General features: G+C 28.6%; 1 protein-coding gene and 1 pseudogene across 1 annotated transcript; both read left to right on the forward strand.

Annotated features, from left to right (window-relative positions):
- Positions 1-16,417: 16,417 nt before the first annotated feature.
- LOC107168869 (heat shock protein 70 A2 pseudogene) lies at positions 16,418-18,770 on the forward strand (annotated as a pseudogene).
- An 18,966-nt stretch (positions 18,771-37,736) lies between these two features.
- LOC107167366 (allatotropins-like) lies at positions 37,737-56,914 on the forward strand. Its single transcript, XM_089228984.1, has 3 exons — positions 37,737-37,890; positions 52,319-52,596; positions 56,413-56,914. The coding sequence occupies exons 2-3, from the start codon at positions 52,337-52,339 to the stop codon at positions 56,546-56,548; spliced, it is 396 nt and encodes a 131-aa protein (XP_089085110.1). The 5' UTR covers positions 37,737-37,890; positions 52,319-52,336; the 3' UTR covers positions 56,549-56,914.
- The last annotated feature ends 1,605 nt before the right edge of the window (positions 56,915-58,519 follow it).

Below are 58,519 nucleotides of genomic sequence, written 5' to 3' on the forward strand. Positions count from 1 at the left end.
AACAATTTAATTTTATTACCATTTGTAGAAATATTTGATTATTAATAAAAAAGTTACGAATGGGAACCGCTTTCAACTAGGTACATTTGTCAATAACAATAACCACGTCGGTACCTTATGATTCACCTCCTAGTCTCTTACTTGGAACACTTAAACCACCAAGATTCTGCATAAATAAAGGACTTCGTCATACTGTCATAGCAGAATCTCTAGAGCTACTCTCGGTCTACGTTTTTGGAATATTGGACAAAATTAAATCTGCCTCGTTTTTATAAATGATGTGTTGGGTTTTTCTTTCAACTTTATTATCTTTTATTTGTTACTGTAGTAGGTAATTTTTACTGTAATTTCTACTATAGAATTTATTAGGACACAGAAATGCAAGTAAAACGACGGAAATTGCCTAATGTGCAAATTTTTCGGTCTCCTAAAGAAGGCTGTCAGATAACAAGATCGGCACGAGCTGGCAGCAGATTTTTAATTTCACTGACTTGAACCAACGTCACAACAGTGGGTTAACACTCAGTCAAGTCGTTTAATTTGTATTTATGTTTGTATTGGAATTGCCTACGCATATGGTAATGTAAATCGGATACGAAGAATAAATTAAGGAGTGTCTTCAAATTGACGAAGCTCGTTTCGCTGGCCGTTGGAAGTACGATAGGGGTAGACCATTAGCTGGAGACGGGCCTACCTCCTTGACAGATACCTATAAATACCAATAATAAAATAAAAATGACGTATATGTAGAGCGCATAGGTACCGAACCAGAAACTTGTATGTATAAAACGCATACTGAACTAGCACCAAGTATTTTTTAGATAGGTATTTTTCTTGTTTGAGGAGTGTACAGAAAAAACAGTAAAAACACTCCTGGGTCCTGGTCATTTCACTGGCCGAAGTATAAACGTACCGTATATAATGTGTTGTCAATTAGTTCGCATAGCTAATTCGTTGCTTCCTATGTAATAAGACTAATAGGTCTTACACATTTATTTAATAGTGTATAATTTTCTATCGTCACAACAATATTGATGATAGTTAACAAGGAGATGAATAATCTTAGTACCTACATAATATCAGCGGCGTCATTTCAACTTTTTTATTGTTGATGCCAAATTTTTGCAGGCCATTCAAACCATTACCAGGCCAAATGGAAGTTTTGTTTTGGTAGATAAAGGAGGGGGGAGGTAAGCGGTGACAAAAACTTTATTTAATATGTCAATATTAGTATGAAAACATCACAATATCATTACTATTTTTGAAGAACTATGTGTAGGTACTTTTAATGAGTTTAAATTATATTGTGGATGCCAGTTGTATTTGGATAGTAAATTTATGGGTATAAACTATAAAGTACCTTAATAGTACTTAATCGAACCTAACCTATACATTTTTTTTCCCTGCACACTCAAAATAAATAATTTAGCTAACCCTGAAATTTGTTTTATGGGTTACCTTGTTCAAAATGACACAAAAAAAAAATATTTATGTATATAATACCTATATCGGCATATCGGCGCTTATATTTATTGTTGGCAGGCCAAAGAAGGCGTTTATAAAAAATGTTGGTGCAAATGTACACCCTGCACCCCCCCCCCCCCCCCCAACAAATGACGGCCCTGCATAAAATACCTATAGTCACTTCTTGAATTTTAACAACGCAGATGCAATGTGTGTAAATTTGAACACGGGTGTTTCAGGTCGAGAATCAATATAGTAACGGCATTGCGCTCTACCTGTCGTGAGAATATGACCATTTATGATCTAATTTCATCGTAAGAGTGCGTTACCTATTGAATCTCTGATGATTCTCATCAGTCGACACAAGTACCTTTTTGCTATGTATATAAATAACCAAACTAACATTCCCAAACTAGTGAAGTTGGCTTGAGTAGTCGGCGTATATCCTACCGCACGGTAGCTGTCGAAATCGAAATCAGGTGAAATCGGCACCAATGCTAGGTCTAGTCCTATTGTACAACGAAAAAATGATATTAAAAATTCCGAAAAAGTTCATGCTTGGTGGAATTTTACTTTGAACAATATTATCTACATAGATGATTATCCTGATGCGCTCTACTATGCAGTGACACGCTCTGACGCTCTTTTGGATGTTGCGTCCGGATGAGTGATATCAACGTTATGACTACCCAAAAAATTCCATACCTCCACGCCAAAAGTTTTTTTTCGTTTTCATTTTATCAACATTGCATTATAATCGTCGTCATCATAAATGTATTTTTGATGTCGTATTTGAGTATTTGATTGATACCAATATTATTAAGTTAATACCACATACGAATGGTGTGAACGGGTTTGTGGTACCTATAAACAGCAATTATTATGTGTTCAAATATTCTACGCATTCATATAACATTTTATACACTATAGCTTGCGTGTACTTGTAATTTTCCGTCATTATAATGGAAAATAGTTCTTATAAGCAGACAATAATTAACCATCCACCCAGCTAATGCGTACCTAGCTTATACAACAAAGAGCGTGAGTCAGTTTTGACGTTTTTCAGGATGAAAAAAAAAAAATATTTAACTGATTAAATCTCTCAACAATCAATACCCACTATAGCTGGTTATGATTAATAAAATAATATTTCGTACTAATAAGTAATAGATAATGTACCTATTTTAAATACATAAATATGATTATTATTATTTTTTTTATTTTTAGAACCTTTAGTTAGTAACTACTAACTATTATAGGTATAGTTCAACGATTACAGATAGTGTTTACATACATAAATATTATATAAAGTGTAAAATATAAGTGATAAGTCTTAAATAGTTAAATGAGATACAAATAGGCGCAATTTCAATTTAAAAAAAAAAAAACTAAGGGTGCTTAAGTTATGCATTTTCTCATTATAGTTATTTTTTTGTGAGGTATAATTTTTGATACATAAATACAAACATTATTTGAGTGTTGATTTTAAAATTAGGGGTGCTAATACAGTAATACTCTTTAAGTCCCCTCCTTATTCGCGTCTATGGAGATGCGTGCAGTTGCAAAACATTTATATTGAATTAGCCTTTTTAAGTAAATTACTATATAAGTATAGGTTTTGAAAAGTTTTAATTTTTCTGATAGAACTAATAAAATATATTTTAATATCCATAGGTTGGTTTGGAATTTAATTTTACCGATTATCCAATTTAATATAAAATTAATGATTGTTAGTTAGTTTGTCCTCTACTCCTCTATAGGCTCAAATACCTACTAGCTACTACTGGACCGTTAAATTATATATGTATAATTATATGAATTTCTTGTGATTCAGGGAAGGTTTGTATCTCTGTTTTTCAACATATCTAAATAGGTCGTGCTATAGGGTAGCTCACACATGAACAACTTTGATTCAGTTCGCAAAAATAGAATATTTTTTCTTTACCAAAATGTGTGGATTCCATTGGTTATACCGATGATGAATTGATAAAAGAGTTATTATTGTTATTATGATTAGATATATTTTATTGTGCTACCAAATACAAGACCAAATAAGAATACTGAAACCATAAAATAAATGTATTTCCGTGGTTTTTTAAATATGAAAATAATATATGCATTGATTATTATTTATTACCTGTATTGGGGCCCATCTTGCAATCTTGCAATCATTTATCCCTAGAAAATGCCGAGTGATACAGCTATGGTAAGGGTAATATCATAAAGTATATTTATTTTAATATAGTAAGTTTTCGGGCCGGCTTTTTTAACCTGTTTAGGTGTATGAATGGATCTATATCAGTTTTATGTACAATAACCTTGGGCAATTGAGAATGAGAATGAGATACCACTTCATTGAGTGGAATCGAATAGTTTCGCTATTTTGGATTTTAAAAAATAATCTATATACGTTGACCACTAACCCGGGTAAGTCATCTATCATTTAACATTTCAAACATATATATAATATTGCATTTTTCGCGATACAATAAATACATCGGCTGACATCTGTTGTAAGCGGATTTGTCGTATCCGTAAAAACCTTTCACGACGGCGGCGTGGCGCCTGATTGCTGCTGAAGTCAACTCGACAACCTGATAAACACTTTGTATGATAGTAATATATGTACCTACACTTTGCGAGCATCGTGTGTTCGTTTTAAGTCCGTTAGTCCGTACTGCTGTAGGTATATAGGTACACGGTTATACATAAAACATGATATTATTATTATAGTGTGATGGATGCTGTTGGCAAAGTATATAATAAACATCACGCGAGTTGGTGTTTTTACAGCGAAACTTTTGACTCCGGAACGTAATAAACGAGACTGCTGAGGTGCACATATTACCGCGATATGAAGATTTGGCCCAACGTTTTTTATGTTATTTTATTTTATCGCGGCTACCTATTAAGTTTTATCACCTGTTGACACGTGGCGTGCCGAAGGTGGCAGACTCTGGATCCATCATGGATTGCTATAAATAACGGTATTTTGAAGTCTGCAAATAAAAAAAAATTTAGTCAACATTTTTATATTTATTTTCCCAACCAGCAGTGTACACATTTTGTTTATTATTATTAATTTGTATTGTTTTTATGAATATCGCGACTGACCTTAGTGATCAGTAAACTTTTAACTCCTAGGCATAAAAGTATATGCAGGGTGGTTCTATACAATCATTAACACAAGTTCAAGGAGAGCTTAGTAGTGCTTACCCCCTATACTCCATCAAAAGATTTTGTAGTTGCGCCACTACAAGTAAGTACTTACTTGTTTATACTGTTTAGAGTGTTTGGGATTTATCGATAACATAATATATACTATATTATTTATACTTGAACATATTTAAACTGAGTTCGTTTCAAGTACATTACCAACTAACCGACTGCAACCAACTGCAAATCAAGAAAATATCACCTTTTGACCTGACAAATAAAATAAATTTTTCTAATCAATGTTTAAAAATGTTTTTTAAATGTATAGACTTTTTTTCAGTAAGAACAGTAAAAATATATTTATTTAATACCAATAATAAGACGTATCAATGTAAATCTTAAGTTGAAAAAAATAAAATAAAATATACCACAATACGTTGCTATTTCGAAATGGCTTGAGAAATATACATTTCAGCCTCAGCAGTAGGTGATGATTTTAACTGTTTCAGACGTTCAATGGGTAAATAGTTTCAAAAATCTAAGTATTTTGTTTCAATATTGAAATTACTATAAATTATAATTATTTTCAATTTAGCCCTGATAAGTGATAATAAACCGTTTTCATAATCGCAAAATCTAATCCTTACAATCATAGTGAGTCTCATGAGCTCACTAGCTTTTGACACGAGAAACGTCGCGGGCGGGATGGCCAGTACACATCACATGCTAGATACATATAGCATATAACCTATATAATTTAGCAACCCCTCTTAAATGCCCACCACCGCACTTGATCAAAATCCACACGGGAAAATTGTATTGAAACACTCGTTATGATTTATATTTTCATCAGTTATAGCAGGTACCTATAGATAGTAATACATAAATTTACCATGTGCGTTTAGTTTCTTAAGCTTTCGTTGAGACTGCAGCGTCGTCGAAGTAGAGTTAACGAAGATTAACGTATCTCCATCATAGCTGTATACATGTTTTAATATATTATTATAATGATGTTTACAACATTCGTTATTTTGCGTGCACACTATTAAATACTTTCGTTTAAACTTTAAATATCGCGGGTCGACCGTGACAGAGCTCTACGAAATCGCTTTGACGTTTTAAATTATACTTATACCTATGTATATCCCGTATTATAGACTATAAATATAATATAATATCGCCCGCAGTCACTATTTATTAGATTGTTTTCTATAAACATTTTTACCTTATCCCATTTCCCCTCAATAGTCGCTCTTTGAGCATTTTTCTTTTGTATTATAATATCCATCAGGCAATAATGAATATAAATAAACAATCATACCGTGGAACTTAATTTTATTAATATTATGTATGTACTGTATATGTGTATTATTCCATAATCATAAATTAAAAAAATTTATTTTATTAGTAAAATTAAAATTAAAAATCGCCATGATATAGTTTTTCTAATCTTCACTGTCTTTCCTAAAACACTACAAATCATGAATAATGAATTTACCTGTTATATTCCTCTTGTTCGGACTTGATCCAAGAAAATACTATTTTTGTTTTAAGACAAGTACTTTATTGACTATTACTATGGTCTATGAGTACCTGTATCTAAATTTGATGTGTTTACTAGACTATTTAATATACTGTACCAATTTATTTTAACCACAGATATATTAGTATATATATATGTGGTTTTAATAAATTATTTAAAAACTGCTTGGCAAAAAATAATGTTAATAAGGATTACCTACCCACTGTTTATGCTTAATATTATTACAAGACTTTAGATGAAATGGATATGTTCGTTTTTTATCTTTTTCTTTTATTTTTAAACGTCGCTCACCCTTGAGGATCTCTATATAAAATAACTACAAAAACGACGGCCATAGTATTATTACGTACGAGGTCACAGGTTATCATGCACGTTTAATGTAAAAGTCTTCGATGACGCGGAACAGTGCACGACGGTCACATGTGGTGTACTCGTGACGTAGGTATTGTGGGTATAATATGTTTTTTTTGTTTTTTTTTGTTATTTTTCTATGGTCTCTTTCTCAGCTTTCTCTTGTCTTTAAATCATTGTACACACGCATGTCTACATAATATAACAGATGTATTATACAGAGTGTTTTACAAATGTTTCAAGACAAAAATGGCGGGGTAGATTGCGCAAGAACTTAAATAATTTTCTATACTGGCTTAGTCACATACAATTTGGGATAATGCACATTGATATATTGTAAACATCAAATCGATATTGTACTACGTGAAGGCTGGACACACAAATTAACGGATCTAAATATTGAAACAAAACCTTGCCGAAACGACTAACACAACACGTTAAGTATAATATAAGATACGTCATTCACAGTTCACACAAATACGCGTTTATGAACTAAAATAACTCACTGGCGTATAAAGTACAACAATAGGTATATAGTTTTGTACGAGGACATTATTTTGTCAATACCTGGGCCGTTGTATTTTAAGTAAATTTATGCATTTTCGAAAAATACTTCTATTTTACGGAATTGAAGTAATTATAACTATTTTATATTTTTTCGTTTTATCGTTAGAGTTGTATACTTTTTAAATTTATATTCTGTAACGTAGAGTTTTTATTGATAATTTCAAAGGGCAACAAAAATTAAATTTTGAATCAGTAGTACATTACCAGGTATCTGAATTTATTTATTTATAATGAAAATAAACAAGTTAATTTTACATATTTTTTTTGCCACAACATTATGTAAAAAAAAATGGATTCGGCCAAAATTTGTTTTGATTTATTATGGTTCAAATATTAAATACGAAATCTTATTTTACATATTTTTGCATATTTTATGGGTAAGGGTATATAATTGCATGTTTTCATGATTTATTCAAAGCTTATTTTCTTAAAATGTTTTTATTTTTTCGGCCAATCTGGTCTAAACTAGTCTGATAAACCCGTATCTTATAGGATCAGTGTTCTGCACTGTTAGTGGAAGGTGAGTGAGGCAAAGGCCTCTAATTACCCGGACTAAATAAACCATAACTACAGATTGTACCTACTTAATTAGTCTATCGTTATACCTGTGGTTCATAGAAAGATTGTGAATGCTTATAACATATATATATATATATATATAACTATATACTTTGGAACACTTACTCATAAAACATTATAATTTTTTTGATATCAAAAACATGTTGTAAAACGACTTTTAATGTACATATAAAAAAATAAAGTCAATCAAAACACATAACATATTCTATCTAAATTTACGACAAATCTATTTTGTTTAGCGCGAGATAAAATAACCCCCCTGTATAATTTACAACAATACAATACAATAAACGTACATGTACATGCATACCACTATGGTTCGCTGGTCGCAGTCAGCAGGTACCGATTTCTCACGATGTATAGGTACGACATAATATATACCATACGGAATGTTATATTTGTTTTGGTCCGGAACGCGCAAGAAACCGTGTTTTATATGCATATAAGTATATCTGTATATATAACATACATATACATACATATATATATACCTTTACGTTATTACTCGTGTGCGAGTAGTACTTACTTTTCCGGATTTCCATATATTTATATGATACACAACCGCTTTTACGCTGATCAATACTCGCGTAGTTTGCCAGTCACGTCGGACGGATGTCATGAGCCACATATTACAATATATTATTATAATAAATATTATGTACTAAAAATATGCGTATGGCGATGTGCGTATATTTATTATTATTATATTGTAGAATCGTCTTCATGTGGTTTGATCGATTTAGAAGATGGAGTGTAGATCGTGGTCGTTCCAGCGTGGTGTTGTTTCTTCTTCTATTTATATCCTATATATATATATTAGAACTTATAGGTATATATAATATTGTTTACAAGTTTTATTTTATAAAATCCATAAGTGTGAAAACGACAGCAAACGGCTTCGTTTATTGTATTATAATATAATTATGTGATTCCTATACATATTACCCATATCTATATAACATTTTATATACCTATATGGCTATATATAGTCGTCGCTTTGCGTACGCGTATTACGAAGATAATAATAATAATTTTAAAAGTCGAGTGCGTTATATTTTTCACCGATAATCTTGTTAAACATTTTCGCGCCAACGACAAAATCGCATTATTATTATTATACGAATGGGACGGTTCTCAAATACTCAATAAAAACAATCATAATAATAATTATTGAGTAGGTACTACAAAATTTATCTGAATTAGGAACAATAATACAATATAGTTATTATAGTCTCGTGTCACTATTAAACGGGAGCTGACCACTCTCCGTCGGTGTACATTTTATACATAACATATGATAATGTAAATATTATGTGAACAATAGCTGCGTAGGTATAGTTGATGGCTGCTGTAATAGCCGACGACAGGATGACTGGACGAAAATGGTGTTTTTATGTACTTGGACCACACCAAATACTTGTCATAACATACTGTTGGCCCTGTGAGTTTAATACACTGAAAAGCCGTAAAATAAGCATGAACCTCAAATAAGACGAAAGTTCAGGACATTGTGAACTAAAAATGTGTGTTATGATTATGACTTTAAAAGTAGGTACCACCAATTATAACAATAATATGCAAACATTTAAAATATTTAAAATGTGTATGTAAATATCTATTATGAAAACAAATAACAAGATTGGATTTCATATAGGTACAATAAACATTATTTTTTCAAAATCAGTTTTTTTAAATAAGCTTTTTATACTTATAAATTACCATTTTCACATTGGTATAAATAATTATAAGACGTCAAATCCATCGTTCTCCGCACAAACATAATCAAATACAATAATAATATTTAAAAAAAAAACATTTGATCCTATTTGACGAAAACATAAAAAATACAATCTCATATTTAGAATAGTAATGTCAAATCAAATCTACATTTCACCTTTCTGATTTTTCATGAGAAAATTCATGTATTTCCAAAACCATATTTAACCTATTTATACCTATTTAACGTTGGTTATAAGCATAACCTATGCTCTACTCCTCACTCGATCTAAAAAAAAATCAGGTAAATATTATATGTTAGATATATGTACAGTAATTTATACACTCACCACCAAAATGATCTCAGTTCAAAGATTTTTTCGCCAAGTCATAAAATGTACAACTTACTGCACAATGAAGCTTTTTCATACCAATTATGTATTTCTATTACATCTTTACTTTAAATTTCATAAAGGGAAATTAAATCTTTCTCACAGGGCCGGCTTTTATTCATGAATCGTTTATATAATTGCTTATAAGTTTAGACTAACTAAAGTCGCAAGCTACTAATTGTTTTCCGTTTTTTTAATACAAAAATTTTCTTTATGCGGTGTAGGTTCCAATATGTATAGTATCAACTTATTATTACACGTGACACAAAAGTCGTGTCAAGCCAAGTAACACTCAAATATTTTTTTTTAATGAGTCATTCCATGACGTGTGGTGAGTAATACTTATACGCAATATATATACTTATATGTAGTACTTAAAACATTTTAAAATAGTTTTGGTGATATTTCAAAGGAATATAATAAAATATGTGATATATAAAATTATTGAGTAGTTACTAAAACAACTATTTTTCCCGTAACATTGAACAGTTGGTAAAATATACAGAAAAGTATGATTTGGTTCTCAATAATAATAATAAAAAAATTCTTTTTTTTTGTTTAAGTAAGTTCCATAAATTTTATATTAAGAATCTTTTGATTTTTATACACTGGAAAAATTATATAACTTTTTACATTATAATATGCGCGAGGTTGTGTAAAAAAAAGGTTATTTTACACTTCGTGCTCTTAGTTTAATTAACTATGTCATAAAACATTGGTACGTAGCATCAATTACATAAAACTTTGTCTACTTCTGATATACGTTGTAAATACAAATATCAAATGGAGGGGGATGAGAGGAATTTATTGATGTTAAATTTGATAAACTAAATAGTGATTTTATGTGTATTAAACATAAAAAATAAATGGAAAAATCACAATGTATTTTACTTTGACGATGTCTCAGTCGCAATAATAAACGAAGCAAGCGATTAAACGAGACTATTTCCGCACACGCGATTGTAGTGGGAGCCGAGGAATCGTCATTATATTTATACATTTTCTTAAGTTATGAAAAATCGTTAAAGAAGTGGTGGGACTTTATGGTGATACAGAACTAATGAAAGAATAGACTCATGCGTCTTGGTTATATGATATAGTTTAAAATTTTAAATAGTCTATCGTAGTAGATCGGCATTTTATGCTTGGACAACCAGCACAATACATGCACAACGCTGTGTAGCAGAAATGCCTATTCAATGCGCCGTGTTAGACGTCTGACGTCAAAAGTATAACGATATTAGAAATATTATGGTTACAATCTCGATAATAGCTACATAATACTGTACGCACATATTTACAGTGGTTGACTTGGAAATAAAGTAGTAGAGGTACTATAGTTACTTTTAAAATGTAGCGTCCCTAGCATTTTAATAAAACTTACATAATAATGGCGGTGGGGGGTTAAAAGTTTACATAACAATCCGTCCCATGCGTTCCCCTTTAAAAAAGAAGTAGGTGTACGCTATAGCGTAACCAAAAAATTAGTAGAGATACTCAGTCCCCCCGCCCCCCAAGTCAACCTCTGCTAAATACCATGTCTAAAATATGATGACATTAAACGGTTTGAAATTATATAGGTTTTAAATTTTTAAACTACACAGTGTGAGCGTTTAAACACCATCATAATTACTAATCAAAATATTTTAAATCTATTCAATCTAAAAAACCTTATCATGAGTATCGCCAATATCGGCATATAGAATGGTTCAATTATTCACGGAAAATAGTTATTGACATAACAATAATGAATAAAGTGATTAAAGCCGTTTAGTTAAAATTTTTCACATTTTATAATAATGGCCATCGTCTGTTCGCCCGCTTATACACCGATGATTAAATTCAAATGCTTTTCCATGCATTTATTTTATTACTAAATAATCACTCCATGTCTACATAACTAAACGTATTTTGTTCCCATTGTTTAATGTTTTGTATAATGCGTCATGGAAAAAAACGTTCCTCGAAACATGTTAGTTAATATGTAACATATAATTAATAGTTTTTTGTAGTCCATTAATTGTCCTACAAAAACCTTTTTCTTGTCGGCAAGCTGTAACTTATAAAAACTATAAGTAATAAGTATGCATATAATATCTATTTTAATGATTGTATATGTCAACTAGTGTAATGCGCGCGCGCGCACGCGTAATTTAAGAGTACGCCACACTTACAAGTATTGTCTCCGTTTTACAAGTGCGTAACTTGGCAAAATTTACGCTCTGGAGATCACTTTTAGTTTAAAATTTAGAGTGAGTTGACCTCTTATAAAAATGAAAGGTAAAATTATTATGGATGGCTTCTCTAAGGCTTTTTATAAGAATTTAATTTTAAAGCGAGGTATAAGTATTTGAAGACAAACAATTTACAATTTTAAAATACCTACTCATAATTCGCTTTAAAATTAAAATATAATAAAAAGCCTATGAGAAGCCCTTCATAATAATGTTACCTTAAATTTTTATAAGAGGTCAACTCACTCTAAATTTTAAACTAATCGAGCTAAACGTGATCTGATGAGCATAACATTTTCCATGTAATACGCACTTTTAATACGAAGACAACACACCCGGGGAGGTGTAGCGTCTTCTTAAGAATATAAGCTGCACCACGGCATAGTGGGGTAGTGTCTTTTTACTTGTACGATACTTATGAGTTATGTTTGTGGTGTTTAGTTAAGAATCGTTTCTGTGCTTTTGTTTTGAAATAATAAGTATACATTCAAATAGTTTAATTTATTAATTGTAACTTTAATTGACTGTGCAGTATCCGAAAAGTCAAGGTATACGATATAAACACGTAAACATGTGACCGCGTAAAAATACAAATTATATCATAATTATAATAGTATTAAGAGTACGTAACAGAGGTATTTATTGTCTCAGTCTTACCAGTGCGTAATATACCAAATTTACTCTCAGCAGAACACTTGAAGCTCCTTTAGTTTAAATTTAAAAATTACAGTGAATCGACCTATTATGAAACTTGATGGTAAGAACATTATCTGTGTTTGTACGTTGGTTTTTTACGATGATTCAATTGAGTTACGAGCATTTTTAATGTACTCCACTGTTACGTACTCTTAAGTAATAACTAATGATAATAAACCATGCAATATAAAGTATATCACTATAGTCACACGAATATAATGTTTAAAGACGCTTACGTAGAAATTATTGATTCCCATACAAATAATTAATAAGACATAATAGTGACAGAATTATACGAATAGTCAGTTAGTAAAATAACGTCGTATATATTGGTATTTACTATTATTTATCTACTAGGTACAAATATTGTGTTCATCCATCATCGTGTACTCAGTGTGCAGCCTCACGATCAGTGGCGTAATTTGGGTGAGAGGACTGTGAGGAGTATGGGGATATACCTCCCCCCACTCCTCAGAGATTTTTTTAAATAACTATAATTAAGTTACCGTAAGCACTTGGTTTTAAAAGATTTTATGATTTTGAAATAATAATTAAGAATTCATGGAGATTATCATAGTTGAGATTTTTTTTACTTAAGTAATTTAAAACTACAATACTTCAACAATAATTATAATACATGATAGAAAATTGAAAGGTTCATAGTTAAAGATAATTTTGAAAACCACTATCATACCATATACCCCTAATTTAATTTATAATAACAGAACTCGGATTTTTATGACTGCATATTATTTTTTTTTTTGCGAAACCATAATTATACGACCCGAGTATGATAAAAATTCGATTTGTGAATTCTAGATTACTACCTAATATATATAAACTAATTTTATATATTTTTGCATATTTAACATTTTTGAGCATAATATTATATTGATTATTTCTAGTCTTCTAGATTATTTAGCATTTATATTATATAAATTAAAAATATTCAATAATATTAATATATTATTATCATTTATCATCGTTAATTTGTTATAAACCAGCGGCGCAGTGGTTATATATGGAAACTGACGACATTGTTTAATTTAGTATGCACTAATCATTGGTGAAACTAAGGGGGGGAGGTGCCTTAGGTCTTTAGCACTCCCTAAGTCAAAATTAGTACCCTAAAACATTATTCAAAAAGTTAGGGCCCATTAAATCACAAAAAACCGGGATCATGAGCACCCCTTTGTGTTCAAATTTCTAATAGCGCCGATGGCACCGATCAACTCTGTAGACTTGGATCGGTTGTATCCGATTTATAAAAACATATTATATAATTATTCGATCGTCGAAGATCTTTCTAATTTTCTAATATTAAAAAATAAATGCTATAGTGTAATCCTGGTACTTAAAGTATACTAAACCATAGGCGTGCACAGGGGGGATGCCGGGTATGCCATGGGCCCATGGCATCCCTGCAGTCTACTCAGATAGCTTGTTTTATGTTTTTACTTTTAATAGTGAAAACTATCAATATTATCATAATTTTTATCACAAACGTAACAGAGAGTTTTGTAGTTATGTAGGTAATACTAAAATTGTGATTTATGTTTTTTTTTTTTGAAGAGAGTTAAACATTGAGTTATTTTGAATTATATTGGCATCTCCTGCGAATAAAGTCTGCGCACGCCTATGTACTAAACCTATGTCAAATTTAATATTATAATAATATAATAGACCGGAAACTAATTTATCATTTATTTCAAATCCAATTCTGGATCGTGTATTTTGTAGTAAAGTAATTTTAAATACACATTTAAAAGAGTATATTATTTTTTTTTTGAATTAATATCAAGCATTTTTTTGAATAAAATTGTTGGAAAAATACATATATTTTATGTATATATAATTGCAAATATAATTACATATTATAAATTTTTTAAATACATATTTTAATGATACTTTGGTCATTAACGTCCAAGCTCAAATAATAAAATATTAATATGGTACTATGATCCATGACATTTAATGGTCAAGGGGGGTGTACCCGTGTAGGACGATAGTATAAACTTATAATCCATCCCAGAAGGCCAGAACCAATTTCAAATTACGCCACAGAACACGATAGACCAAAAATCAAAGGAATGTTGTAAAAAAAATTTAAAAAAATTTGTATCAAAGCATAATATAATGATGTTGATTTTTTTTTTAAATTTCTTAGAGAATTTAATGAGAATATTTGTAGATATTTATGAGAATATTACATCAAAAATGTGATGTTTTAAGAGAATATATATATCCAGTGTTTAGCGAGCCCTATTTGTAAAATTTCTTACTCCACACTTGCATGCAATGATTTTAAACTGAAATTTTATTTATGCTACTGTCTTAGAAAAAGCAAGAAGCAATGTATTACGTGTATTTATATATAATTATATATAGTTTTATTTATTTATATACAATAATTTAACAATGCAATTAAATAAAACAACAAAATTCAGGAAATACTCATATTTCCTAGTATAGCTGCCATAATATTTAATTTTTGTTTTGTAAACCGTAGTCCGTAGTGCACAATTGTATATTCGTGATGCACATAAGAATAGGGCCTGGTGTTTAGTTGTCAAACATAAAAAAAAGGTGAACGATTCAAGAAATAGTAAATTTTATGAATTTTTCTATTTAATAGTTTAATACTATGTATTATGATAAAATAATTATCAGGAATTAGTCATAAATGATAAAAACCATTAAAAAACGAATTGGAAAGAAATTTTGATGTCAGATTATTTTTCAGTTTTATGGAATCCTTATTTGTATTAATTTTATTAACTGCTTAATTGTTTTTATCATTGTTTGTATTGTTAAGTAACTCAGTATTAAATATAAATTACGAATAACAATATTACATACTTTCTGATATTTCCCCCGTCAATATATTTTGCTTTCGACTTTTAGTTAAGATTTTTTTTTTTTTTTTTCTCCAATCATTAAACGTTTTACATTATTAATTAATTTAATTTAAATAATTTAAAATGTAATATTTTGATATGTAAGAAATAAACAATAAATTAAAAATTTATCTATAGCTTAAATTTTACTTTAAATAATTATTTTATTTTCAACAATTTATCTAAATCGTTTAATTTAATTTAAATTATTATATTATGTGATATTTTTTGATCTATTAATATTATAAATTCAAACCATTTTCTTAATTAAATTAAAAAACTAATTACGTGAAATATATTAAATCTTAATTGTTAAATATATATTCTTTTAATTCACAATAATAATAATTATTTTTTCAAACTTGAGCACTTATTCAGGACTTACTAAGTCGCCATAGTATTTGGGTTTTAGCATAAAAATCAGTACAACGGCTATTTATACTTTATAGTTAATTACGTAAATTATAATATTATATGTTGGTCAGAACTCAGAAAGCATCAACAAATCGAATGCTATTAATTCCTATTAAATATGTTCGGATGCTCCTTACCTACCTATAAATTAAAATTATTAAAATAAAAACAAATATATAAAATTATGAAAATAACTATTAACAAAACAGACAGAGAAAATTCTAGAATGTTCTAAAACACCATTGTCATATTATATCTATCTAAACGATTCGGTACCGATGCGGCGGTACAGTGGGGTGAAGGCGACGCGGACACGGGTGGGCGCACGAAACTTCTCGAACCTTCTCGAACGTTCGGTCGGCTATATAAACGCTGAACGCGCGCCGCACGGCAACAGTTTGAATTCGAAGCGGTAACAGTGCGATTCATTGTGCGACATACAACGATCTTACACAATATTTGTCTATTCTCAGTGTTATTTCCGAGTGCGATTTTAATTTAAAACACTAAGTGATTTTAAATCGTAGTCGATTATTGCAGTTCTATATCTACTTAACTGTTGTACTGTGCTTTCAATATCACATACTACCTGTACGTTTGATTCTCGTCGTAATTTCTAATCGCATTAATTGTGCGCGTTTAACAACTATATTGCCGAAATGGTCAAAAGAACAGCGATTGGTATCGACTTGGGTACAACCTACTCTTGCGTGGGTATCTGGCAACACGGAAAAGTCGAGTTAATCGCCAACGATCAAGGAAACAGGACCACGCCGAGTTATGTGGCATTCACGGACACCGAACGGTTGATCGGCGACGCGGCCAAGAACCAGGTGGCGATGAACCCTGTGAATACGGTGTTCGACGCCAAACGGTTGATCGGCCGTCGATTTGACGACGAAAAGACGCAAGCTGACATCAAACACTGGCCGTTCAAAGTGGTGAACGATTACGGTAAGCCCAAGATTCAAGTGGAATTCAAAGGCGAACGGAAGGTATTCGCGCCGGAAGAAATCAGTTCGATGGTGCTGACGAAAATGAAGGAGACCGCCGAAGCGTATTTGGGCCGTGCCGTGACGGACGCCGTGATCACGGTGCCGGCGTATTTCAACGATTCGCAGAGACAAGCGACCAAGGACGCGGGCGCCATAGCCGGTCTGAACGTGATGCGAATAATCAACGAACCGACGGCTGCGGCTTTGGCTTACGGTCTTGACAAGAACCTGAAAGGTGAGAGGAACGTGTTGATATTCGACCTGGGTGGCGGCACGTTCGATGTGTCCGTTCTGCAGATCGACGAGGGTTCGATATTCGAAGTAAAGTCAACGGCGGGTGACACACACTTGGGCGGCGAAGACTTTGACAACCGACTAGTGTCTCATTTGGCCGAAGAGTTCAAGAGGAAATTCAAAAAAGACGTTCACAAAAACCCGAGAGCGTTGAGACGGTTGAGGACGGCCGCAGAACGCGCCAAGAGAACCCTGTCGTCCAGTTCGGAGGCCACAATAGAGATCGATGCTCTGATGGAAGGCGTCGATTTCTACACGCGAGTGTCCCGAGCGCGTTTCGAAGAGCTGTGCGCTGATCTGTTCAGGTCGACGTTGCAGCCGGTTGAGAAGGCATTGGCGGACGCCAAGTTGGACAAAGGAGACATACACGACATAGTGCTGGTGGGCGGTTCGACGAGGATCCCGAAGATCCAGAGTCTACTGCAAAACTATTTCTGCGGCAAACCGCTCAACCTGTCCATCAACCCCGACGAGGCAGTTGCTTACGGTGCCGCGGTACAGGCGGCCATACTCGGCGGCGACACGAGTTCTGCGATTCAAGACGTTTTGCTCGTGGACGTCACTCCCCTGTCGCTGGGCATCGAGACGGCTGGCGGCGTGATGACCAAGATCATCGAACGCAATTCCACCATTCCGTGTAAACAAACCCAAACGTTCACCACGTACGCGGACAACCAACCGGCCGTCACCATCCAGGTGTTCGAAGGAGAAAGGGCCATGACAAAGAACAACAACCTGTTGGGAACTTTCGACCTGACCGGCATACCTCCGGCGCCAAGAGGTACGCCCAAGATTGAGGTGACTTTCGATATGGATGCCAACGGTATATTGAACGTGTCGGCCAAGGACAACAGCTCTGGTCGTTCTAAGAATATCGTCATCAAGAACGACAAGGGCCGCCTGTCTCAAGCCGAAATCGATCGTATGCTCAGCGAGGCCGAACGGTACAAAGAAGAGGACGAACGACAAAAACTCAAGATCGCGGCCAAGAATCAGCTGGAGAGCTACGTGTTCAGTGTTAAACAAGCGTTGGACGAGGCAGGCGACAAGCTGACCGATTCCGAAAAGAATACCTGCAAGCAGGAGTGTGACGCAGTCATCCAGTGGTTGGACAACAATCAGTTGGCAGACAAAGAAGAGTACGAGCACAAACTAAAGGAGATCCAAAAGAGCTGTTCGGCTCTAATGATGAAGATACACGGAGCGGGTCAAGCCGGCTGCGGCGGCGGTCCACATCCCGGCGCCAATGGCTTCCCTGGATCCCGTCCCGGAGGACCTACCATTGAAGAAGTCGACTAATTGCTTTAATTATTATACGTATAATTGTAGATTTGTAAACACTTGTGTGATTTGAATCCTATATTCTCATTGTTAAGTATTCACTATGTAGATTTAATTTATGACTGATTTTTCTATTGTAAGATTATTTTGCTAAAACTTGGTTAAATAAATATTATTTCTTAATTGCCATACATATTATCTGTTTTTACTTGCCCTGAAAAATAACTACCTACCAGAAATTTGCAATTATTTAATAATGTATTTAATTAAGCTGTTATAATTATTAATTAGGTAGTGTAAGTTATATTTATACTAGTACAGTTTGAATGTATCATATATTATGGTATATAAACTATTACTAATTACCAGTGGTTGACTTGGAAATAAAGTAGTAGAGGTACTCTAGTTACTTTTAAAATGTAGCGTCCCTAGCATTTTAATAAAACTTATATAATCATGGCGGTGGGGAGTTAAAAGTTTACATAACAATCCGTCCCATGCGTTCCCCTTTAAAAAAGAAGTAGTTGTACGCTATAGCGTATCCAAAAAATTAGTAGAGATACTCAGTCCCCCCCCCCCCCCAAGTCAACCACTACATATTTATCTACCTATAGTACCCATGTTCATAATGATTATTGAAAATAATATTGCAAAGGTAACCACCGGAACAATATCGACGCGTACCTTTCTAAAATTTTACAATACTTAGGTGACCACCAATGAAGTATTAACATATTATGCACTATAAACTTATATTTTATCGCATTATTTTATATAATGTGCATTTGCTTTAAAATAGGCAAATGTTCTATAATTCTATAGGCTAATAAAATGTAATGATTCTATAAAATATATATTAAATACAAACTATGTTAAATTGTTGAGCTATAAAAATTTTACTTATATTATTCATATTATTATTATTATTATAATGAATTTAATCAATGTAACCTAAAAGTGTACATATTAAGAAAATGGTTGTGATGTAAATCCATACTTTTTAATTACATACATTTTTCAAATATTTTGAATGATTAGATGGGGAGGGGAGTTAGAAAGATACACTTACGATATCGACGGAAAACCTCGGAAAGATAATATATATTACATGACCTAGTGGCGAACGCATATTTGCTAACAAATAATAACAGTTTCAATCGCAAGTAACTTTAATGTCCCTGCGCCGTTATTGCATAGGGCAATAATACATTGTCCAAAATGACATAAATACTATCTTTACGTCGTCGAATAATATTATACAATAAACAGACACTGCAATGACGATACTATATACGGATCGTGTATAAAGAGAATTAAATTTTCACGCTTTTCTGCCACTATATTTTTAGAAGGACGAGCGTGTTTGTATTTTTTCACGAGCTTTATCCATCTCGTTTTCACTGTCACAATGTCATGTCGTCGAGACTAAACTATATAGTAATCATAATAACAATATATTATAATATAGCGCGTTTATATCATAATTATTATCATATTATATTTGTCAGAGATCGATGATTTTTCTGCGTTCGCGCTTTACATAAAATGTACATTGTAATATACTAATATATGGTGTAATGTCTGTATAATTTATCAATATTATTATTTTTTAAACTACACATTATACATAATGTTACTATCATAATCAACATATAAACAGTGTGTTTTTTTAAATCTATTTTATTTCGACGGAACATCGCTTTGTTCCCCCTCCCCCAAAAAACACTTTTAAAAGCAATAAAAGTTCCTACCTATATTTTTAACGATTTTTCATTCTATTGAAAATTTACCTTAGAGTTTAATATAATTTAAAAAAATTGTAATCCTTTTAATTTGTTCATCATAAATAAAACAATACAAATATTTATTGACTAATAATTTATTGACGTTATATAAGTAATTGACGTAATATTTACGAACATTTTTTTAATTTTCTGATAAAAGCATAAGTATTTTCCTAAATAAAGTATCTTACACTTTGTACTAAAAAAATATTCTCTTAAAAAGTTTGAAAAATAACTACCTACATAATAATAATATATAATACGTAACTAGTTCATATTATTTTTATTATTTATATTATTATTATGCACCTTTGGATTTTCAGTTAGGTGAATTATTTAGTTTGTGTGGGTGTACATTAATTATGAGTAGTATTAAAAATATTCTTAACAATAAATTTTCAGTTAAATGTATTTAGCTGTTTTATTTTTGCACATTGTCACACTTTGTTTTTCCACATCTCTATTGAATACCTGTATTATGTCAAGGATTTAAAAGCATTGTCGACTCTTATTGGCATAAACGTTTTCCATAATTCATAAATACTAAACACTTCATTTTTACGTTAAAAATATAAAATTGTATTATTATCATTATTAAAAACATAGGTCATTATTATAATATTCAATTTACATAAACATAATAGTTGATTGTTTATATACATATATAGACTATTTAACTATTATTCACATTACAAAAGCACAAATCAAAAAAAAGATAAAATATAAAATACAATTTTTTCAATATTAAATTTACAAAATAATTATTACGGCGTTGAAATAAAATAAAATGATAAATTTAATCTTATTTTAAATTACTGTTTTAACAAAAATATACAATTATTATTTAATACAATTTATAGTTTATAAACTATATTCACCGCTAAAAATGTTCTACTTTTAAAAATTTCGGGGGGGGGGGGGGGGGGGGGTCCGGACCCCTGGACCCCCCCCCCCCCCCCCCATCAGTTACGGCCTTGACTCGTTAGTCAAACTTTTTGTAGTGTAGGTCGGATCGTAATATGGTTTTTACTCTGCCTAGAAGGCTAGAAATCATATTAATAAAAAAACAATCAAAAATTGAAAATACTGTAATTATGACGATTGACATGGAAGAATGAATTTTTGCTACAATTAGCAAGTTACAGCTAGCTAGTTACAGTATTATACGTTATTATTTAAAATCAATGATTCATGACACCTGTAGCTATTATTATAACGGTCATAACGATATCCATATGTAAGTATTGTCGTATAATATATTATGTACTTTCGGGTAATAAAGGCACCTATATCGACGTTTTAGAACTCAAACGACCATAGGTCTCTACTCAAACAAGACGGAATATTTGTAGCTCAGACACACTTTTTTTTGTGACGTAAAACAGTTACAAAAACAAATATGAATAAATTGAATAAATTCGTTGATACGCTAATCTGCATTACGGTTGACATCGCATGCGAATGTTTGTTGTGTTTTCGCTACCGTCATAATCACTTGACGAGCGCCGAGCGGGACTACTCGTGTTCGCGGTATTTCATAAATTATAAATACGATATAGCTGCCTTATCACATCTGGCTTTATTGACTTAGTTATTAAAATATTTATTTATTGTTAATGTGTATAACTGTATAATATATGACTATATTAAATAATATTTACTTATGATATAATAATTACAATGTGTTTGTGTTTTACATATTATTATGTTTAAAATAACTATTGAAGACGACTAGTATATTATACGCGTTAGTACGTCGAATCGTTATTAAAATCCAGGGTTGAGAACCAAGTTATACTTCGACTGTATCTTTATTTTTCGGTTATCATTAAAAACTTTTGCGAATCAAAGGTTATCATATTTTCACGTCTCATCACTACACGCGGCGCAGTGTGTTTCGCTGTTCGTCGTTATAGTAATGGCGTGCGCGAGAATGTCCTTATCATAAAGTTGTTTTGTTCGACAGCTCATCATGCGTGCATAATTCCGCGTGGAATTCGCCGATCAAAATATATAATAATACCGTACATCAAGACGTTGTAATAAGTGTGCGCTCTAAACTAACCCGCAGAATTCATCGTACGAGTATACTCGACGTGATGTAACGAACAACAGTGCTCATCGGATAACATTAAATTTACCAATCTCAGTGGGGTGATATGCCATGACGCACACATGTGTACGCTGCTCCGTCGGTGTAAATAACTTACATCTTAAGGCTGCTTTTGAAAACTGCACACCATATTGCGTTCTTTGCGACGACTGACTGACTGCTAAATATGTTATTATTACGCAGCGATCGTATTCGACAAACGCACAATATATTATATATTCGACTATACATCCCTTGTATATATATTATATATAATGCTGCAGTATATACGAGTATGTATATTTATATATTTACGCGTTATTTGTACAATAGGTATACGATGACGTGTGAGTTTATTACAACTTTCGGATTCGCTGCAGCCAATTGCGGAAATACGTGGGAAGTTACTGTCAAATCGAACGCTTAATGAATTTTTCTTTGAGGTAGGTATCCCGCACATGTACTATATTTATTATAGTATCGTGCCAAATCATCTCTAAATCTTACATACCTATAATATTATAATATACAGAGTGAGACATCACGTGTTTTCCAGTTTTCGTGCATGTTACTGGGAAATCGGAAAAACGCGGTGTCCCACTCTGTAAATACCTACTTATATGACCTATTTATTATAATATGTACACTATTGCATGTAAAATAGTTCGACGTGACATTATACGTACACTATATGAGTTAGTATAAAATATACAAATTTAGATTTGGATTTGGATTTCTCGATAAATAAGAATATATATTATTGTGATTTAATAGTGAGAATTTCAAAAATGTATTTTGTGTAATTTAGATTTTGAAATACTTGAACTAGGTACCTACCTACAGCCAATACTTATATTAATTTTAATTTTTCAAACAAATAAAACAACAATATTAAAATTTACCAAGCTTAAATATCATGTTTAGTTTTCGGTGTTTGTGTGAATAATAGTTATGTAACTAAATAAAATTAATATATAATCATTAAACTATAAAACAATCAGATATTTAAATATTGTTCGGAACCACCGGTTTTTAAAAATTAAATTCCTGGTTAGTAAATGTGCAAAGTGAATAGTTTCGAACAAATCAGAGAGCGTTTAAAAATATTCTTAAAATTCTTGATTGAAAAAAATCTATTATATTTGATATTTGAGCACTACATTTAAGTATTCAAACAACGAATGGTAGGTGCTTCACAAAGTGTAATATACATATACATATATCGCCTGATAACGGCGAATGGTGCCTATATAGTATATACCGAACAATTACAGAACATGTTATTTTTATTGTTTTTTTTTCTTTTTGAATTTAATTAATCGGAATATGTAAGACCAAAAACGTGCCGCGCTTAGCAGCATACCATATAATTATTATACAAATATTTTTTTTTACTCTGATCTACAGCCCTAAATTTATTGGGTGGTATATTTGCGTTTAAGAAGAAATAATTTTCGATACATTTCATCGGCGCTCGTCTGGATATTACATTCGAGTTGTTTTGTATAATGGACCTAAACAACTATTAGTTTCTGACTAGAAATATGACGTCTGTGGTATTAACATCTAGAAGTTTCAAATTTATGTTTTATTTCAATGTTTGAATTAAATCAAGTAATCTAAGATGGAATACAGTGGTGTCAATGAAACAAAATATTGTTAATTAGACATTTACAAATACTCCGCATATAAATCATTATAGTTACAACTATAATTGCATATGCGTATTAGTATATTTATTTATTTTTTTATTGATCGTTTACAACTTCGGAAACAAAAGCCATTAGTTATTTTAATTTTTTACATTACGTTTGCTTACATGTTTAGATTTGGTTCCAGTATATTTATTATATCCATTGAAAGTGAAACTTTTTTATATTTATCAATGGTTTGTATGTATCAACAACTACCAATCAGTTTATAAAATAAAAAAAGAGACAATTAATTTAATGGATTTATTATTTACTTGAATTTATAGATTCTTAAAATTTGTCAAATCACTACTGGCCACTGATTTTAATACATGACACTCTAGTATAAGAGATAAATCGGAAAAAAGTGGAAATAATAGTATTGTTTTATAAATGCTTTCTGAAAAATGTGATCTCTAAATTGAAAATTATCATAGAATTTATCGAAATATGAAACAAAAATAATTTATTATTGTGTATATTTATTTATGTTTATTGTTTGTTTACGGATTTTGAACTTAAATTCGAGAAAAATTTTGAATTATTATTAATTTATAAAAAATAGGAAGTATAATTTTTTACCATATCTGAAGAATTTAATTTTAGATTTAAACATCAATATAGGTATGGTGTTGAACTTTTGAGTAAAATGATAAATTGTAACGTTTAAATCGCTAACAATCTTACTTTGTTTAAAGATCTATTAATATGTAGTGTAAGTATATTATGGCGCCTGTAGTCATGAATGTATCAAATTATTTATTTAATAATCATTCATCTACATTATACGTTTTCAGGCCAAACTCATTAAACACAATCATACGGTTATAAAGTTGTCATAAGTACCGTAATCATGGGTAAAACTAGTGCTATTATTGTAGAATTTAAGTGGTTTAAGCTTAATATTTTCAGGAAATCTGTTATTTAATAGACTATAAATTTCATAAATCTTAAAATTTAAAAGTAATATTAATGTTATCTACCGGATTTATTACCTAACTTCTCCCTTCGTTAAAACATAAACCACCATACGTACATTATACACTTTATTCAACAAAATCTAGTGGCATAATATGTGTTAGGGGTAGTGAGAAATTCCCTTAAATTTAAATTTTTTAACGATATATATATATAATATATATATGTCCAAAATAACTATTTATAGAGATCTGCAAACTAAGGTCGGGTATGTTCTATATGGGCTAAGTGCTCCGTGGCTTTTTGAGGGAAATTAAAATGATATTCTATATCCTCGGAAAGAAATTTCTAACTACGTCACTGTTTAAATCAGTTTATTATTGCCTTATGTCACTGCGAAGTGAGAATATGTATATATATATATACTTTCTGTAAGTCATAATAGGTTATTTTAGATTAGTTGAAACAAAACAGATTACAAATTGGATGTCTGAAAAGGTTTTGGTTTACTGCGACAGATATTAGTGGGGCATTTTAGCAAACATCTCTAAGTCTGACTATATATATTATATATAATTTTCTCTCTAATCTCTTTACGACATGATCGATATTTTACACGAAAACAAATCGACTCTTTTGTAAAAGAATTGCCAAAAAATCACTCTAATTATGATTGGTAGCATAATGCAATAAGAGAGCAGCGAAATATAGTGATCTGAGAAGGGGTGGTTAATGAATGGGTCCCAAAAACAACCATCTTATCAAAATTTCTTACTCCATGTATTTATGAAAACTGCTCTAATCAAGTATTACGATTTTTATCTTTATACCATTTATATTTATGCAAGTCATCACTGAAAAAACTCCGCGTGTGATGCTAACGAACTTCATTGAACATTAAAATTTTCTTCATTCTCATGAGATTTTACAAATATTTACCATAATTAATTTTTATGTTCATGATATTACAAGCTTATTAAAGTGCCTAAAGCAGAATTTGTATAAACGTATGCAAGAAACCATTATCAAGTCAATTTTAAACGTATTCAATATATGGTTGTCTCATGAAGTACATATAAAATATATACCTAACTATTAATAATATTATTTTCGTTAATTTTAAAATGTATCAAATTGGCGTTTTAAATTAAAAAAAAATATATATAAACAGTAGTTTCTGAAGGTAGGGGCGTGGATTGTAATTTAATAAATAATTAAGAGTACGCTATACACATATTTGTTGTCTCCGTCTAACAAATGCGTAACGTGGCAAATTTACGTTCAGCATATTACGTTTAATTAAGTTAGTTTAAATATTAGAGTTAGTTGACCCAGTGGCGTGTAGATCCCTTTTTCCATGTGGAGCAAAGTTAATTTTTTTACATCCACCACCCACCTAAAACTAAAAGTTACAAATAATATATGTTTTATTAAGGACCTCTATATAGTTATATGAAAACACAATATTTATTAAATAAAAAAAATCCACACCCACCCCACATTCAAGTGGGGCCTAGCCCCATTTGTGTCTTGTCTGAACGCCATTAAGTTGACCTATTATGAAACTTGATGTTAAGAACATTATTTGTGTTTATATGTGGGTGTTTTACGATAACTTAGTTCTTAAGTGAGTTATGAGCATTTTTATTTTACACTTTTTTATATACACATAACTTTCTATAAGATTGTATTATCGTAAAAACCCACATACAAACTCAGATAATGTTCTTAACATACATTTTCATAATAGATTGATTCACTCGAATTTTTAAACTATAACGGAGCTAAACGTGATTTTCTAAGCGTAAATTTGGTATGTTGTACACTTGTAAGATGGAGACAACAAAAGGTTATTGTAGCGTCCTCTTAATACAGATGGTATTTGTGATGGTAAATTTGTAGTTTATTCCGACAATGTTTATAGTACATATGTTAAGACTTCAGCTGAATAAAAAAAACGTTAGCATTAGTTTTATGATCATATAATAAAATTTAAAAACGGAAGAGACGTACAGATTATTTTATTTGTTTAAATATGTGTGAGAAAAAAGTGGCTTAAATTTAATAAAATTCAAATCATCTAAGAGCAAACTTACGCGATGACTACATAGAAAAGAAATTAACTGTAAAAACGTTTTCTCGTGTGAAAGATGAAGATAAATTGAAGGTAAAAATAACATTTACGATGTGTTGCGTGTTAATAGTAAAATACATTTTAAAGGTGTAAAAATGTATGTCATCATAAAATTATTAAAAGAAACGTGCAAAGTTTTTTCAATAATGCTTTAAAGCAATATTTATAACCCAGCTGATAGCTCTGATAACTTACAAAAAGCACTTCAGAGATATTTTACGCCTTAAAGTTTATACAAAAACAATAGGTAACAACATTAACCAGCACAATGTCCACAATACTGCAGACTGCAGTTATGGATCATTCTGTCTAAACTAAGTACTGTTTAAGGATATACAAATAATTGGTAACTGATCTTCAATGGGTTTTTTATAAATATATTGAATGTATTTTTTTTTAGAATCATTAAAAATGGCAATATTAAAATAAAATAAATAGATCAAAGAGATTTTTAAAAACTAATTGTAATTACAATATACTGAAACAATACTATTCAAAAGCCCTCTAAACTCAAAAGTATTGATGTTTGTAAAAAGCAGTACTATCTACACCATTAAAGAACAAATTTAGGATTGAACCATCATGTTTCTTTATAATATCGTTAAGAAGAAAAAGGTGCCATCAGCTTTGATGAACAGAGCTCTGGACGAAGTGATTGATTTTGCTTTGCGATTTACATATATACATACATATATATATATATATATATATATATATATATATATATATATATATACGAATTAAGAATAACTTGTTTTTGATAATACATATATCTACAGAATTTCCAGTATCTCAATAACTTTATAACTCGTTAAAAAACTTTTAACATATAAAGATTTATTTCAAGTTCTAAGAAACTTTTCATCATATAATTGAAGCGTTTCAACATTTAAACGATTCGTGTGTTTTTTTTTATTTTATTCAAACTGCACACTAACTCAAAGCGACAACATTTATTATTATAAATTGTATTATGAGTGAATATTTTTTCTTAGGATATCGTAGTAGATACATATCATTGGTGGGGAACTTTTGTACATGCTTTAATCAAAATTCATTTTATTAAAAAATGTATATCTTGTTGATTTTCATAACTTAAAAGGAGAAAGTAACTAGATAACATATGTTTTATTATTACATTTTTATTATTATTACATTTTTATTATTATTACATATTATTTTATTTGTATATTTTGTATTACGTACCTCGTCAACTACTAAATAATTTACGCATTTTTGTCGTTTTGACAAATTTGGTAAAATTAGAATTTTAAATAATTACAAAAAAAAAGTTGTACCTATATGCATCTTTAACATTTTTATGCATGCCTTATAGAAATGTGTATAGGAATCTTGTATTCAATTTCAATGATAATCGAAAAATAAACAAAAATAAAACTTCAAGTTTCTATAAATTGCTAACTAGTATAGTAATGTTTGCTGAAATGCCTTTTTTTCCTTACCAATTTTTATAATTGTTTTTTTTTTTAAATTTTTTAGAAAAGCACTAAAATTTTTTATTTTAATCTAAAGGTATTAGATTTACTTTTCTATCAAAAAATATATTGAAATGGAATTCAAAATAATTTAAATTTTTGCTTTTAATCACACATGACATATCAAAATCAACACCCATCCATTTTTCTATTCAGAATCTAAAACAGGAATAGGTCCCTACAATAATTCAATTGCTTAAAAGTTAAAAATTATCTAAATTGAGTCATTTTTTTCATAGGCACTTACTTACTTTTATACACTAAATTTATGTATTATTTTTTAAAGTGTATCTGTTAATAATATATATTATCTAATAATGCATTAGTTAAATATATTGAAGTAAAAAACACAAATTATCGGGAAAGAATTTCTTATATGTGCAATTTAAATATTCAATAATCTATTTTTAGCCTATCTATGAAAATCTAGAAAATTTGATTATTCATAAAAGTTAACAAAATATGTCTACCAGCTTATAAATTTGAATTTTGGTTTAAAAAATAATGTTTTTTTTTTCAATGAAATATTAATATAAATTACTATAACAAATATTATATACCTAATGATTAATAGTTAAACAAAAAAAGAAAAAAAGAATAGAATAGATGAAACGCAAACCTATTAATAAAATATTTTAAGCCAACATAGAAAATCTAAAGGAAGACCAATTTTATTGATGACAGTACCTATTATTATTGAATGTGATAATATTAGAATTTATAATATTGAAAATTGAGACTTGGAGATGAAAAAAAAAGGTATTATGATATAATTTAATCTAATGTGGAGAGAGTGAGTGAAAATAGTTAATAGTTTAAATTTATTCACATTAAACTTGTGGCAAAATAATGAAAATTGTATAATTCGTAAACTACGACTAAGCCTTAAGATGACAAATAACATTTAAATACATAATATCCACACAACAATATGTATTTTCTAGTATAGCTTTTGTTAATATACTTATGCAAATTGTTTCTATAAGGGCTTTGTGCCTAATATGTTGAAGTATTCAACAGTTTCCACCCTAGTAAAATTCTGGTTACGTGGATCAATTAATTAGGGATGATGATAAAGCATCGACTTAGTCATTTTTACCAACTGATAAAATTATAAACACGTGTACAGCTGCAATAAACGAGTTGTTTTCCAATAATAGATAATTTAATAACGTTTTTATATTCAATTTTTTTAACTTTGTTATTGTACATTTTCTACAAACTTTGATTTCATAACAAACCTTAATATTGTTGAACGAATTCATTCATTCATGCTGTTTAGCGTAAACAGTTACGCAGTGTTAGAAGCTATATTAAGCCTTAAATAAGGATAGAGTGACGAACAGAGATTTTCTTCCATTTTTTTCTTTAAGGAGTTTTTAGAGCTTAACTCGAAGTATAAGGATTTGGATGGTATTTCATATTAAATGACTTATGCTGCATTGTTGTTCGGTTACAAAAATCTTTTTTTTTTCACACGAACTTTTATAGTTTTGAAATACAAATAACCATTGTTTGTGTTAAACTTGTTAAACTGTAATATTATAGTAATCATTAAAAATATACATTATTATTGCGTTTAATACAATAATTGATTTTTATATGTTTTTCAAACTACTGAGAGAATATATTAGCATATATTTTCCCTTTTTAATACAGGTTTGCAAAACAAAAAAAACATTGGGTAAGGGAAACATAAAACATAATTATATTTAATAGATAAATAAAACCTTAATTGGTTAACTTATACTGTCTACTAAAGTGCTATCTACAATCTTACAATAGACGTAATCTAATTGATTGGGATATTGGAAATTATTAAATTAGGTGAATGGAAACAAGAAACAATTGGTTTTTGTATTGACGTTTACTAATATGTTTTGTTCGTACATGGTAATACACTTTGAAATATCAGTTATTGAGATGAACTAATGAGAAATTCATTGTAAACTGTAGTCTGCAAGTAATAAATATATACAAATAGAATGTATCCTGCCTACATCGAGTACAAATTTATTAATAGAAATTAAAAAAAAAATCAATCTCAAAATGCATATATTATGATATACATATAAGGATATACAATATATTATGCATCCATTCCACGAATCATTCAAACCTATCACGGGTAGGTATGTATATTTATTATTCCTATATAGTATATATAATATAAATATAGAGCAATAGAGAACGATTGCACAATAATCAATAACATTATTAACATTATTATTTGATCCCTAGCTGCATATAGGTTAGGTACTCACTACACATTGCATTTTTATTGGAAACATCAAACATTCCATGACGAAAATATATACAAATACATAATTTATTAATTTATCTAACTGCACGAAGATAGAAGAATATTTGTATAGGTATTAAAATTGAAATTGAAATCGATATTGTGATTTAAAAAAATATATCAAAGTACATTTATTTTAAGATTCGTAATCGTTATTTGAATATTTTTTTGTGTTTTTCACGCTATTTAAAATAATGGAGTTATCATGCTTTTTGGTGGGTATAGACAAAATTTGATGTTATATTGAAATTGATGAAACTACAATATTGATGTTTTCAATAACTGGTGTCGTAAATATATAATATAAAACGTACAAAGAGGAGTAGAACTGTGCACTTACATATATTTTATTCATTCAAGTTACTTGTATTTCGTTAGCATGAATAATAAATCAACTGTAAAAAACTAAATCAGATATAATTGTTGTTTCATGAAAATAATTTTAATAGCTTAAAAAGTAATAGAGAGGTCGTAGGGACGACTTCATTTAAATCGACGATGAGTCGGAAATTATAACTAATACAAAATACAAACAGCAATATGATTCACAATAGTAAACATTGATATAATTTTAAGTGTTGATGAGTGAATTAGGTTTTGTATAAAATTTAGTGTCATGATTTTAGTAGGTATTATACCTTCTTTTTGGACAAATTTAAAGCACCTAACATTTGATTTGATCCAAGCACATGATATTTTTAAAAGAACTGAATCTTATATATAAAATAAATGGTTTATGGTGCCGAAGTTGTATTTTTGATTTATCATAAAATATACATATATATATATATATATGATAGTTGCATTCCAACGGTTGTTAATTAATTTTGGTAAAGATACGACAAAAATAAATAATTATACAATTTAATACTATAAAATTACCTTTAGGCTAATATAACATTTTAAATTCACTATAAAGTAATGTAAATCATTTTTTTATGAATTTAGAATGTTATTTTAGTTTAAAATATTCATGAACGCTTAAGTTTTCATTTCTTTTCATTCAGTCAATAAATTGTAATAATTGCTATTTTGACGGCTTGTAACACGCAGCTCGCCCATACCTAAAATATATCACCTGTAAACGTCATAAGCAAACTTTAATATATTTTAAAAGAGGCTTATGTTTTGTACTTTTATGATTAAAATATGTTTGAAAACTGTTTTTTATATAATATAATAACGGCGTGGCGGCTAGGATGGACCAAGACCCATGCCCTGCTTGCAGTATTGACTTCATATAATATAGTGGCAATCCGCTGTTGTAGTTTTAAGGTTAGAAAAAAAATTATTTTATTTTAATTATACAACACGTAACTATACATAGTGCCTTTAATGTACAAACTGTATATAAAAAAAGCGGGTAAGTGGATGTCGCTCTGCTGTACATTAGGTGGTGGTGTGGACCTCTGACTAGAGTAGGTTAGATTTGAATGCAATGATAGGTATCATAGTATACGAAAAACGATTCTGAACGGAGATGATTTGTCAGTCTAGGATATATTATAGATTATTAAAAATTTTCTAATCTTTGATTTAAAAAGAAAATTTTGTATAAATTTCTAGCTTAAAATAATTTGCGAATTTTCGTGATTTTTACGTATGTTGTCAAAATTCAAAATTTGAATGCTTATAAAAAAAAATGGTGACTATGTATTTCTTTTATTTTTCAACTGCCATTGTATAAATATGTTAGAAATCTTGTATTAATTTTTCAAATCTTAGAATTAAAAATAAAAACTTTTATGAATTTCTAACTAAGATAATTTGAACATTGCCGTAATTATTATGTATTTAGTCAAAATTTGAACTGTAAATTCTTATAAAAAAAATTTGTGACTATATATTTCTTTTATTTTTCAACTGCAATTGTAAAAATATGTCAAGAGCCTTGTATTAAATTTTAAAAACTTAGATATAAAATAAAAATACTTTATGAATTTTTAGTTTAAAATTATTTGCGAATTTTCGTGATTTTTATGTATTTTGTCAAAATTCAGACTTTGAATGCTTTAAAAAAAAAAATAATTCATATATATTTATTTTATTTTTCAACTGCTATTGTAAAATATGATAGGAGCCTTGTATTAAATTTTCAAATCTTAGATTTAAAAAGAAAAACTTTTATGAATTGCTGTCTAAGATAATTTGAACATAGCCGTAATTTTTACGTATTAAGTCAATATTTGAACTTCAAATGCTGATAAAAAAAATTGTGCCTATGTATTTTTATAATTTTTTAATTACTATAAGAATAACTTATGAGGAACTTTGTATTCAATTTTCAAATATTTTGATAAGGCCAAAAAAATTGTATCAACCCTTCAAAAAAATTTTTTAGAAAAATTGAAAATTTCAGTTGTCTATAAATATCTCAAAAAAAGTCAAAATATTTTTAAAATCAAATCATGAAAAGAAAATGCCAATCCTAATAACTGGTAAAATTTTCAAGTATCTACGACTTATACTTTTTGAATAATAACAAATATTTAATATCGTTTCAGGATAAATCGTTATCGTTACGCTATTTGGTAAAAATTTAAAATTCAAACGCACTTAAAATTTTTCCTATAATGATGCTTCGAGTTTTCTCTATAGCTACTTGAAGGAAAACTTATGGAAAACTTAGTGTTGTATTTTTAATCCTTAGATATAAACACAAAAAATTTTATGATTTTTCAACTTCAAAATTACTTGCAAATTTTCGCGTTTTCGACAAATTTCGTAAAATTTTGAACTATAAACGCTTATAAAAAAAAATTGTGACTTACGATTTTTAATATTTTTTAGCTACAATAAGAACAACTCATAAGGAACCTTGTATTAAATTTTCGAGTTTTTTTGGTCGTCCAACATTTTTTTACCAACACTTCAAAAAAAAATTCTCAAAAAAATTGAAAATTTCAGTGGTCTATAAATAACTCAAAAAAAGTCAAAAATTTTTGAAAATTAAACTGTATATAGATAACACTAACATAAACATTTGGTGAAAATTTGAAGTATTTACATGATTAGTTTTTGAATTACAACCATATAAAAAAATCGATTTGGTCGAAAACTGATTTTGCGTAAAAATTCCCGTTTTTCTGTCATTTTTTTTGTTGTTTTTTTGAAAACTGTTGGAAAATGTTTACTTTTGACCTTTATAGTGCACCAAGGATATTCACTTTTACATCGGAAACCACCCCCAAAGTTTGAAATCGAAGCATTATTTCTACTAGTTATGCTGTACACAGACACAAAAACAAACATAAAAAAAAAAAAAAACACATCAATGTAAAATCAATACATTCATCACTTCGTTTAGAATCTAAAAGTGATAATAGTTATTATTATCAATGTCCGTTACGATATTATATTCATATTCCAAAAAATATCTAATGAATTATAAAAACGAAAGCTTTATTCCTACCTAATAATAATGATTAGTCTAGACGCGGACCCGTGAACTGCACACTATTTTTGGGACAGTACAATATTAAGTAAGTAGTAAATTCAATTTTCAACTTGCATCCAGTGAGTGACACTTATACAAGTTGGCTAAGATCAATGTATAATATTATAATATAATAATTAGATTATCGAGTACGATTGTGTATCAAAAAAAAAATATAATTATATGTTATGCTACGCGAGTATAATTAATATTTCTTTTAGATTTTAACCTGAAGTACCTATAAAATATTTCTTATGGTCATTCAATTCAACTAAAACAATGATAATTTTATTTACCAATAATTTATTTATTTATAAAATTGAGTTCTATGTACAATACTATGTATTATAGTATATTTACAAAAGATGACAAATTATTTTTAAAAAAAAATGCTAATTAAATGTACAGGAAAATATTGCCTATAATTTGCAATATAATACTATATATTGCATTGTACAATTTAATTTAAAATATTATATTTAAGATACTTAAAAAAAAAATGTAATCAATGTAACGTTTACGACTATTGGCCGTTGTCACCGATGTCTTATGATAAAAAAAAAAAAAAAAAAAAAAAAAAAATACTGTATAATATTATACATACGAAAATATTGTCTGGATTTAATTATTATTTCATTAAATTATACAATATAATATACCTATGTATGTGTTTCACTGAACTCATGTCTTATTTAATAACCCATGGAATATATTATTGTGCATTCATGGAATCTCCCATGAATATTAGTTGTCGTCAGTAGTTTATAGTGTATAGTCCCTATTACCTATATAATTATCTCAATAATATAAATTTGCAAAAACAAATAGTTAGCAGAAACTAATTATCGTAATCGAATGTCGCAGACTAATTAAATACGATGATTGTGATGTGTTAACAATAAATTATCGCGAGGAATTTTTTGCCGTTTAATAATATTATAATAATATATTCGTATCGTTCGAATTGTCGACAAACCAATTACTATAATTGTTCACCCGCTGAGGACATGTGCTTATAATTGATATCGTATTATATTATATTGTTATGTGTACGACACGAAACGTTTAATCCTATCAGCATAAAATATCAAATAAATAGTAATAAGGTCAGGTGGGGTAAGAGCCTAACGGGGCTAGTGCCTAATTCGGTTATAAAAAATATAATATTTCAATTTTAAAGTTTATTTCATGAAAACTACGGAGTTTAGAAATAATCGAATTTTGTGTTATGTTGGCTACACTGTAAGATAAATTAAAATAATTAAATTCTTTCAACGGAATTTGTTTACAGATTTTCATTAGTTTATGGCCCTTGCCCCGGCTAAGGAATAGCTAGTATACAACTCTATAAAAATTACCGATTTTTCTCTTACCCGACCGGTAGCAGGGAAAGTGCAACATTTTTTTTTTTCGTTCAATAATTATTTTTCAACCAAAAAAATTATCAAAACACTGCTTTGAATACAAATTTGAATTCCTAATACGTTCATCAATATATGAAAAAAAAAACAATGTTCCTAGTAAGAATACAGTAAGATATATTTTCCATTAAACTGAGATTTTGCAAAACGGCGTTGCTGTTACCCCACCCGACCTTACATGTTTATGAATATGGAGAGCGAGAAAGGTTCTTTCAATGCTAGAACCAGTTAATATCTTAAAAATAGGTACAATTAATTTTAAAACTAATCTAATTTATTTTATTGTAAGAACAAATATGGGTACATTACTGATAATCAGAGCCGCCTTTAATCTTTTTGAGGCTCTGGGTATTTTAATGGGGTTTCTACGAGACCTACGATGGATGACCGATCTGCGTATATTGTATTATTATTATCATTATTATGACTGTATTAGCAATTATCCTTTGATTTTTCTCGAAATAGGTTTATTAATCAGTAATAAATAATATTGATTATTGGTTGGTGATTTGGCAGGAGTTATTAGGGGCCCCATTAATCGCGGGGGATGTGTGCAAAGTGCACAATGGGATAGAGGTGCCTGCTGATAATCTTAGATAAAAACGCAACAAAATTGTATTGTGATCTATAAGGTATAACAGGACTATTTAACAAATTTCCATTACAAATATTACTATATTTGTCAAATAGTACTGTTACACCCTGTATAAGAAATATAAGTAGGTATGTATAAAGTATACATACTTAAATATAAAAATGTCTCTTATGTTCAACGATATTTTTTGCACATTCGCGAGAAATGAATATACGAATGAGTGAATTGTATTTATTATTATACAAGAAGAATGTATACAAAACAATTCGCCAGTTATAATCATACTGAGTCACTGACACACTATGCATATCCGCGTAATATAATTATATAATAAATGTCATCAATTACTTATTAGTCAACAGTACAGATAAAATTAGGTGAAAAAAGCTAGTCAGACTATAAGAAAAAAGTAGTTAAATCGGCTGTTTATAAGGCAAGTTTTTAGGCACGCTAAAATTATATATTAGTGTTGACGAAACTCCAAACTTCCCGTATGCAACTATCTGTGCCTTAAAATTTCGGTCTATGTCACTCACACGATTTGCACCGATACGAAACTATGACGATATGACAAAAATGTGAGAAAAACGATGTATATAAAGTTAAGGAGTATAAGATTGGATGCCTTTCGAAATCGTGTCACACTACCTGTAGCAACTCTGCGATGAAGTCTTTGTAAACGTACCTACATAAATATTAAATACATATTATAAGAATCCATTGTGGCATTATAGACCAATTTTATTCACATTGATCGTATGACACGAAAACCTAGTAGAGAATATTCCACTCCTACAGTATACAAATACACTGAATACGATTAATAATAATTTTTATATAATTTCCGTAATTATTTATTTTTTCTCGACGAGCGCTTTTTACGTACAATATATTGGTATTATAATATGCGTAAATCAAAATATTTAAAAACTAATTTCGACGTGGACGACGCGCTACGGTTGATGACTACCGGTGGTGGTGTGGGGGTCAGCCATCATCCACACGAACACAGGAAAAATTGGTGAGGGGTAATCTCTCGCTTTAAGTAATCGAAAATCACCAATCGCTACATAGGAGGGAAAAAAATTTCACGCCACCACTGCGCTGTATACCAGCTTTGTATAATACAATATTATGGTATAAATCCGCACAATATTTTTAATAACGATATCGTTTCGGCGATATTTTATGATTATGATTTTTTTTTTTTTATCATTATTCCGACGACGTCACACCAACAGGTTGCGCGGCGAAGAAAATCGCGTAGAACGTAGAGTGTTGTCAGGGGGCGTATTTTACGGGACGACGTACACGACGCGGTTTGACGCGGTTTTTCAGGTACATATTGCGCTGCGTCTTTGTCGGCGGCGTCATTCTGCTTGGTCGTCCCGTCCGTCGCACCAACGTGAGAAACGCGCAACCGAGGCCTAAGTCCGAGACCGGTAAGTCTTACATGATACACTACACAATAACATAAATAATAATATAAATAATAATTACGAGTAATTCATATGATAAAATATATATAATAAAATATTATGTATATAATATATTGTAACGTATCGAGGTGGTTCTTATTTATAATATGTGATATTCGTATACTAAATATATAGGTACACACTACACTAGTACTTTGTACTTTACATGACCGATTTTTGTGATTTTTTTTAACTTGCGCTGATTCTGGTGAAAACCACTGTTCCGATATGTATATGAAATTGTTATATTATGTTACGTTTTAGTTAAGATCGCGTACCATGAACTTTCGAAAAAAATAACAAAAAATTCCATTCTGCATAAAATATATGGAAAATTATACTTGACGCATTTTTTTTATCAAGTTAATGAATTAGTAAGTTATCACATGATAATAAAATATACTTTATGTCAAGAGTACAACGCACATAAATTTGAGTATATCAATTTTTTTCTTGTTTTTATATTATATAATATATATGAATATCAGTGCTGATATTTCTATTTGGTTACCTATTTACCTATATCAATGATCGCTCATACATAGAAAGCATAAATCTGATATTTTGTTGTATACAACGTGTAGTTGTATAGGTGACGTGAAGAAACAAAAAAATTACCTGTTTAATAATATACTATAGAAACCAGCCGCACGTGAATTGAAGTCGTCCATGGACTTTTGTATTTTTGAAGTCGATTAAATTTTCAATTTAGTCCTGAAATAGTGTAATTATTATACTACTTACACCTGCCTGATATCTATCGGTCACTACAGCCGGATAATGAAAATCGAATCAAACAAATTAAATACATTTCTTCTAGTTTATAGTAATTCAAATGAAAGAGCAATGTTTCGAGACGAATATAATTATTATAATATTTAGATTTTAGCTAATGTGTATATCGTTTATTTTTATACCTATACATGTTTTTCCATGTGGTTTTAATATTTCAGTTGAAAGAAGTTCTCGTTCTCAGTAAGTTAAACATTTTTTTATATTATGCTCTCATACATAATAATAATTTTGTGAAATTATTTCACAAAAAGAAAAATGAATTTTTAATTGACAAGTAGATTTTTGTACAATATAATATATTATGCTGCAGTAGCCAGTAGAGTTATTATGTATTTTCATTGTTTGGAGAGTCTCGTGTGGATAAGAAACTATAATTTACATTTTTGAAGTCGTGCTATAACTTGAACAGCCGCTTTATATAAAAAGTTTAAATTAGATCTAAAGGATTTTTAATGTGAGGAATTGTAAATGTAAATCACTGTAATCCCACATATTTATATTATATTTAACATTTTTTTTACGTAGCTGAGTTTTATATAGGCCTATAGCGTTATATAGGTATGGTTTTTTTTCAGTGTTTTATTCTATTGATCTATATTTAATTTTTTTTTCTTGAATCTTTAATAATTCTAATTGAAATAAGTTTAGGTAAATATTTAATGTATTCGTGGTTACAAGATTGTATATATTTGTACTGGGAAATGTTGTGATACCGTTTAAATAGCATACTTACTGAAAAAAAAAATAGACAAGACACTTTTTTTAAATTGCAATGAAAAAAATTGTTATTCAATATAAACTTAACGAACAACTTACGAAATAAATGTTAAGTAAAATAATCAAACTATTGTTGAAAATACATCCGTGGAAGGATAATATTTTATATTAATTAATATAAAAATAAATTATATTAACACATAAAATCTTTTAGCTACCTACTACAATACAATATAACATGAAATCTTAAAATTCCGTTGGTTATTTGAAATATTTCGAATATGATTTTTTTTTTTTAATTTACATATTAAGCGGTATGCACATTATAAAATAATAGATAAATATTAAATTCTATAATTCTATATTTTTTTTCTATAAAAGAAAGGATTAAATAAACATTATAATCAAAATAAGATTAAGAATATATTTTAAACGTATTGAGATTTACAATGACAGATTATTATATATTTATATACCTACTTATTCTATATAATGTGGCCTATTGTATTACAATTATGCAAACGTATATAGGTATAGAACTGATATTTAAACATTTGGCTTTGGTAATCAAAACTCATAAAATAATACCGAAGCATGAAGTCCATAAAATAGATTTTGTTACTTATCGAAAAGTATTTAATCCGATTATGATATGAACAGTATATTTCATTAAACATTAAACATGGTATTATTAATTTAAAGTTTCAGTTAGTACTTATCCATTATATAGAGTTATCTATTATCAAATATATTTTGGATAACTTCGGTATGCACCTACTTAAAACTAAAACTAATTTTGTTAATAGGTACCTATATTGTATACTTTGGTTAAGATGTAATTTCAATATATTGCTTATAACTTATAAGAAACATTTTTTTTACGATTATTTATTGGATTGAATAATTTTAGTTGAATGTTTGCTCTTTAGCTATCATAAATCTAAATCATTTCGTTTTAGTTTAAATATTTTACAATTGAACGTTTATTTACATTATAAGGAAAGAATTCAAAATATATTATTTTTCACCATTTTAAAAATGTGTATTAATAAAAAGTGACGATATAAAATTATTTGACAGCTATTATTTTAGTAATAGCATAGTTAAACTAATTTTCTTTGATTTATTTCTTGGCCTTTTATAATTTTGATTTTTAAAAACAATAAAATGTTACATAATAATAGATAAACACATAATGAGTGAATTTATAAAATATTATTGTTTTTTTTTAACGACAAAAATGTAATATTACACTAAATGTATTGGTAAAACATACATAGAGCGTATTATGTACCTACTTCAAAACCCACTTTATTGTGGCCACCATTATATTTGTGGCAACTCAAATTTATTGACATCGACTTTTTGAGAACAAGATTGTAAGTTGCTTATTTTCCGTCATAAATTATTGTTTCTCTAAGAGTAATGTTATTTAGTTGAATTTCAGATAGCTGTCATATATATTATATATATATATATATGTGTGTGTGTGTGTGTGTGTTATAAATTAAATTGCAATCTAAGTTTAAGAAGTACACGGTACTGTCTAAGTAAGCAAAATAAAACGTTTTAAAGTAATATTACACAAACATTCATTTTTAGCCAAATTTAACAACGGGAGGGACTGTAAATTTAGTCTGTAAAATGAATAAATACTCATAAAGATATAGCACATTAAAAGGTAGGAAATTTATTTATAATATAATATACCTTTACCGATAATAGTGCATTTGAGGAGACTATTATATAGTGAGCCATAGTATCTAATGCTTATTAATATTAAATAGTCATAAATAGAATCACAAAATATATTTGAATGCATTTGCAACGAAAATGGATTACAAACTGGACTTGTGGACGATGATACGTACAAACTTTATTTTTATTTAAGTTTTTAACGAATACGTTCTACAGGTGGGTTTTCAGAACGTAACAGTATTTATTTTATTTTTCATTAATTAAACAATATTAAATTCGAGCTAAACATTGACTTGACACTTAACTTAACATTTATTAAATAATAGTTTTCAACACATTTACATGTTTATCCCATCTATAACTGTACATATATATATATATTATGTATAAACATATAAATTAAATAGTTTAAAGCTATAAAAGTATAATTTTATCGATTTTATTTATTGTGATGTCGTATATTGTGTAATTAGAAATATAAGAATAAAAATATTTTTATATGTATATTTAAATTTAACTACTCAAATATATTTTTTTATTAAAAATACTCAGATACATTACGTGATAAAAATGTTAATATTCTAATGCATTAAAACTTAAATTATTTAAATTATCTATATAGATACCCAAGTATTTTTACAAGTTTTAATAATGTGTAATAAATTAAAAGTTTTTTAATAATTAAAATGTTTAAGATTTTCTAAGTCAGCTATCAATACAACGTAGGTACCTATGTATAATTCCGTAACCAAGATTATGAAATGGGAGGGGTTTAAAGTATTAATTAAAACAAGTTTTTTCAAAATTTTTTTATATGAATAATATATTTATATTTGGACAAAAAAAGTCAATTGTGAAGGGGAATTTAAACATCTTCCCCTGATTACACTACTGGGTAGGACGGGTAGGTACTTATTGCTATAATACAGATGAAACTTGATTTTATTGAAACAAAAATTATCATTTAATATAAAATTAAAATAACGAAAAATAAGTATTATCAAAACGGTAAAATATTATAATGTTTTTTATTATAAAAATCTTACTTTTTGTTTTGCAAATCTGAAAAATTTTATACCGAGCGCCTAATAAAGAAAACATCATAATAATATATCCAATACACTTATCCACAAATATATTTTCTTTTCATTTATTATTGGTGGTATGCATTATAAATATGTGTATTATCTTAAATTAAATTGTTATTGTGACATGTGCTACCATTTTGACAATGTTTGTATAACATACTTTTGAGTTTAATGCGTACCGCTTATTGGATACATCAATATTCCGAGCGTTATAAATCTCATTACCTATATTTTTTTTTTTTTTTTTTTTATTAAACAACTATCCGCGGCGTCTATGGCCATTGGATGTAACAGTACATTATATATTAGTATATTTACATATTACCTATATTATTGTGATGAAATATAATATATTTCAAGCTTATATATTTTTTATCGTGTGTCATTTCGATGTTACCTATACAAGGTGTGTTTTAACGTAATACAATAAATATCTCAAAAATATTTATTTTTAGGTAATTTGAAGTAATATTTTTATGAGTATTTTAAGTTTCGATATGGGTCAACTTACGTAAGAGTACATCGCAAAATGCTGATTGACTACAATCTTAATAATGAGTTTTTTATAAATCTTATCATATTTCAAAATTATTTTATGAATTAGGTATTAGGTACCAAGATATCATACTTTTATCATTTATCATTGTTATTTTACCTTTCAACAAAAACAAAATATAATTTCAGAAAAACTGATTTCAATTTAGATAATATATTTGTTACAAGATGTTCATAATAATTTATCATACGGTTAACGTTTCTTGTTCTACACATAATTGTTGTGAATTATAAATGTTTATCACCGTTTCAGTTTATTCGGCAAGACTGTGTGGTAAGGAACTTTTGTTTCTACCAAAAAATGTGTGCGATTTACACATAATAATTTTTAACGGGACAATATATTGTTTTGATATTTTATTTGTTCTTAAAATTCGATCATAATGCATGGTAATAATACGATGTGTCATATAATTAATAATGTTTCAATTTTAAATATGGTAAATGGTCTATACGTGTGTCTGTGAGACTACGACACTGTCTGATAATGACTACTCGTGACGTCTTAAAAATGTGCACGTTGGCTGAACTTTTCAGTCTCGGTAGTCGGTACACATGATATATTGCTATCTTTAATAATAACTTTCGTGTGTGATACACATAGAAAACTCAATCATGATCGAAATTAAATGAGTAACATTTTTCTATTAAGATGAGCAAAAAACTACTCAAATAAAAATAAAATGGTACATCTAAATGCCTGAAAGAAAACTAAAAACATATAGCGACACTGAGAGAAAAAGATAGAGGGAGAGAAAGAGAGAGATAGTGAGTGAGAGAGAGAATGATGGAGATGGAGAGAAAATAAAAGTCCATTGTAGGAGGGCTGTACATTTCGAAGACGGAATTCACAACAAACGACAATAGAATGGCATTCTCGGATGATTTTATACTTTTTATTTTTCATAATAACTCTCTTGCTCGAATGACACGAGAGTATGCGTATGGGATTTGATGAGACGGAGTTGTACTTTGTACACAAGTTAATATACGCATTACGTACTTATATATTGGCTACATATTGTGTGCATACTTTCAGTAAACGATGTGCTGTCGCTGTGTATACCTGCATGAAATTCACGTTTTACGAAAAATAAACTTTGAAAATATGTTTTGACCTAGTTCGTCTTGATACCTCAAATATCAGTAGGCATGATAAGAAACGAGCATATATTTAATGTTTTTATTTTATTCCGTCCTCGGCTGAGATATAAATTTAAATTATTTAACTGTTGGCCAATGTTTAATCTATTAGTGATGATAATTAATTAATTAACATCTAACACCAGTCTTCTATACTTTCTTACAAAGTTAATTGATGGGAGATGAGACTGATTAGTTGTATCTCAAAATCTAATGTTTTGTTTCACACACTCAACTATTTTAACTTTTTACTGCATCCCGCTCTGGATTACCACGATTACGGTAGTCATGGTACTCAATATACAAATGAATTCTGTTAACTGATTGTTACCATATTGAAAGCTATTATGCAGGATTTTTATCCTACACAAATAAATCATAACCATTAACTAATATTTGTTTACTATTAATAATCATTTTCATAAATTTCCGTTTACATTTTGCACAAGAAATTCCAATAGGTTATTGTGTGCACCCACGCAATAAGATGTGTTAAGGGTTTCTGTACTCGAATAAAACGAGTACTTTGGTTATTGAATTGAAATCCATGAAACCCACGAATAGCAAAAAACTTACTGACCCGACGCGACGTTGGCCGGTCGCCGATTCGAGTTTGGCCAAAAACCAGGCTAAATTATTGAAGACCGTTGATGCGTTTCTAGCCTTGGATTTATTCAACGAAGACGATTCAATGCCATCAATGATGACATCAATGGATACCAAGCAGCAAATCATTATCATAGTTGAGGAATGTAATATACACTTACTTTAAATTAAGATATGCCACCTGAGTATATAAGGCTTGAGTGCCGCTTGACGCAACGATAAATCATCCACTTTCGATGAGTAAGTCAAACATATTATATTTTAACAACTACTGTTGCAACAATTTTGACAAAATTCGAGCAGGTAGTTACAAATCATATAATATTTAATTTTTATTTCAATGAGGACCACGACCCAAATTCACAGATAAAAATATTTAAAAAAATAAATAGTTATACATGCAACAATGCAAACATGCAAAACACGATAAAGCAGATATGAGATAAAAAAAATTACACTTTAGAATAACTTTTTTTTTTTTTATTAAAAGAAAATATATACAATCTGTATAAACAATACAATAAGTAATATGGTTGATTAATATACAAAACTCGACGGCTTGATGGAAGGGAGTGTCCAAACGACACTACTTCAATCTAGACTTTGAGAATAACTTAAAAATTAAAAGATGGATCTTGCAATACGTTCATTCTATAATATAGATTAACTGATTACAACAATAGTTTGTAGTGCCAACTAGCAAAAAGAAAGGATAAGGAAAACGAACCTGAATACAAAGAGTTTCAAAGTAAACCATTATGGAAGGTAACTTTGGACAATCGATCAACCTATCGATAAGTTTGAGTGCAAAGGACTTGTTTAAAATAATTCACATATTAGCAACTGAGGACCGTTAACATAACCTATATGTCACTTGTTCATAAATAATACAATCATTAGGTCTATGATCAATTTCCAGTAAACAGGCTGCAGAACAACTCAAAAACTTTTGTCCAAAGTCCAACCCTTTCAAGTTTCATATAATTTGTGGTATGAGGGCCCAAAATAACAACAGCCAACTTGAAGTTGAATTATAAGGAATTATAGTAACTTACTTTTCATTTAAAAATCCGAGCTCTTTCAAAGTTGTACAGCATGATGACATATAAATATGGGTACGAAAATTCAAATAAGTTTCATATACTCGTACAGCCCTAATATTATTTACTTTCAATAGGTAGCAAGACAAGTACTTCGGAGCAAGTATTTAAATTTTAAGTGAGTCCGATTTCTAAAAAAACATTTGAGATTGACATTTTGTGACGTTAAAATCTAAACCAAGATTAACAGACCAAGAATGTAATGCGTTTAAATCACTTTGAAGTATTATAAGCAAATTTCCAAAAATATTTTAGCCTTTAAATCAGAAAATAACAAGAATCTACTGTTGCAAATGATTTTTTTAATAAACAGTTTAACTGGAAAAGATACCCACCCTGAGGTAATCCCCCATGGGCGTATAGGCCATTTTTAGCCTACTGGAAAATTTTAAAAAGGGGCCCTACATGAAAAAGAATTTAATAATATATGATTAAAAGATTACCCACTACCGAAATACGAAGGGGGGCCCACCAGGAAATGCCCGGTTGCCCGGTAGGCCTGTCCGCCCATGTGTAATCCCAGACGGCATAATACGAGTATATTAAGAACACGTCGTCGTATGATTTGATACCGAATATTGTCACAAAAATATTATGAAACCGCAACCGATCGCGAGGCCACCACTTTATCTGTAAAATGTGATTATAATAAATAAATGTAAGTTCGATGGTCACACAAAATGTACAAGCTATTTATATAGATATCTTAATTTATATTTATATAATATTGATATTAACTTTTTCAGAAAATATTTAATGTACCTATATTGAAAAATTGAACTTAAAGCTGCAGCAATGCATCAATAAATATTGTTTTAAAGTATCTACGTCATAATTTCCAAAAAATGTATTACAAATAATTTTTCTCCTTATGCTAGAAAATTAATTTTAAAAATACTTTTTTTGTTTACACTTGAGTTACAAACAACATGTCATTAAAATAAAATAATAAAAGGAAAATCAAGAAAAATAAGCAAATCATTCATATAATAAGAATTTCTGGCCCTCCACTCTAAATCTCTCAGTACATAATAATATTGATAATATTTATGAAATAAAAATAAAATTAAGTAATACGTGGATAATATCAGTATATTTTATCCACTGTTCGTATTTTCAGCAAGTCATCCTTTTACACATAGCTATTAACTATATTTATAATTAAATTACCTTTATGTGGTTCTCACTGATTGAACAGTGATGTGGTACTGTGGTGGTGGTAGTGTGTCAAGTAACCACTAACCACAGAATTTAAAAAGAAAAAAAGCGATAAGTCGTGGATGTCACTCTGCTGTACAGTAGGTTATATGTGGGTTACTGTAATGGATGGAATTAAATTTGAATCCAATGATATTATATCATTGTATACGAAAAAATGATTCTGAGCGAAAACTGTTTATCTGTCTAGGATATAATTATAGATTATTAAAAATTTTCAAATCTTAGATTTAAAAAGAAAAATTATTATGAATTTTCTAGCTTAAAATAATTTGCGAATTTTCGTGATTTTTACGTATGTTGTCAAAATTCAAACTTTGAATTCTTATAAAAAAAATTATGACTATATATTTCTTTTATTTCTCAACTGCTATTGTAAAATATTTTAGGAGCCTTGTATTAAATTTTCAAACCTTAGATTTAAAAAGAAAATTTTTTAAGAATTTTAGCATAAAATAATTTGAACATTGCCGTAGTTTTTACGTATTTAGTTAAAATTTGAACTTTAAATGCTAATAAACAAAAATTGTGACTATATATTTCTTTTATTTTCCAACTGCTATTGTAAAATATTTTAGAAGCCTTGTATTCAATTTTCAAACCTTAAATTTAAAAAGAAAATTTTTTATGAATTTCTAACTTAAAATAATTTGCAAATTTTCGTGATTTTTACGTATTTTGTCAAAATTCAAACTTTGAATGCTTATAAAAAAAATTGTGACGATGAATTTATTTTATTTTTCAACTGCTATTGTAATAATATGTTTAAAACCTTGTATTAAATTTTCAAGATCTTCTACCCAAAAAATAAATTTTTATCGATATTAATTTAAAAAAACTAATAATGATCGAAAATTGCATATGCCTATGAATAGTTCAACTTAAGTCGAACATTTTTTAAAATTGCATGGTGTATAGAATATCTTTATATAAACATTTGGTGAAAATTGTAAGTATCTATAGTCATTTGTTTTAAAGTTACATCAAATACCAAAATTAATTTTGTCGAAAATTGATTGTGCGTAAAATTTCCAGTTTTCCATTAATTTTTAGTTTGTTTATCTCGATTATTTAGAAAAATATTAAGAATTTTTTACTTTTGACACCACAAATTACCAACCAGAATCACTTTCTGATTGAACGAAGTACTGTAGTCAAAAATCGAAGCATTTTGACTGTGCCCCAAAACGTGATGACAGACACAAAAAAAACATACATCATGGTAAAATCAATAGGTACATTCATCGTTCTGCTCAGAATCTAAAATACAATATAAAATAAATCATATACGATCGTTGTCTTCTATACGCCCACCATATACGTACAAAATTAATATTATTTTTACGTATACCTACGCATTTCTTTATAAATATATTGTTATAAGCAAATAAACGCTGTGTGGGTACACCCCATAAACGTTTCAATACATCTATTTGTACTTGATTACACTTTGTTTGTATTAAAAATTTCCAAAAATCAAATTTTGAATAACCACATTATTGAAGAAAAAGGTCTGAACATAATTGGCTAATAATCACCACGTTTAATTTATATAAATTATTAACATCCGCTTCGTCATATTATCAAACACGTATTTTATCATATAATATAATATATACATACGACGGACGTTACAGTATAAATAATCGGCATGCGATAATTGCTTGAATTCGGTAATTTAATTTTTTTTTTTAAATTTTGAGTTATTTCATTAGTTGTACTGAAATAATAAAAAGATACAACAATATAATTACACATATAGTATATTGTTGTTATTATTATGAATATTGACTATTTTTCAATGAGATATACCATGCATTTGTCAGTACTAAACAGTACACACACATCTTATTTAATATTTATATCTTATCAAGTAATAAAAAAGATATCGTTAGGATAGACGTAGGTAGGTACCTATTAGTACATTACAATAAATTCATAACCTTAAAAATGCACAAATTCCATATAAAATGTATAACAATTGTTTAAGTGGCGCCATAATTACAACCTGCCTAGCTTACAGAAGTAAACATCGAATAATTTTGTTAGATTTTCATAGTTGCAATTTAGTATTTGTATCACTTAACATCAAATTTATAAATATGTATTTTATTATGATATATATACAATCTCGGCCCTCGGGTGGGTATAAAATAATTAAAATAATTTTCCATCACACGAGATTCTGGTCTAAAAATAGTTTACATTAAAATAATAATTGATTGTTGAATTTGAAATTGTGTTTGACAATTTTATTTATAACAAAGAACGTAGGCAGTATTTACCTAATTGTTTGTATAAATCGTTAAATTACGAATTATCATAAATCATGAATGGTTATTTAAATTTTTAACCAAAATTAACGTAACCTACAACAAGTCTACTTAAATCAGTATTCAATTAAGTTGTTTTTTTAAAGAAGTTGTTCATCAGACAATATAATTTTGTTCAAACTTTTAAAATAAAAAATGTAATTTTTCCACTTATTGTTTGAATCATTATAATAAATTAAAAAACAGAATTGTGGTAATTAAATGGTAATTAAATACAATTAAAATAAAAGTTTTCATTCATATTTTATTAGATTCGTATTTAAAATTAAAAAATTGATAGAGACCTTGGTATAAAAAAAGTTAAGATTTCTGTACACAAATGTATTTACTGTACAGGACATTTTGTTTGTGAACACTTTATTTCATATGATAAATTAATATATTGTGTTAGGTTAAATCTGACTATCGATCATCTTTGTAGAAAGCATAACAACATAATATTAATTAATTGTCAAATCTTTAAATCACGTTAAATCTTTATCTACGATAGTTTTGTTTTAAATCGGATATCCTAATACTTTATAATATTTATCTGTCGAATGCCAAAGTTTTTTGTGTATTTCGTTGAACCCAAAAGTTCACCTCCTATATCTTCTGAGAGACAACTAGTGATCATCGTTTGGTTCTCCGACGATATATTTGTATATTTGTCTTCCATCTAACCTAACTTACACATAAAATATGCAACACGTATATGTTTGTATAATTTATTTGTAACTCCACCTAAATAGGTAAGTGTTACCTGTATATAAACTCATAAAACAAATTATGTAAATCGACCGTCTATTTGTTTTAATTTTCTAAATATGATGTTCATATACCTACATTTGATCCAAAAACTTAATATTTCATTTATATTTAAGTTGAGTAATAAATTATTTTTAAAAGGTTTATTTATTATTTTATGAAAATTCTACCATAAAACTAATTAAGTTTTACTGTGTTTTCTTTTTAAATAATGGAAAAAGCTTAAAAAGAAGGACAAAATTTATGATATCACCGTATATTTTTTTTTGTTACGCATTAATAATATTTATGACAACGTAACTATATTTACCAAAAAATAAATTTCTACGATATTCTTACATATCTCATATAATTTGAAAACCGTAATGATTTTAAAACGGGACTAAGTATAGGACATGAAACAAACGTTGGATTGACTGCAGGAATCCGAATTTGATCATTTGGAGTACTATGCATATTACGTATATAGAAACAATATTAAGTAGTGCAGTATAATAATTTACTATAATTATCAAACACGAGTTTAGGATTCAAAATTATAAAAGAATGAAAATATATATAGGTACCTTTGTTTTCTAAGATAAAATCAATATTATAACTAACTTAACTTAATATGTTAAATTTTAAAACACTTTGCTTACATGTTTTAATCTCACGCAGTCAAAAGTTAGTTATATAAATCAGGTGGAATATATGATTTGTTTAATAGTATTAAAAACGCAATTGAGTTTTCAAATTATTACTTAATTAGTGTATCTAGGGCTGATAGGTTTAAAACAGCCAGAATTACTTGAATATCTATATTACATTTAGGTACTTATGTACTAGATAATGTATAATATATAGCGTTTCATGAGCAAAACTTCTTGATATTAATATATTATCCATCGATTAGGTTTTAGTATAAATACTACTATACTTTACATAAGCAAATATATATAGCCCGTCTGGTCTGAGTGGTCTGACTATAGGCTGCATGTATGTTTGAATCAAAATAATTAATCTTACAATGTATGCTATAAAATCAAATTATATCAGTTAATCAAATTCGTTTTTTTTCGATTAAAGTTTAGGCGTATTAAAAAAAATTGACTTTAGCGTTTATAAATATTATTACAAATTTGTATATCAATTTACAAGATCTAGAAACATAATACGCCACTACGTTTAACCTATATATTTAATAATTGGTTAAAATAAGCTACGGGTTATATACTATGTAAGTATATTAGTTCTTAGAGCATATTCATTACGTATACCTATATACGTACGTTCATTCAAGTGAGCTATACATTGTATTGCACAAGGGAAACTCGATCTCGTCTTAGAAACACGCTGAACTACAAACTGTATGGACTTTTCCGGTAATATAAGAGTTTATAGAAAGTTTATAAACATATTAATATTATATATTACATGCATATAATATACGTGAGTGCGTGCGACATACATGTGCAGAAACTATCAAAAATATGTCAAAGGTCATAGATTTATGAAATATAATAAAAGAGCGGAAAACATCGTTTAAAAGTTAAAACTATGAACGCATAAAGTCAGTTTGCTTAGTGGGATTCCGCCAGCCTACACTATATATTATTCAAAACTTTGTACACATTAGTCACTGAGCGCTTTATGCGGATTAAATTTAACGCAAGTCAAACAACAATTGTATTTCTTTTTAAACGAATGTGCATCTGAGTTATGCGAACGTGTAATAAAATACTATTTCGCACAGTCGACCATGCAGCTGTGTAAAAACAGCAAAACATCTAAACTGCAGGCAGGTTTTTCAGAATCTCCGTGATTTCGTAGCCACATATAGGTACATTTTCGGAATCGTAATTACAACCGATTTTCTATAATATTATATTATTATATTATCTAGCAGAGCATTAATTCTATGTTACTATGTTCATATAATCACCCTCTAATTTTGTTCCACGTTGTTGACCGAAAGCAATCCATAAAATATATTATTATATTATCAGTGCCATGACCAGAAATTTTTTTTTGGAGGAGCAGTGAGCACTTAATCTTTTTGTCCTTTGGTTAATGTCGTATTATAATACTCAACACCCGTTATTTGATGACACCATTATTCATAAAACACATTTTTCGAATGGGGACTTAACCCCCCTCCCTCTACAGTGTCCTTTAATACTGCTAAGGCACTGCAGGAATATACAAATATTCTGTGTCTGCAACAAACACTATAAATCAATAAGATTATTTTCGTACATTAATTTTTTAATACAAACGATAGTTGAGTAAAAATATAATATTATGGCGTTTTGAAAATCAATTTTATACTTACATGGATACATCGCATTATAATAAAAAGCAACTAAAACTATACATTTTTTTAAGCAAAATATCCATTGAAATGTTTCAGCTGGATTTTTTTCGAGCCATGGCAGTTAACAACAACATAATGGTACGACTGTTGATTATAGAGATCACGTTTTTGATATTAGCCGTCGTCAACTCATACCCAGCGTTTGGAGATAACGAATTTAAACATAAAATCAGAGACAAAGGGAGAAGTATAAGAGGTTTCAAAAATATGGACTTATCTACAGCTAGAGGGTTTGGTAAACGAACCGACCATTACATGAATTTAATGCCATTGGATTTATTTTTGAACAACAAAGAAGATAGCTACAATCAAAAGTAAGTTTTCTTCGAGTGTATTGAATATGACTGGATATGAAAATTGTTAGCTTCACAAAATTACGACTAGGTCGTCTTCCGAAATGTACGTAACAAAAATAGTTATCACAGGATATTAGGTTCTCTTTATTTTTGTGATGATCTAACATTTACGATACTATTTTTAGTCTCAACACTTAATTAGAAATAAGTAATATTGTATTGTATTTTCATCTCATTTTATAAAGGTACGCTTAGGTATATAATTACCCCAAATTTGTCCTATTAATTTGTTTTGAAGTATAAGAATGATCGTACGAAGCGTGAACCAACGCATGTACTGATTTCACAACAAAAATAATTCCAACTCTACGATTGATACATTGGAGGTATTTGATGTACTATAATAATGACCTAACAATTGAAAAATAGAGCGTTTTGAACACAGCAATTTCTTTTCAATTAGAAGTTTTAAACGAAAAACCTCACCATGAAAACATACCATAATATCTAAGTTTTTAAAGTTGAACCTAAACTTATTTAAAGGAGTTCGAACCTTTAAAAATAAACTGTAGCATGATAATTAATATATATATATATATATATATATATTTCAATACCTAGTACCATGATGTATATTAGATATAATATTTCAATGACTATAATTGGTATAACCTACCTAACTGTTTACATTATTTAATGAAAATTATTTACTCTTTTTAAAATTAATTATTTTCTTAATACAATCAAATTAAAATTATTTGAGTAATATGGTTCATTAAGCCAAATACATTTTGGAATTAAAATAAATATTATTTGATGATGATCGAACCGTATATCCCGGCAATGATAAATTCAAATGATCAAAACTCAAATATGAAATATCATTATAGTTACCTACTTACTATATATCCTAGTGTTATAATAATATATGAAACAATAACACTAGGTAATTAATTTTGATGACTAGAAATTATTTATTTTTCCCTTCTTCGTTAAGATTCGCGTTATCATGAGACCATAATATAATTGTCAAATATTAAATATATTATACAGTATACACCATTTTACTTTACTTTTTGATTCAATTTTTTAAATTACTTGATTCTTCTTATTAATCTTAAAAATTATATAAATAAAACCCTACAGCTTTAACATTATTAATGTTGCATATTATTTTATAAATTTCTGAAACAAAAATTACTTAATTACAAAAAAAAAATGTTGGAGTATTAATACGAGATTATTTAACTGATATTTTTTTTTTCATAATAGTTACACCTATATTTTTAAAAATTACGATACCTATCTTCTTATTTAGTAATGCTTATATTATAAAATAAGTTTTTTTCCTTTTACTGATCACAATTTTTTACAAGGTTCATTTTGATTTACTTATACCGAATAATGAATATGTAATTGTTTGTGATCGCTTAAGGTTTGATCATAACGTTAGATGGTGTTTTAGTAAATATTTTAATAGGTACCTAATAGAAAGATAAAAACTTTTCTCCCATATTTTATGAAGTTGAAAATGTAAATATTTAAAGAAAATTTTAAATTACCCATTAAAGAGTGAACAATTATTTTTAATCAAAAAAAAATAATAATAATAATAATAATATATATAAAAAGCATTTAAAAAGCATTTAAAAACAAGAAACAACCAAAAACCAATATTGTAAATAATATTATTTTATTATGATTCCAGGAAAAAATTTATGACAAAACAACCATTATTCAGTTATTCTCATAAAAAGAAAAATGTAAACCTTAAATTTATTGAAACTACAATATGTAGACATTTTTGATTTAACCCACAGTCTACGAATGTGTTTGAAATAAAACATTTTTTATAAATTCTCAAGTAGGCAAGTACCTACCTAGTAATAGATAAAAGTTATTAAAAAAATTTTTTTAACTATTATGCATTGGTATAAAAATTATTTGATTTCCTGTCAGTTGAATAAACTATATGATATATAATATTATTAGTCTAGTTATTTTTGTAATATGAACCTGATATTATTAATAAATTGTTTTCACTTTTAGTATTACACACTTTTTAGTGGTTACAGCTGCAGTACTTATAAACATAAGTGGGGAGGGGCTTGTTTCGCCTTGTTTATTTTAATGCATTTCACGGATTTTTATTATTTAAATTAGCAATATAAATGAAACTGCCACAAATTAGTTATTAGTTACTATTCTTCTAACTCTATAGGTAACTGGGCGCAATCGTCTTGATTGCTCACAAAACTGCTAAGTGGCCCCAAATAATATATTACTAGCAATAAAACTATATCATAATAACATTACTGTCGTGGATTCTATCTGTTACTCTGACATGTCAACCGCAGTGATAGTGATCTAGTATCCACGCTCAAAAAACACTTTCAGTTTATACATTCCAATACGCACTGTTATTTTTGTCATATATAATGCAAAGAAATAACTAGAAAATCCCACTGCCGAGTGTGTCAATATTTTAACGAATGGAAAATGAAGAATAACATTTTTTACTGACATATTTATTTTTTTGGTCCGTGTGGTTATCGTACTCGGACTGTTTGTAAAGGTCTAAATGAAAGTTTGCCGAGGAAAATAGAAGTGTGGGGCGAGGGAGTATACAGAATGTATAGTATTCCTGATATGTCCGGTCTGAAATATTATTTAATATAAAAGCAGAAAAACGGCGTAACCCACTGCAGCGGCATATCTATTGGTCGAGAATAATGGACTGTGTGGTACAATCTAAAATATAGATTATATAGTCCCACACACGCCGAACTGTAGCAACTATATTATAACGGCTACACGGTACACGTTCCATTTGCGCATAGTGTTTTTTTTTTTTTTTTTACTATTTTATTTACACAGAGATTGAAATCCGTACGGTTTTCGCGCGAATTAAAATGAATCACTTCGCGTACATGAAAATTCCCGGTTACCGTCGTAACACGCCACCCTCCCTTCTGAGGTGATATATATCAATTGTCCGTTTCTTGTTTGACGTCAAACGATATCTACACCACTGGAGTTGCGTACAACAAGTGGGTTATGCCGAAACAACCGAGTGATATCTCATTTGTAAAAATACTTCATAAGATACTATAGGTACCTTCCTATATATACATATAATATATGTGTATCGTGTATGAAAGAAATATTGTTTTTAAATATTTTACTCAATACATACTCGTAAGATAGTAATAACAATAATACGCACTATATTATACTTCGGAGTTCATTGTTCATGCGAGTTAATGACATTTTTTATAAATTAAACGAAAAATATATAATACATAATATTATATGTCACATTTTGGGCAAAAGCAAAAAATTTTGATTTGTTAAAAATCAATAAAATTTGTGTAAAATAAAAATTTGGATTTTATATACAATATTCATAATAAAAATTATGAAATGATTAGACAATACAGTAAAACTTTGGTAAGACGGAAACCCTGATAATATGAACAATTTCTTTTGTCCCGATTCAATGTGTAATATACATAATATATATTCAATTGATATCACATATCCTATATACCTAGTCTAAAAATATAATTTTTATTTATTTATTCGATAACGAACAACGATACTACTTATTTCAGAAATGTAAATGAAGTATTAGTGTGTATCTATATAGAGGATATAATTTTATTATTTATTTATTTTATACCGAAATATGTATGTCTCATGTTTCAAATACCCTTCACATACAATAACAATTCATTTGATATGTATTTTATTATCTTACATATTAAAATGACAAAATACCTATACCTATTTAATAAATGAAATATAAAGTAATATAATATTACTTGTTCACAGTATACCGATGGAAGTGTATTTGGAAAAAATACTGAAGAACAAATACAATAATTTTATTGAAAAGCTAATCGATTTCAACCATGACAATTATCTTTCCGGAGAAGAATTGCTGCAGCCAATTGAGGGCGAATCATAATAAGAAGTTATATATAAATATGAATTATATATATTATTAAAGTCAGTTTCACTTACAAATAATTTGGTTGTAAATGTCTTCAAAATTAAAAAATATATATATTAATGTAATTGTCGTTGTAGCGAATTTGTTTTATTTTAAGTGGAAATGTACGAAGGTACTTTAGTTTTATTATTGTAATAATAATCAACCACCATTTTATGTAGTAGTACCTACCTATAAAACATTGACTTTTCAAAAATTAAAATTGACACTCAAGATGAAAAACAGGATCTATATCCTATAGGTACATGAAATATTTGATGGCTGTTAAAATATTTTTTATGCTTAAAAAATGCTAAAATATAAATATATATGTATTCTGAATCCTCTGTTTTTATACATCCATATTATGATCATTCCAAACATGAAAAATTGTTCGTTTACATATAGGTAACGAATATGTATTAAATATTTTATATATATATTTTAATTGGCATATAAAATAATTACAGATGTTTTATAGTTTAAAAATAAATAAACAGAACAGGTTCGATACATGTTAGTCATATTTATGTTATTTACGCTTCGGTTGTACATAGATTAGAATAATATAATATAATATAATAATATAGAATGTTTTATGATTTGTTGATAACGTAATAAAAAGTTCGATGTAGATGAATAAAGAAATTATAGTTTGTAGTAATTTAATTGAAATTTTAAAATAAATCTTTAAACATCATAACTATTTTAATAATTGCATAACAAATATTCGTATTATAACAATAAATTGATGAAAATGTTCTCAATATTTTCTTTTTTTAAGTCAAAATAAAAATCTGTCTTTTACAATTGTGATGTATAATAATCTATGAAACACGTTTAAAATTATTCAGATCTCAAAAAAAAAAAACCTAATAATATTACTATATTCTGCATTGCCTACTTTGTATACTGTGTTTATTTGAAATTAATTTACATAGTCACATAGATCAAATGAGAAATTTACGTAAGATGTACGAACGCAACGTTTAATAAAAATTAAAAACACAACAAAATATACGATATAACTGTAATATCGACTGTAGAGTAATTTTGAAATTGGTGGCTAAAAACAATTTAGGTACCTAGGCATACTATATTATATACAGGTAAGTATATTTGTAAATGTATTGTATATTGTAATACATAAAATAACATTATTTTCTCAAAGCTTAAACTTTATTTAGATATCAGCTCTGGATATCCTTAAAATATCCATCAGCCATAATAATTAAAATAGTCGGTCAACTTTATAGCTTGGTAACGTATTTTTAAGCATGCTATACACACATTTTCGTATTACGAAACGAGTAGGTGGTTGAGCAACTTAGTGGAATCACACAAGGAAGATAAACTCCTCAAAAACTATATTTTATGGTTAACCGGAAGGTAGTACGTATGTAATATAATATTGTTTATTTTATCGATTATCGTCTATCGAATATTAATTACAATACTAACTGTAAGTAATTTACTTTAAATTTGTTTAAAAATTTCATTTAATATGTGCCTTTACACTATAATATTAAGACATCGTAAACAATATAATTATCTATAGGCATACGTATATGTATATATTCATTGATTGTTTCTTAAATACATATTATTATTATTTATTATTTTATTATTCACCATTGTGGACTAGAAAAAATATTAACAATATAAAACGATTCATGTCTTCATGACCAAATTTATGATGTACAATTATTGAAATGAACATTGATGGATTATGGAGAAAAAATACTGTCCATTAATCATTTACTAGCTGAATCGTTGAGATGAAAAGCTTGAACACCACGGAGGTTTAAATGTTTAAAAGTTACTCATAAAATCTGTTTTAATACAGAATACAGTCACGTACCTATATTGTGTCGAGTTATTTATGATAACAAACTTACATTAACATTTACCGTATAATGTTTGTAATACAAATTCAACGATATTGTT

The sequence above is a fragment of the Diuraphis noxia genome, unplaced genomic scaffold (genome assembly GCF_037042655.1).
Source record: "Diuraphis noxia isolate RWA-SAM2 unplaced genomic scaffold, SU_Dnox_SAM2 contig0005, whole genome shotgun sequence".
NCBI classification, from domain to species: Eukaryota; Metazoa; Arthropoda; class Insecta; order Hemiptera; family Aphididae; genus Diuraphis; species Diuraphis noxia.

Excerpts from the sequence above, each read along its gene's own strand:
- LOC107167366 (XM_089228984.1), top strand. The coding sequence starts at position 52,337 with ATGGCAGTTAACAACAACATAATGGTACGACTGTTGATTATAGAGATC. Across the intron at positions 52,597-56,412 it reads GAAGATAGCTACAATCAAAA|TATACCGATGGAAGTGTATT; the intron begins GTAAGTTTTCTT and ends ACTTGTTCACAG.